The sequence below is a fragment of the Musca vetustissima genome, unplaced genomic scaffold (genome assembly GCF_032173495.1).
Source record: "Musca vetustissima isolate MV318-11 ecotype Yass unplaced genomic scaffold, APGP_CSIRO_Mvet_v1 utg5072, whole genome shotgun sequence".
NCBI lineage: Eukaryota > Metazoa > Arthropoda > Insecta > Diptera > Muscidae > Musca > Musca vetustissima.
Genome location: NW_026884522.1, coordinates 44639 through 116727, shown reverse-complemented (window position 1 = coordinate 116727; position 72089 = coordinate 44639).

The following is a 72089-nucleotide window of genomic DNA, read 5'->3' as shown; positions in this document are numbered from 1 at the left end:
ATTTATCGTAACGTCCTGACTAACGAACAAACAATTTCTGTCGATTGCTTTGTAGTTTTAACACAATTTATGTGTGACGATGTATGTGCGTGCTTGTGACACATTGATGCATCAACAATTTGTTCCGCTTCGCTTTTATGTTCGTCATGGGCTTCTTGTTAGAAAAAAAAAAAAACAACTAAATGCATCGTTAAATTTGTCCGGGCTGTATTGTTTATACCCTACACCAGTGATTCTCATAATACTTGTATTGGCATATGAAAATTACTCTCCCTTTGTTGTCACGAAAAAGTAAAGGGTTGAGCAACACTGCCTTAAACTATAAATCGCTCGCGATTTGTTAAGGGTTATGACTAGAAAAAAATAGCGTTAAGTTCGGCCGGGCCGAACTTTGGATACCATCCACCATAGATATATTGACAGGTACTAGAAATGAAAATATAGGGAACATACCAAAAAGTGGACCTATACCGATATTTCTAAAAACGGAATAGGTAAACCATAATACAAATTTTAGAAATTTTTAAAGGATAATTATACCCTCAGCCTTATGGCTAATGAGGGTGTATACACTTTAACACGGTGAAAATGTGCCTCATCGAAATATTGGTTCTAGACCCCATGTTTCTTTGGACCAAAACCGTTTCAGAAAATTTTAATTTCATCCGAACTTTGCCCATCTTATTATTTCTTCCAAGCTTAGTTCCAATTCTGGAACTTCCAATCAGGGGATAGGTCTAAATGCGGCTATAGTTCATTATCGAACCTTACGTTCTAATATGTTATGTCTCTATCCTCCGCAGGTGAAATGATTACAAAAGAGTCTTAGAACCAAACTCAAAACGCGGAACAAATCAGACAACTATTTTAATTTAAAAAAGGGGGTTTATATGGGGACTACCCCAAAAAGTGGGCGAATATTAATAATTTTTGGTAGGGAGATTTGTTACCATATACGACTACAAAATAGCAACTTGCAGCAAATTCGGTTGAAAAACGCGCTCAAGAACCCCACAATACCGAAAATTGGGGGTACCCTTATATGGGTGCTATCCGAAAAAATTGACCTATATTCATAATTTTTTGTGGAGAGATTTGGAACCTATTAAGAACCCAATGTACCAATTTTCAGCGTATTCGGTTGAAAAACGCGCTAAGAAACCCCAAAATACTGAAAATTGGGGTACCATTATATGGGGGATATCCGAAAAAAATCACCTATATTTAAAATTTTTTGTGGAGCGATTTGGTACCTATTAAGAACTCGAAATACTAAATTACAGCCAATTCGGTGGAAAAAGACGATCAAAAACCCCCAAAATACTGAAAATTAGGAGGTACCGTTATATGGGGGCTACCAGAAAATGTGCACCTATATTTATAATTTTTTGTGGGGGCATTTAGTACCCAATAAGAACCCAATGTACCAAATTTCAGCGTATTCGGTAGAAAAACGCGCCCAAGAACCCCAAAATACCGAACATTTAGGGGGTACTGTTATATGGGAGCTATGCCTAAACGTGGATCGATATATCCCATCTGATCAAGAATATATATACTTTATAGGGTCGGAAATGAATATTTCGATGAGTTACAAACGGAATGACAAAATTAATATATCCTCCATACTATGGTGGAGGGTATAAAAAGGGTGTTATGTAGAGACTACCCCTAAAAGAGGGTGAATATTAATAATTTTTGGTAGGGATATTTGTTACCATATACGACTACAAAATACCAAATTTCTGTGAATTCGGTTCTGAAAATTGGGGGTACCCTTATATGGGGGCTACCCGAAAAAATTGACCTATATTTATAATTTATAGTAGAGAGATTTGCTACGCAATAAGAACTCAAAGTACCAAATTTCTGTGAATTCATTTGGAAAAGCGCCCAAGAACCCCAAACTACCGAAAATTGCGGATACCCTTATATGGGGGATATCCGAAAAATGCGCCTATTTTATAATTTTTAGTAGGGAGATTTGCTACCCAATAAGAACTCAAAGTACTAAATTTCAGCGAATTCAGTTAAAAACAGCGTTCGAAAATAAACATTATGGTACCGTTCCATAGTGTTCTGTACCGTACCAAGGTGGATAGGTACACTAAAATAACGTACTGTACCGGTACACAAACACTAAAAATATTTTTAGCGTTACTGTTCCGGAGCACAACGAAAATCTTAGCGTACCAACTGCTGTACACTAAAAAATAGTAGTGTACCGACAGCGGTACACTAAAAATCGTAGTGTACCGGCAGTGGTACACTAAAAAATCGTAGTGTACCGACTGCGGTACATTAAAAATCGTTGTGTTCCACTGATCGGAACACTAAAAATGTTAGTGTTCCACTGGTCGGAACACTACAAATGTTAGTGTTCCACTGTTCGGAACACTAAAAATCGTAGTGTTCCACTGGTCGGAACAATACAAATCGTAGCGTTTCACTTACTTGAACTGTACTGGTAGTGTACCATACACGTCTGTTTTGTTTTTTGAGGTAAAATGAGATCAAATAATAAAAAATTAAAATGAATATAACTTTATTTGCAATTACAAAATTTAGGTATTTTGGCCAGTTTTTGTGACAAAATTATTCAGCTTTGGAAAAAATTTTCATTAATTTACAGAACGAACACGATAAATTAAAATTAGAACACTACGATTTTTAGTGTTCCGACCGCGGTACACTACGATTTTTTAGTGTTCCGACCGCGGTACACTACGATTTTTTGTGCTCCGACCGCGGTACACTACGCTCCGACAGCGGTACACTACGAATTTCGTTGTGCTCCGGAACACTAACACTAAAATATTTTTTAATGTTTGTGTACCGGAACACTAACGCTAAAATTTTTTAAGTGTTTGTGTTACTGTCACGGTACACTACGATAGTGCACCGTTTTTTTGCGAACACTGGGTAAAAACAAGCTCAAGAACCTCAAAATACCGAAAATTGGGGGCACCCTTATATGAGAGCTATACCTTAATGTGGACGCTAGAGTGATTACATAGAATTTTGCGCTGATTAAGAATATATATACCTTATAGGGTCGGAAATGATTATTTAGATGCGTTACAAACGGAATGACGCGTGACTTTTGTGTGGGGACTATGTAGAAAAATGTACCTATATTAAATGTTGTGTGAAGAAGTTGTTTTTGCACCAATAGTACGATTCGGCATGTTCGAAGATTTTGACCACAACTCCAAAATTCTGGATGCCAGCTCTATTGGTTCACCTAAAATCCAAATTGTACCAATTATAGTACGATGTTGTAATTTTCGTGCACATAAGTAAAAAATGCACATATAAGACCAATTTTGTTTGAGAAAACCAAATTTTTTACAAATATACCGAAGTTTTTTATACGATTTATTTTGAACGGCCACAAATTAAGTCATGAACGATTTATTTGTACAACTGCAACAAAACCCCAGTGTTAAATAAATTATATGTCAAAAAGGTATCTCGCTTAAGTACAAAATTTTTATGTACATAATAATTACAGAAATAATAATCGAACTACAGTGGTGCACGCTTTCAAAAATGACATTTCGAGAAACAGGCGATTGGAACAACAACAACGCGCCCTTACCATATACTTTGAAATGACCATATGTAACTATTTTAATTTTTGAATGCCCGCCTGGTGTAGGAGCTCCCTCCTAGGTCGGCAGAACCAAAAACAACGTCACTTTCAGTATAAATTTATATATTTATATAGGGCTAACTTTTTATATAATATTCAATATTATAACTCACCTGTTCAAATTGAAAAATGTCCAGAGTAGCATGAAATGGAAAAAAGAATAAAGAAAAATAAATGTTGTACTCCAAAATTTGCATACAGAATAAAATTGCTGAAAAACACAAATTAAAACTAAAAAAAAATCTTGTTATAAATTTTAAATTTATAATCGCTAAATTTATCTCAAACATCTTCCTTTGTAATTATTTCCCCATACACCGTATTACAAATTATCAGCGCTCCCAAGTAAACATAACCGTAAAAATTACCTGTTTCCATTTTAAGAAAACATAACCCCAATTGCTAGATAACACAACCCATTGCACATTATCATAATTTTAATAAATTTATTGAAATGACGTACCCTACCTAACTAGATAGCGAATATCAGAAAAAAATAATAAAAAAACAAAAAAACTATGCCATACATTTGTAGGCCAATGAGGTCGCCATTAGCCATGATGGGCTTCAATTTGATTATGGCTATTTCATGGCATTGCCAAAGTTGTAAAGCAAAGAAGGAGAAAAAATTATTTTTTCCTTTTGCAGCCACATTGCTGGCTGCTGGATACTAGTTTCCAAAACGACCACAAAAAATCGGAAAAAAAGTGAGCCGAGCAACAGCCAGCCATGTAATGAAAACAACAAGCAATTCAATGTTCATGCACCATAATAATGTTATGCCACATCATTGAATGTTATAAGGGTCATTCTCGTGTTGTATGCGGTTGAACTCATTTTGTTGTGGGCCAAAGAGAACAACGAAGGAAAGAGATAGTGGCAAAGGTTGGCGGGGTTCTGCCTTTGTAGTAAAACGAACATAAAATCTAATCTTAAAAGATGCAAATACCATAAAGAAATTCTAAATCCTACACACCTACCAAGCTAAGACATGGGCAAGTTTAAAGACAGTTGGACACACAAAAGAAAATCAGACACACGCACATTTTTCTATATAAAACTGAATAAGCAATTTTAATAATAAAAAATCCTAGAAAGCCATTTAAATGACAATTTACAACTGTTTTCGGAAAAAGCAAGTTTACCAAGAGTTAGGTTTTGGGTTCCCATGGTTGAGGAAAGAGGAGAACCATAGAAAAATAATAACATTTTCATAAATATTATTTCAACATAAATGTAAATTAAAAATTTTATGATTGTTTTGTGTGTTTTTGTTAGAAAAATATTAAAATTTTTATTTGTTGTTATTACTTGCCAGGATGTTCGGAGCAAGGACCACAAAGACAAGACAAGTCAAATGTTGTTGGTACACCGCCAACTACCACCCCTGGCAGTCATCAGCAGGAGGCAAACAATGATGCTGCAGACACAACAACAACAAGAGGAGCAGCAGCTGGTGCTGCCACAATGTCAACAACATCAAACCGGGCTGACGTTGTTGCAGCAACCACAACTGCAACCACACCAATTGTACACAAACATGAGCCACTGCAATTGCACATCAAAGACCGACATTTGATAGGCACACCATTGCTAATGCATAAAGGCGACAATCTTATGGTGGCCACTGATGAACTCATAAAAGCCAACCCACAGGAGTTTGGCAAGCACAGTACAACCAGCACCAGCACCACAACAACAGCAACAACACCAACTACCATAACGACAGCAGCAGCAGCAACAGGACCACAAACTGCACTACTACACCATGAAGCCAAAAATGTGAAAACTATTTTGGCTTTAAGCCAAAATTCCACAAAGCCATTTAAGAAGAATCACGACGACAACGTCAATGACATGCAGCTGCTTAGCCATCACTATCCGCACGAACCATTTGAGCACAAAGGCGAGACCGTAAAAGTAAAGGATTATTCTCTCTATGCCAGGAAATCAAATAATGCTGATATGCTGAAGACAAAGAAGCCCTCATTGATTATGAAGAAAATGACCATCGTAACCAAACAGCATGAGGTAGTGGCAAGCACCACACCCAGCATCATTAGTCACACCACCAGCACCACCACAATGCCCAGTTCCGTACCCGATGCCACCACCTCCTTCAATGCTGCAGAGGCCAATCCCCTAAATGAAAGGCAATTTTATGAAAGGAATTTTCAAGAATTGAGGCCACAGCAACAACAACAACATGCCACCAAACACAGTACCGTTAATACACCCATCAACCATGGCGGCAACAACAACAATAAGCAGGCCCATTTGATGCATGAGCCGCAAACATTTCAACATGAACATGAACTATTAATGCAGCAAATTTTACATGACGAGCAACAACAGCAGCAGCATCAACAACATGAGAAGCTCTCCCAATCGGAACAGTGGTCAGATCTAAGAAAATCCAATAACAAAGACAACCACCCGGGTCTAATTCTACTAGTCTCCTCTGGATTATTTGTGGTCCTACTCTTGGGTCTAATGCATGTCTATCGTTGTGATGTACCCTGGCGTCGTTCCTCACCCACGCACCACCTTAGGCCCCATCAAAGGCATAATGCATCTCTGGATGATGATGTCCACAGCTTCCTTAGCTACAATGAAGGTATGCAAAAATGGCATCACAGCACCCGCCTGGAAGCACCCTACAGCTCACCGTTACACAATTTACACGTTCGTGAATTACAAAAAACATCGGCTACTGAAAAACCCGCAACCATTAAAACTTCCAATTCATATTCGGCGTCAATAACCGCCAACACCACCGCCTCGGGCAACACAACAAATCGTAATCACATTCTACCACGTTCAAATTCACAATCATCCAGTACCACAACAAGAACAACATCACCATCTTCATCGGCAATATTGGACGATGAGACATTCTATATTGAAATGACACCACCCGCCGGGCAATTAGCTCAGGCGTTACATTCAGAACTACTGCCCATGGAACTGCTGAATATGTCACAGACAAAAGAGTCTTATCCCATCCGGGAGACATCAGTGGGAGATCTACAAACATCATTGCAGGATGAACTGGCGATGACATCGAGTAGAGCACAACACCTGACGCCATATAAGGCCACAACAACGTCATTGGGACAAACAGCGGCATCATCATCATCACATCGTGATCTTTTATCGGCATCAACGTCAGCAGGAGCAGCCTCAGCGTCAGCATTGTCAACATCAACATCCGCTGCCGCCAATTGTCAAAAACCGTTGTATAATTCAAGAAAGTTTGGTTTATGGTGACAAACACTGTTACAGCGTCAACAACACTATGCACCATTTCAATAAGGTAAGTGAAAGAGAAATATACAAAGATTTGACAACCACTTAGGTTGGAAAACGTATCTAAACGTCCTAGACTACTAAAAATTGAAAGGTGTTGCTTTATATGAGATCTGTCGTAACAAGTGGTCCAATATTGATAATTTTCGGTTGGAATCCGAACTCATAATACAAAATTGAAAAAGGTGTATCTGATGAATATATAAACGTGTTGCCAACGGATTTAAAAAGTCCGAACATATACTGATAAATTGTTCACAGTCAGGACTCAAGGAATTTATTTTCCTTCCAAACAAAAATTTTCTTAAACAATCTAGAAGTTTTTACACTTTTCAATAAATTCTCGCCTTGATAAAAGCAGATTTTTTTTTAATCTAAAGTATTTTTTTTAAAAATCTAAGCCTTGATAGTAGAGGAAACATATTTTTATTTTTTTAAACTACGTCTTGATAAAAGTGGATTTTTTTAAAATCTTCGACGTGATAAAAGTGGAAAAATATTATTTAAAAAATCTACGCCTTGATAAAAGTGTAAAAAAATTTAAAATTCCTCGCTTTCATTAAAGTAGAAAAAATATTTTTAAAAGACCCAAGCCTTGATAAAACTTGAAAAAATATTATTAAAAAATCCAGGAAAAATATTTGTAAAATATCCTTAACCACTTTGGGTATATTCAACAGATGAATCCTAACAGTCGTCGCATTTTTAAAGGACCAGTAAAATGAAATTGGATTCATAAATATGCCGTTCTGCAATTCATTACGCTGTGCCAAATTCCGTGAAAACCGAAAGATATTAAGGACTTTGGTACGACATTTACCCTAAATGGGAGCTATATCTAAATCTGAACCGATTTTCCCGAAACTTAACACATCATCATTTTATATAGGGACTTTGGTGCACCATTTACATTAAATCGAACGAAAATATATACGGGAGCTATATCTAAATCTGAACCATTTTCAATAGGGTTCGTCCTTGGGCCAAATAAGTGACCTATGCCAAATTTCATCCAAATCGGTTCATAAATGCGATCTGTACTTTGTTTACAATTTAAGATATACAGACGGGCGGGCATGCATAAATCGACTCAGAAAGTGTTTGTATGCATATTCTCAAAAGGAACCCTGTGTCTACCTCGTTTCCTTTTGATTGTTACAAACATATGCACAACGACATAATATCCTGTACCACAGTGTGGCGAAGGGTATAAAAACCAAAAAATATTTTAAAACATACAAGCATTAAATAAACTTAATTTTTTTGTTTTAGATTGAAGCCCTAACTGAGTTTCGAAAAATTATCTTAAAAAATTGAAGCCTTAACTAAGCTTAAACCAGTAAGCGGAGCAGTATAGTCGGACGGGGCCGACCATATGATACCCTACACAACTTCCACGAAAATCTAACTTTCTGTTGTTCTATATTCTGAGCTTGAACAATATTTCGCGATATTTGCACCCTATTGACCGACTAGAGGTCAACAAATATTACTAATATTTAGTACAGTGCTTATAATTACATCAACATGGGTTGTGTTGTGATGTTCGGTTTACAATAGTGGCCTATACATCGACTCGAAAAAACACAAACACGATCATCGCTACATTTCCGCCCTCTAGTGTGGTAATGGGTTACTAAATAATATCTGAATACGTAAGCAAATTTAAATATTTTCGTGTAACTCCCACATCCGAGTGCATACGAATTGGTATCAATTTAAAGGCCAACCACTCCTCTTGGATATACTATCAACTTCTCGGGTCTATCTCCTTCAGGAATAAATAAATATAGAATACAAATTTTGTAATTTATCACACAAAAGTCAGGGTCAATTTGACCCGCTAAATATTGACCGATCTTTATCAAAAGAGGCATGCTTATTCTTTGGACCTATCCCCTTCCCCATAAAAATAAAGTTTTTGGTCCATTTCATCCCTTTAATATTAACTGATCTTTCCAAAAAACAGTAAGGGTCTTCATTGGCCAGAACCCATCCTACATGCAAAATTTTGTGGAGATTGGTCAATAACTGTGGCCTGTGTTTACAAATTATAATGGACAGACGGACGGACACACATGTCTAGATCGATTCAGCTAGTCGATATATGACGATCGGTATACTTAAAGGTGGGTCTAGGACCAATATTTCGCGGCGTTACAAACTTTTGGGGGCTGTACAAAGCTATAATACTCTGACAAAATAGTTGTGTAGGGTATAAAAACCATCGCTTTAACTAAGTTTCAAAAAATATTTTCAATTTTTTTTTTAACACACCCACATTTTTTTATACTTCTTTCCTTTTAAATTGTTGCTCCTAACAGACAACTATTTTCAAATTTCACACCCTCCTACCGTAGCAAATAAAGTAGCGTTTCAAGAAACCTAATTAATAACAAACTAAGCTTTAATAACCCAGTTATGTCCAATATGTGGCACACTCTTTGCAATATAAAGTAGTAGAACAAGAAACCATGTTGTCATTTATAATTGCACAAAATATTGGACATTTGTTCTAATTTTCAAACAAATAGCCTCATATCTTCAATAGTTTTTAGTTGTTGATTTTTGTTTTTGTCTTTATCTACTCGAACATAAAAGCAATATGTTCTCTAAGTATTTTTAAACAATGCAAAGTTTTCTGTATTTTTTTCTATTGAAGAAAAATTAGAGTTTTCTTTGATACTTAATTTTCGACGATTTTTTTATATGTTTTTTTTTTATTAGGATAAGGGTCAGGGTAGTTGAGAAGTGCAATATGGCACAGTGGTGAAATAAGAACTTTTCCATATTTTTGAGAAGAATTAAGGTATGGATTCTTCCCAACAATTATCAAGGTGTAGATTTTTATTAAGAAGTCTGTTTTTTTATAACTTTTTTTCATCAGATATCGATGCGTAGTTTTTTTTAAATATTTTTCAACCATTATCAAGTAGTGGATTTTTATACCTTACACAACTATGTTGTCAGGGTATTATAGCTTTGTGCAGCCCCAAAAGTTTGTAGCGCAGGGAAATATTGATCCTAGACCCACATTTAAGTATACCGATCGTCATATCTCGACTAGCTGACTCGATCTAGACATGTGTGTCCGTCCGTCCATCTGTCCATTATAATTTGTAAACACGATACAGGCCACAGTTATGGAGCAATCTTCACAAAATTTTGTATGTAGGATGGGTTCTGGCCAATGAAGACCCCTATTGCTTTTGGTAAAGATCGGTTAATATTTAGGGAATGAAATGTACCAAATACTTAATTTTTTTTCGATTTTCTGGTCGCTCCAGAGACCACAATTATGGCCCAAAAATTTTACACAGAGAAGGGGATCGGGCCTAATAATAACCATGCCTGTTTTGATAAAGATCGGTCAATATTTAGGGGGCCAAATGGACGCTGACTTTTGTGTGAAAGCTTACAAAATTTGCATTCTATAGCGTATATACTTACCCCTGAAGGACATAGACACGGGAAGTTGATAGTATATCCACGAGGAGTTGTTGATATACTATGTACTCGGATGTGGGAGTTAAACTTAAATATTTACAGGTGCTTATGTACTCAGATATTATCTAGTAACCCATTACCACACTAGAGGGTTGAAACATAGCGCTGATGGGTTTTAAATTTTCCATAAGATTACAGTTATGGTCAAGGACAACGCCTATAATTTTCGATGATGATCAGATAATAATTTTGGGATGAAGTGGACCGAAAACTTAATTTTTGTGTTTTTTTTCGAGTCGATCTATAGGCTACAATTGAAAGCCGAACATCACAACGCGACCCACGATGAAGGGATTCTGAACAAGCAATTAGAAGGGCTGTACTGAATATTTGTAATATTTGTTGACCTCTAGTCGGTTAAGAGTGTGGAAATATAGCGAAATATTGCCCAAGCTCAGAACTACACCGCAGAAAGTTAGATTTTCGTGGAAGTTGTGTAGGGTATCATATGGTCGGCCCCGTCCGATTATACTGCACCGCTCACTGGTTCAAACATATATTTCAACAATTATCAAGGGATAGATTTTTTAAAAATATATTGTAGATTTTTTTTAAATATTTCAATTTTTGTTTTGTTCTAGGGGTAGATTTAATAAAAAATTCTGTACATTTTTTCTATAGAAAACAATTCCTCAGACATCCAAGAATTTTATTTTATCTAAGAAAAAAAACATTACTAGTCTGAGGATGATTTCCTCCACTGAAAAAACCTCAGCCCTCTGAGGAATTTCTTTAAAGATAAGCCAACCCCAGAGGTATGAACATTTTTTCTATAGAAAAATCCATCCCTAAAGGACTGAAGATTTTTTAATTCTGATTTTTGTATAGGAAAAAAGGTTCATACTTCTGAGGAAAAAATGCTCATACCTCTGAAGATCTCAATTCGCATTCATGTAATGCCCGAGCTTGATTTATCTCTCTATCCTTTCACACCACTGTCTCTCTGCAGGGACAGTACTGCTGGACTTTACTGCATTATCAAAACTATTTTTCCCAAAAAGTTTTAAGATAAGTTTTAATGGCCAACGGAGAGTAGTATGTACCAAAGAATGACCGATTATATAAATAAGTATGTAGTATGTATAATAATAACTATCGTCCTCTCAATATATATTTTTAAACTTTGGACAAATATTTTGATTTCTCCCTCTACCCTGCCTCCTCCAAACCCTATAACACAATTTGGTAGTGGGTGGACAAAAGTTTAAGAAGAAATATTATAGACTTAAGATTGTTGCAATGATTATATTGAAGAAGAAAATACGAAGAAGAAGAAGAAGTAGAGGACCTCTTGCCAGCATTAAAAGCAACAAGATGTTGCAATACCAATTTTTTTTAAAGTATAACCATTTGTTGCAGGCAAAGTTTATTATAACTTTGGCAAAACAAAAAAAAAATATAGTTTTCTCCATTTTTGAACGCAACAAATAGAACAACACAAGAAATTCTATTAAAAATTATAAATAATAAAGTTATTGCTTCCTCAGTTTTATGTCGTTCATAGACATTTGTTGTTGTTGCTACTTTATGCTCTCTAACGGCAATATTTAGTAATAATAAAAATTGCGGCTAGTTTATAGATAACGTCGTTAATTATAAATGATGGCAGAGGGTGGATGGGCGCTCGATGGTAGAGGAGGATATTTTTGGTTTCAATAGCAGTATTAGTATGAAACCTCTAGATGATTAATTAAGCTTTTGAAACCACAAACTTCAATGAAGTATTTTTTTCTGTTTTCTGCTCATGAGATTAATTATTAGTCGGAGGCCACAAATCGGCTAGAAGTTTAACAGAATAAGCCGGCGGAAAATATTAAACGATTTGATGGGAAAAAACTAAATGTAAACTGTTTTAATGTTCAAAGTTACGAAGAAGACCGAAGTTCGTTGAAATAATCAGGGTCTCGGTGGCGTATGAGGATTATTATGAAATATTGTTTTAATGTGTATACGCCCACTGTTACTATGGGTTTTCTTATTAGAACGAAAATGTATACATACACAACATATTATATTTTTCAGGGTTTATCGAGGTGTGAAATGTTTAAAATCTCTTTCAGGTGTTTATTTATCAATATAAACATTTTTCAGGAGTGGATTTTTTTATAAAATATATTTTTGGAGGTTTGTCAAGGCGTGGATTTTTTATAAAATATTTTTTTCAAGTCTTATTAAGGCGTGGATTTTTTAGAAATATTTTTTTCAGTCTTATTAAGGCGTTGATTTTTTAGAAATCTATTTTCCAGATTTAATACATCGTAGATATTTAAAAAATTGCAAGGTATATTAAGTTGTGGATTTTATTTTCAAGGTTTTTCAAGGTATAGACTTTGTAACAGGCAAATGGAAACGAGATAGATACATGGTTCCTTTTAAGAATTTCCATAAAATCAGTTTATAAGTCGATTTATGCATGTCCGTCCGTCTGTCTGTCCATGTTATATTGTAAGCAAAGTACAGGTCGCATTTATCATTCGAATTGGATGGAATTTAGTACAGCTCATTCATTTGGCCAAAGGACGAACCCTATTAAAATTGGGAAAATCGGTTCAGATTTAGATATGGTTCCCATATATAGTTTCGTCTGATTTAATGTAAATGTTGAACCAAAGACCCCACATATTTTTCTATTGGTCTTAAGAAATTTATTTATAAAATCCACGCCTATTGGTCTTAAGAAATTTCTTTATAAAATCCACGCCTATTGGTCTTAAGAAATTTCTTTATAAAATCCACGCCTATTGGTCTTAAGAAATTTCTTTATAAAATCCACGCCTATTGGTCCGTTCAGATTTAAATATAGCTCCCACATATATATTCGTCCGATTTTAGATAAATGGATGTGGGAGTTGCACGTAAATATTTACAGGTGCTTACCTATTCAGATATTATTTAATAAACCATTACCACAGATTCCAGCTATGGTCAAGTACAACGCCTATAATTTTCGTTGATGATCAGATAATAATTTTGGGTTGAAGGGGACCGAAAACTTATTTATTTATTTTTTGTTTTGATTCAATCTATAGGCTGCAATTATAAGCCGAACACCACATCACGGTGAAGGCAATATGGACAAGTAATTAGAAAGGCTGTACTGAATATTGGTAATATTCGGAAAATATGTCTGTGTAAGGAAGAGGTACTATCACGAAATATTACCCAGGCTGCGCAGAAAGATAGAGTTTTGTGGTAGTTGTGTAGAACTTTTTTTTAAATCGATCAATGCGTAAATTTTCAAAAATTATTTTTTTTAATTTATAAAGGCGTGAATTTTTAAAATTATTTTTTAATTTCTCAAGGCTTGCATTTTTGATTTTTTTTTTTTCAAAATCTTCCAGGGCGTTTTAAATTTAAACAAGTTTATTTTAGGCTTTACCAAATCGTAGATTATTTAAAGGTTCCAGTCCAATTTTAAGCCCTATTGTGCAAATAAGTATTTCGTTTTCTCTTGATAAACAGTTATTATGGCGTAGGTCCCACATAAAATCCTCTATCGATTATATGCATTTGGAAAATCCGCCTCATGGTTAAGAGTGTAAAACTTAAGCCCTACTGATGAATTTCTCTTAATGATACCAACTTAATGACAACTACACTATTTTATGACTCCTAACATTGTTTTCAATTTCGTTGGAAATCAATAACAGAGATACTTTTATTTCACTTTCATCAAAGATGTCAAATTTTCAAATAGAAATGTTAGAATAATCAACAGACACAATTCCAAGAACTTTACAATAAACTACAGCAGAATCTAAGAAATTTTTCTTATCATCTCTTTATTTATTTTCCACTAACTCTTTATTTTTCTATATAAAAAGCAATGGGATTTTTCTTTCGTTTCGAAAAAATGAACCTCCATTTATTTCACTTGAAATAAGATACGGCTTAATTAAGATATTCAATCTGACACAACTTATTTTTTGTGCACTGGCAACTGGGATATAAAAAAGAATCCTCCGTAAAAATATCCCTAACAGCAATAAAACAATTTTTGGGTTGTGGTTTAAAAAAGTGGCTAGTGGTAAGGATAAAGAAAATTAAAGCCGCCTGGACAAAGATATAAAACTTTAATAATCTCTGTTTGGCCAAAAACCAAAGAAAATGGGCAGAAGGGCGAAAATAAAGAAAAGTAAACATTTATTTATGGTTGTTGAAATTATTCGTTGATTGTTTATCCTTTTTCCTCTTTTTGGTGAATAAGAACAAAAGTATTAAGAATGAAAGAAGTGGAGGATAAGAAAAACAAAAAGGAAACATCCAAGAAGTGTAAAAATAACACACAATCATTTGTCTTAAGAATAAAGACAACGACTTAACACCAAACCGGGCTATTAAAGTACAAAACCATGGCAGAGCCACAAGGAGTTCTATAATAGCTCTGGAAACGTAAATTTCCATGATCGTGGGTTTTTTGTTTTTGTAATCTTTATTTTTTCAGTGCTCTTAAGCATTGTAGCAATAGTTAATGTTTTCTTCTTCTGTTTTGTTTCCTGGTGCGGAGCAACAGCAGGGAGAAAATTAAGTTTCCATATAAATTAAGTGGGATAACTGCCAATGAAATTAAGATGACAGCGATATTAAAAGAAACAGCAAAACTCTTAAATACCTCTCATAAATGTCCAGTGGTCATTGGCATACACAACAAAGAAGGGATAAAGGCCACCCCTTTTGCTAAGACCCTTGAAAGTAATTTATATACAAATAAAGTACTCTTCTTTTGGACACTGGGACAAAAACCACCGCTCGTTGGGAGTCAGACAGACCCAAAATAGAAGAGGAGACCAGAAAAAATTACAACAATTATGTACCCATAAAACGCTTCGAATTCTTCTTCTTATGATGATGATGCTGAAGCTCTAAGAGAATAGGTCTTTGGTTTACTTGGTCATTTGACCACAATACAAAGATAAAATAAAATTAATTGTATTGTAACCTACATGGAAAATAGAAAACGTAATAAAAACTGAAAGAGAGACAGACAGAAAATTCTCCAAATGACCCACTGGCAATAATGAAAGTGTTAAAACAATATCACAGCAAAGCCATCTTAAAGTGGTGGCCGGCAACCCTCTCTTGGTTGCCATTGTTACAGTTGTTGTTGTTGTCAAGTGGCTTGTCACTGTCATTGCGAATGATACTTGAGTATAATTGTTTGTTCAAGTGTGGTTTCTTAATGCTCCGGCATAGTGGTGCGAAAAGGGATAAACATTTAAAAAAATATAATAATGGTCGAAAATCGGGATTTTTATATGGGAGATATGTTATCGGAAATTGCTTCCAATTAAAAACAAAAAAAAAAAAAAAAAAAAAGTAAAAAAAACCTACGAATTAAAAAAAAATAAAAACTAATATTTTTTCACCATTAATAGTGGCATGGACTTTTTTAAAAATATTTTTTTAACATCTTTCAAGGCGTGGATTTTAAAAAATACATATTTTTCAACATTTATAAAGGCTTAGATTTTTTAAAACATATTTTTCAACATTCATCAATGTGTGGGTTTTTTAAAAACTAAATTTTATTAAGGTGTGATTTTTTTTTTTAAAAATAACATTTATCAAGGCGTGGATTTTTTAAATATTTTTTCTTTGCACAGAGTCATTTTGCACAGAGTTCTGTATTAGGTCAAGATTGATGTATGCGATATTTTGTTGGAATCGGTTCAGATTTAGACATAGTTCCCAAATATATTTTAGTCCGATTTTATATAAATGGCGAACCGATGGGTTCATGTTTGTTCTATATTTTTAAATTGTAAAGTGCAAGTGTGGTGGAACACTGTGCATATACACACATATATTTCTCTAAGATGGCATGAAGAAAAAATAAAAAAAAACCCAAAATATATATATCACCAAGCGAGAGTGAGTACCCACCAACGGATTACAAAGGTCATGAATTTGTCATGGTAAAGTATTTATGTGGCATTTTTGTCATCCTTAATCTCTATGTCATTATTTGCCCCATTCTTGTTTTCCCTTTTCCTATTAAAGAAATATCTTCAAGACTCTGGACATTACTTATGTGTTGGCTGGAGAGAGAGAAATGGGGTTGTGTTCTGTGTTTTTTTCTCACAGCTATTATTTTTCTCACATTCTCTGTCAGTCCAGTTGTTATTACATTTGGTGGTCAGCAGCTTTGCTTTTATTAATACTTAAAAATTGCTTGTTAATTGTTGTATGAGAAAAGCAAAGAACAAAAAACAAAAGGGAATGTTGTTGTAATTTTTCATTGTATGAGTATTTGAGGGAAAAGAAAACAATTCTTGGCATAATTTATTTTCATGGGATATTAAATGTTATGGCATTCGACATGTCATTCTGGGGTATATTTTTATTGAGGAAAAAGGATATTTTTGCAACAATAATGTTTGGATGATAAATTAATTGATCGATGTGCGAATAGTGTTTTTGATTTTCTCATAAGAAGTTGACATATAGTTTGGACAAATTAGTACAAAAATGCACTAAGAAGGAGATGTGAAAATATTAAAAACCAGTAAGAAAAGTATATTCAACAGATGAATCCTAACAGACGTCGAATTTTGGAAGGATCATTAACATGAAAATGAATCCATAAACATGTCATTCTGCAACCTATACTAAATATTTATTATTTCATTTGGTCAGATATAGGGTTGTCTCTTAATATGGGAAAAACTTATCTAAATCTATTTAAAGCAAATATCAATGTATATATCGGCCTACCTTTGGGTCTTTGGTGAACCATTGACTTGAAATCGTTTGAAACTATATATATATATATATATATATAGGAGCTATATCGAAATATAAACCGGTTTTAACTAAACTTGCCACACGTTATGTTATAGTAACATCAGTACGTAGTGTTAAATCTTGTGCCGATTGGGCCCACTTTGGTGAAGCATTTATATCCAACTATCAGGTTATACTAACATCAGTACGTTGTGCAAAATTTGTGTCAATTTTGTGTAAAATCGGACGAAAATATATATGTAGATGCTACATCAAAATCTGAAACAATTCCAATGAGACTTGTCAGAGATTAATTTATATTAACTACAGTTCATTGCAAAAAATTGTGTGGTTGGTAATCGGACAAACTTTGGGATTTTAGTGAACAATTTACATACTAAAATCCAAAAAATATATAGGAGCTATATATGAGAGCTATATCTAAATCTGGACCGATTTTCATGAAACTGTACCTACATCATTCTAGATCTAATTCACTACGCTGTGTCAAATTTCGTACAAATCGAATGATATATAGCAGCAACGTACACAGGATTTCATTTCGGGGGGGGCCCGGTAGTTCAAAATGAAAAAAATCGCTGTTGCAAACAAAAATTTACTGTGAAAAAAATTCATTTCGGGGGGGGCTCGGGCCCCCGTGCCGCCCCCCTGCGTACGTCCCTGATATATAGGGACTTTGGTAAACTATTTACATTAAATCGGACGAAAATATATATGGGAGCTATATCTAAATCTGGGCCGATTTTCAGGAAACCTTACAAACATCATTCTAGACCTAATTCAGTACAATATACCAAATTTCATGCAAATCGAAAGATATTAGGTTGCTTTGGTGCACAATTTACATTAAATCGGAAGAAAATATTATGGGAGCTATATCTAACTCTGGACCGGTTTTCATGAAACTTTACATACATTATTCTAGACCTAATTCACTACGCTGTGCCAAATTTCGTACAAATCGAATTATATATAGGGACTTTGGTAAACCATTTACATTAAATCGGAAGAAAATATATATGGGAGCTATATCTAAATCTGGACCGATTTTCATGAAACTTTACATACATCAGTCTAGACCTAATTCATTATGCTTTGCCAAACTTTGTGCAAATCGAATGATATATAGGGACTTTGGTAAACTATTTACATTAAATCGGACGAAAATATTTATGGGAGCTATATCTAAATCTGGGCTGATTTTCAGGAAACCTTACACACATCATTGTAGACCTAACTCAGTACTCTATACCAAATTTCGTGCAAATCGAAAGATATATAGGGACTTTGGTGCAGCATTTACATTAAATCGGTCGAAAATATATATGGGAGCTATATCTAAATCTGAACCGATTTTTCCCAATTTCAATAGGGTTCGTACTTAGGCCGATTAAGTGATCTATGCCCAATTTCATCCAATTGGGATCATAAATGCGACCTGCACTTTATTTAAAATTTAATATGGACAGATAGACAGACGGATGGACATGCATAAATCGACTTTAAACGTGATTCTATGCATATTCTCAGAAGGAACCATGTGTCTATCTCGTTTCCTTTTGCCTGTTACAAATATATGGACAAGGACATAATACCCTGGGTATAAGGGTATAAAAATTGGGAAGTACATTTTTCAAGGCCTATCAAAGGCGTGGATTTTTAAATAATATTTTTTTCGAGGCGTAGGTTTTTTAAACAATTTTTTGTCAAGGCCAATCTAAGTCCTGGGATTTTTTAAAGAATATTTTTTCAAGGCTTTAACCAATACACGAAGATACAATTTCCGGAAACTGTACACTTTTGTAAATAGATTTATGTATTAATTTATACTATATACTACTAAATTTAAAATAATCAAACCCATTACAAAATTCTTAAATAAATTTGCTAACAGTTAACAATTTTATATTCCATCGTAAAACCACAACAAATACTCCAGTAACTTTTAGCCAGCCATCAACATGTTATGCTAGATTTCGAAAATTCTACATTTATTACATTTCCTTTAAAAAGTTGTGGTGAAGATTTACTTTTGTTTTCCAAAGTCTTATTGAATTTTCACAATCTTTATGGAATTTTCAAAAAAAAGCTACGGTCTATGACATCACATAAACAAAAAGGAAAATATACCACAAAATTTAATTTAAAAACTTTTTTCTTGTGAATTTCAAAAAAAAACTTTACAAGCAATTGCCAAAGTATTAACCAATAGCAAGTAAGCCAAGACTTAAAAGCCTTTTCGAAAGAAACGAATACCAAAAAAACGACAAGAGGAGGCACAACAAAAGAAAATCCAATTCATTGTTGTCGGACTTGTCCTATATTTTTATTAAAAATTTAAACAATATTTACGACTTGTAGTTCCATTGAAGTTGCGGTCGATGTGACCTAAAGCTTATTTAAAATTAACCACAAAAAATAATTAAAACGTCCCTTTGTCGCAAACTGAAGAAGTAAATCTCAAGGGACGTGGCTTTGTTATTTTGCTGTCTACTAAATATTAGAAAAATGGCAAGGACATTGTCTTAGTTATGGCCAAAAAATCCTGACAATGGTGACAACAGCTTAACAGCTGACCCTTTTCGTAACAAAGTCCATCTTAGCTTTCGTGGTTATGCTTTTACATGGTGTATTAACTTTGTGGTTGACAGAGCTGTTGTTGTTCTTATTATTTTGTTGTGGCTTATCTGCTTCATCTGCTTTGCTTTATTTCTCCCCATATCAAATGTATCTTTAATTGACCATCTGCAGTTATTTTCTTTTTTTTTGGTCGGCTTAACTTTCCATTGGTTCTTCACTTCAGTTCAGTTACTTAAATTCTTATTTTCCTTTACTGGTATTTCGTGAAAATCTCTTTAAGCATTCGTAATGACTTTATAAGCACATTAAACCACTATTAATTGCCATGGACTTTGTCATTTTAACTTTGTCCTAAATAACTTGTATCCGAAGCATTTCTATCAAGTGATATCGGGTGGCAGGGAGAAGGAGGTATGTGTGTCTGTTGTGTAAGTGTGTGGTTGCACAAAAAGTTATCATTGTCACAAATCTTCAAAAGTTTATTGTTATTAGGTTCAAAATTTATAATTTCTTTTGGGAGAGAATTTTATTTTCTTGGAAACTAAGAAAGGGTTTTGGTGTGCCTGAACATCCTGCATAGGAGGGGTATAATGGATAGAGAATAAATTGCCAACCACTGACAATTAACTTGTCAAAGTTGGATAGAGTTATTTAAACCGGACATGTATTTAAGTGGACCAAATAAAAATATTTTTTTAATTTATTGGATTTGACGTTATATCTATTCGAGAATGTCCCGGAGGTTTCAAGGCATTTAAAGATACAGCCGTTTTCTATTAGAAAAGCTTGATGGATGTAAAAACTCATATGAAAACTTTAAAAGCGCGGGTTTTCCAAATAGGGATTTCGACGGTAGGGCACAAGTAGAAATCATGTCTACCCTCAATGATAAGGTGGACGTTAAGCATACCTAAAATCTATCGGATGTTATGTCTTTCTTAGTTGCCTGCAATAAACGAAATACCGAATCACAGCCACTCAGGTTAAAACTAGGCTAGTATACCGAAACGGAGCCGGATCCAAATATGGAACTATATTGCGAGAAACGTTTTCGCCCTTCTCGAGCCTAAAATGCCAAATTACAGCCATTTCAGTTGTTAACTGTGTTTTAATGGGGACGATATCTCGAAAAAATGGGCAAATATTGAAAATTTTCTTCGAAGGTGTATTTTATACAAAACCAGAATTTGAAATTTCAAATTGAGTCTTAACACCTTCAAAATACCTCAACACGGATTTATACTAAGAAGTTTTTTTTTTCGAAAATGTTTACACCTGGAATATCAAATTGCAACTCCTTCGGGTAGATATTTCGTTTAAAATCCGAAAAAAACTCCAAAATGTGGTGATATCCAAAAGTGCTAACATATATTTCATTTTGTTAATTAATTTCAAAATATTTTATAAATTTGCCATTTAAAACAGCTCCTTGGGTTTCAATGAAGCTTGCCCCACGTTGGGCGTCAATAAAGCAACTCGAAACACCAAGATTTGAAATAATGTTGGCTACTCCTTGTTTAGGAACTACTTCCAGCTTATGATCTAGTCCATCAACTTGGGCAAGCGTGGGTAATGATCTTAAAACCTTCAGTGTTTGCTAAACAAATTAGAGCCGGGTGGTCCAGGACTCGGAGTGTAGCTGATTTTATTGAAATTAAATTGAGGTTAGGTACTACTTATGAGAAGCAAGATCATCGTCTAGTATTGGTTGTGTAATAATGTAGTAGATACACAGATGTAGTTTTTAGTACTTTTTACAAAATATTTACATAGTTAACCGTTAATTTCAAATGTTTAAAACTGAGTTGCATTTTAGTATTTAAATGATCAATAAAACGTATGTGTTTATACTATTGTAATTAAAATTTGAATAAAATAGAGTTGATACGCTTCAGTCTCCCCCTCTGATGCTGAAATCGTCCCGATGATGCATCAGTAATAAAGGGTTGTGGAATCTGATAGATGATAAGTAGAGCTGAAGTGTTGATTCAATAATGAAGATTGCGTTCTCGTAGTCATCATATCTCTCTGGGAGTTGGTACTTTAGGTATACGCCTTCTCCCCCTAGAACAGAACTGCAAACTCGGAACTGCATAATGTTCCAATAGCAGCTGCAACCCGTTTACTGCGTCGGCGTCTGAGATGGACTCGATGTTTCTGGATGTCACAAATTCTTCAACTAGGCGGCATCTCTCTGCCCCCGAAAACGCAAGTACAATGCGAAACGAATCCGTCCGGTTGTTGTTCGCCATTGCCTGGATCAGTTGTTTGAATTGGCTCTCAGTAAACTGCGTCATATCTTCTTCTTCGCCTGACAAGTACTCGTCGTTATCTGCTTTGGTTTCAATGTTTGTGTCGTTGTTCGTGGCCACTTCGTTGGGCATCTATAAAGAAGGCCGTCTGATTTGTTGGTGTTGTCCTCGGCTTTTACTTATAGGTCGTAGTACATGGCCACTGAGTTGGGCGCCAGTGAAGAAGCTCGACCTTGGGTGTCAATAAGGCTTGCCCCACGTTGGGCGCCAATAAAGAAACTCGAAACAACAAGAGTTAGTTTTTTTTTTGTTTAGGAACTACTTCCCGCTTATGATCTAGTCCATCAACTTGGGCAAGCGTGGGTAATGATCTTAAAGCTTTCAGTGTTCGCTAAACAAATTAGAGCCGGGTGGTCCAGGACTCGGAGTGAAGCTGATTTTATTGAAATTAAATTGAGGTTAGGTACTATGCAAGATAATCGATATTGGTTGTGTAATAATGTAGTGATTCACAGATGTAGTTTTTAGTACTATTTACAAAATATCTACATAGTTAACCGTTAATTTCAAATTTGTAAAAAAGAATTGCATTCAAATGATTATTAAAACGTATGTGTTTATACTATTGTAATTGCAATTTGAATAAAATAGAGTTGATACGCTTCACATTTAATTAATAAAACCATTTCTTTTTTTTCTTCTTCTATTTGCAGAACATACACAATAGCCACATAAACCAAGGCAGTAGAGTACAGATGTGCCGGACATCAACAGATATAAATTGTATAGTAATATTTTAGAATATTTATTTTAAGTACAAAAATAATAAAAGGTCAAAAATCGTCGAGCTAAATTTTATTTTTTGAATATTAAGTCAATAGAAATATATCACTGCAGAATTCTAGGGGAAATTTAGACCAAGTCCTTGCAAACACTAAATAATAAAAAAACTTGAAGGATTGTAAACATTAAAAAATTTGATAAAATTTCACTAATAATCCTTTCGACATTTGTTTTTACAAAATAGTCCTTAAAAATCCAATATTAAAGAAATATTAGGTTGGGGAAAAAGAAAGCCATTATTTCTTCTGCACGAGGTGCATCTTTAACCCTTTGTTGCACGATTTTTTACCCGTGCCAATATAATTATTCTTTGTGCACAGATTTAATGTAACTATCCTAAATATGATTTGAGCAAAATTTGACGTCACTAAATCCTTGCATTTCGGAGATACAGTACCTTTTTTCTAATGTCAACAAAAGTAAATGCAACATCGACGAAAAAATCACTTTTAATTATTCTTTAAGTTCTTTTTTACAAGTCTCAAAAACAATTTAGAGAGTACAATTTGTACATTTCGAATACAAAGCGATTTAAATATTTCACTTGCCGCGTATTAGATATAAGCTCTAGAACATTTTGTTGCTTGTGGGCAACATTGGGCCATAAAGGGTTAAGATCAACAATTGCTGAATGGAATCTACGAGACCAAAATTGCACATAATTGCCAGTTACCGTATCGGCACCATGAACCCCATACACAATTTTAGCCGCCTGGCTTGCATTTTCGCCGCTGTCAAAGAATAACTGTAAAATGTACCGAATTTTCTTTTTGTTCACTTCCATTTTTAACACCCTGTAACTCACAACTGAATGCACCAAACAAAAAGCAGCAAAATAATTTTATTACTGCGAAATTTCACCCTTCAAACGAGCATAAATCTGAAATTTCTTGATCGAAAAAATAATGGATATCTTTATTCACAACCTAACATTTTGAAAAAATGAGATGAGAGTCATTTCAAAATATTTTTTGTTTTTCTATCCACAACCATAACCTGGTAATCGTTGACAAATATTTTGTAAAGATCCAATGATTTTAATTCGAAAAAAGAGGATCAAATAATAATATTTTTCAAAATATTATTTTTTTTCAAAACTAAGTTCCTATAAACTGTATAATCATTTAAAAATATTTTGAAAAAATCAAATTATAGGCATTGCGAATTTTCTTGATAAAGTGGGTTTATGGGATAATCCATGATGAGAGTCCTTTCCGATTTTTTTTCAAAATTCCATTCCTAAAGGCAGGATAATCGTTTAAAATTAGTTTGAAAAAAATCTCCAGTGATAGACATTCCGAATTTTTTTAAAAACTGCGTTTTTGAAATGATCCATTCTTATGGTCATCCAAATATAGAAGAAAATATTCTATAAACTGTCCACAAATAAATAAAAATGTCGATAATTTGAAACTAGTGATCGTGATAGTCGGACCCTACACAACGACCACGAAAATCTAACTTTTTACGGTTCTATATTCTGAGCACATTTGCACCCTCTTGATTGATTATAGATCAACAGATCCACTTTCTAAACGTGGTATATTTTCCAAATCTTGTTTTCCCGAGGTATGTCTTTAAAAAATTGGTCACTTGATAATAATAGGATGATTTGACCCTCGAAATGTTGACCGATCATAATCTAAACCGCCGTTCTAAATATTTTGTCTGATTGCCTTTACCGTGTAAAATATGTGATGTTCTGCATGTAATAATAGACTCTAATGCGACGGGGAAAATGACAATAATAAAGTTTTCGTTTCATTGCACCCCTTGAATATCATCGCAACATCACCGAAAAATATAGGCGCCGTCCTTGACCATGAGCGGAACTTCATGTAAATTTTAAAGCGATCATCGCGACGATTTTCTCTAGTGGGGTAATAGTAAAACTAAACAATATCATAACACATAGACACCTTTAAATATTTACGAGTACATACAAAAATATAATTGGTATGCATTTAAATGTCAACCACTCCTCTTAAATATACCATCAACTTCTCGGGTCTACGTCCTTCAGGAGTAAATATATACGCCTCAGAACACACATTTAATAATTTCGTAATCTAATTATGAGTCCATTTGACCCGCTAAATATTGATTAATCTTTATAAAAACAGTCGTTCTTATGATTTCGTTGGATGGGGTCATAATTGTGGCGTCTAGAAAAAATAAAGTTGTTGGTCCATTTCATCCCCTAAATATGAACGGATCATTACCAAAAACAATAGGGGTCTTCTTTGGCAAGAATCTATCCAACATGCAAAATTCCGTGGCGATTGCATTCAGTTGTGAGTTACAGGGTGTTAAAATTAAATTAAATTAATTAAAATTAAATTAAATTAACAATGAGAAAATTCGGTTCTTTGACATAGGCACAGGTAGGCCGGTCGTCGAAAATATCGATAAAATTTGAGAAATTGTCGAAGTTGACCGGCAAGTTAGCAGTCGTAACATCGCCCAGTAGTTAAAAATCGACCATAAAACTGTTTAAACGATTTACAAATAATATATATATATATATAGTATCCGCTTTAAAATATATTGTGGACAAACCGAATAAATTGTTTTTCGAAATAGTCCTTTTTCAAATATTCTTTAAAAACTACACGTTTATTACGGACACCAATTATAGAAAATTATTTACGTTTATGGATCTACAAAAAAACAACAATATCATAAAAATATTCTTAAAAAGCCCACTATAGTCCTTCCAAATTATAATATTAACAAAAAAATCCTGAATATGGGCCTGATAACACTTGCATGATGTTTTGAACAAGTTCACTGATAGTCCTTCCAAAATGTTTTGAAAAAAAAATCTAAAACCCCTACCAAATATGTGGGTTTTTTATTGGTGATATATCCTTTTTCACCGACGATTTTTGTCCATAAAAAAATAAATTTAAGTTTCTATAGAAATTTATTAGTTTTATATACAAAAGTGTGCTCTTTACCCCCCACATTCTCTTCCAGAATAGAGATGCCAAATTTTATTTGTGAAGAAACCTAATTAAGATAAATACAATCAATGTTATTATTAAAAAATGAAAACTGTAAAAACCCGCAAAAAGTAAAAAAAAATACATAACAAGAATCTTAAAAAAGTAAGAATTTTTAGTAGGACACTGTAGAAAGTCACAAGAAAAAAGCAAAAACAAACAACATTCCCTTGAAACAATAATTTTTAAATATAAATAGGTAATATAAAAAATAAATATAAATAATAAACAAAATTTCATTAATTGTGTACAAAAAAATTATAAGAGTAGCAATAAGATTATAGCAGCAACCAGTAAAATATATTTTAGTAAAAAAACACAAAAATAACTCTAGTCTTTTTAGAGTAGTTTTAAAAATAATAAAATTAGATTAGTTTTAATAATAAAAAACAACAACAATCGTTTTTGTATATAGTAAGAACTTCCACGATAAAGAACAACACAAAGGCCTTCCATTGTCCTTCATTTCAACCATACTCTCTACATCTCTTCCAATGTGTCATCTCCGTAACAAACAATTACTATTTTGTTTTTCAAACTAATCCATTGCTGACAAATCCTTTCCTTAATCCTTAATGAATAACACAAAGACAAAAAAAGATAAAAGAACATAACACCAAAATACAAAATGAAAATCTCTTTCGTATTTTTCAGTTCTTTTCTTTTTAATTCTCTGCCGGATATAATTTGAGGAATTTATTTTCTTATTTAAATTTACCCCGAGAAAAAAAAAACACAACTCAAATAAATAGTTTATACAAATTGAGTAACTTAATAATAAACAAATAAATGTTTATAAAATTAAAAGTCAAAAAAAAAAAAAAAAAAACAAAAAAAAAAAACAAACAACAACATGAAAAAGAACAGCCAGAAAAAACATGTAGTTTTAACAATAATTTGTAAAATAAAAACAAAAAAAATATAAAACATTTCAATACAAAATGTAGCCAAACAATTTCTGAAGAAACAGCCAAGTCATCTTAGGAAGATTAAAGTCAAGTAAAAAAATTAAAATCCGATAGAGATTAAGTTATAGTTTTAGTCCTTACATACATATTTATGTTTATTGATATGATGATGATAGTTTATCTTGAAAATAACATCAATAAAGATGATAAAGATGAAAATTTATTTAAAAATGAAAAAAAAACAATTGAGTGTGAAATTATTTGTATCTTTTTAAAAAAAGGTAAGTAAAAGCGGTAAGTAAATTTAAATATTCTCCCTTATTTCAGTAAGCTATAAGGGGGAATATTTAAATTTATTTGATATAAATAGTACAAATGTAAAATTTCGAAATATTAGGTTGAGGAAAAAGAAATCCATTGTTTTTATATGAACTATAGGACTTTCTTTAACATGCTTCGGAATGTCCAATTTGTTCGAAATATGCACTGTTTTGTTGTATGATTAGTTATAAGTTTAAAAGTAACTTCATAATGCCTCTTTCATAGAAATCCTGCTATCTATTTTCAAAAAAAAAAAAAAAAAAAAAAAAAAAATGTAATCAATTCTCACAATCCTCCCTAATACATTTTTTTATCATTAATTTTTGCATTTTCAATGCAAGAAATAAACCAATAAGGAAAGTTCAGACGGCCGACTATATGATACCCTTCACCACTTTGGCAACATGCAATACATGTTAATATCTACAATATCCTGTAGATTGAACGGCCATAGAATCTTTGGAGGACCATTGAGATGAAATCGGGCGAAATTAAATGTGCTATCTACATAAATATTTGAATCAATTGAAAAACCCCATACACATAACATTCTGAAATCAATGAAAAATTGCATGTCAAACGGACAGACCTGGATTCTTTGGTGTACCATTTGTCAAATCGAGTCAAATTATGTATGGGAGCTATATATAAACACATGAACCTAATTGAGTAACCGTTGCATACACCATTTGTTTTTTGTAATCACTATATTCAATTTAATACCCTCTGCCAAATTTCGTGTAACTACCATTTACATAAAATCGAACGAAAATATATATAAGACCTATATCAAAATCTGAACCGATTTCAACAATCCTTATCACGCATCATTTTTTTCTCAATAGCATTTGCCATGCAACATTTTATTCAATCAGAAAAATATTGGGTGTTTGGTGTATCGTTCACAAAAAATCGGACGAAACTTTATATAGGAGATATATCTAAATCTGAACCGATTAAAAAAAAAAAACTTCGCAGAAATCAGTCTGGATCTAATGCAATACTCTGTGCAATGTTTTGTCCCAATCGGACAAATGTTGGGAGTTTGGAGCATCATTCTCATAAAATCGGGCGAAACTATATATGGGAGCTATATCTAAATCTGAATCGTTTTCAAAACAAACATCAATCTGAATATGATTCAGTACTCTGTGCAACATTTTGTCTCAATTGGGCAAATATTGGGAGTTTGGTGCATCATTCACAAAAAATCGGTCGAAACTATATATGGGAGCTATATCTAAATCTGAACAGATTTCAATAAAACCGAACCCATTCAACAAACCTAAATCAGTACTATGTGCAAACTTTTGTCCCAATATGACAAATATTGGGAATTTGGTGTATTATTCACATAAAATCGGACGAAACTATATATGGGAGCTATATCTAAACCTGAACCGATTCCAACAAAACATAAGCATGCACCTGATTCAGTGCGCTGTGCATACTTTTGTCCCAATTGGATAAATATTGGGAGTTTGGTGCATCATTTACATAAAATCGGACAAAACTATATATGGGAGCTATATCTAAATCTGAACCGGTTTTCTCCAATTTCAATGGGGTTCGTCCTTGGGCCAGTTAAGTGAACTGTGCCAAATTTCAAAATCGGATCATAAATGCGATCCGTACTTTGTTAACAAAAATACATGGACGGACGGACAGACAGACGGACACGCGTAAATCGAATCAGAAAGTGATTCTATGCATATTTGCAAAAGGAACCATGGGTCTATATCGATTCCTTTTGCCTGTTACAAACATATTCAGAAAGACATAATACCCTGTACCACAGTGTGGTGGAGGGTATAATTTTAAACGCTTGGTGCCAAGTCCGGACTGTATGGCGAATGCATTAACCCTTTCAGTGTTTTTGTCGAATATATTCGACATTTAAAATTAATTTCTTTCTTTGCGATTTTTCGTTTATCCTATGTACCGTTACAATTGATGTTTTTGTTTTTGCTGGAAGACAGACAAAACTGTCCGAGGGTTAAAATAAAAATTGCTCTTTTTTCTAAACTCTATGCCTTTATATGATTTTAAATACAAAATTTTAAATTTTTATTCTGACAAAAAAATTTTTTGACACTGAAAGGGTTAAAACTTCCCAACCAAGATCCCGAAGTTTCTGGCGGGTCACTGTAAATGTGTGCGGCTTAGCATTGTCCTGGTGGAACACGACACCTCACCTTTTGGCCAATTCTGGTCAATTGTAAATGGTTTAAAACAGTGATGCTCGATTTTTAGCTCCTGGCCGATTTACAACTGCTAACATCAACTTTGATCATTATTCCGATTTTATCGTCATTTTAGTCGATATTTTACGAGAAAGCTATCAGTATAGGCATTTGCGGAAAAAAATAATGGATTTGTTTTTCCTCAACCTAATATTTTGTGGAGAAACCAAGATTTCTATTTACACCCTAATTCGTGTTCCTTCTAAAATATTAATAAAAAAATCAAAGTTCATGGACCAAGTTGTCCTTGGAAAATGGAGATTGAAATGATGCTGTCTGATAAAAATATACAGACAGCCGCAGCTCATCTGTATAAAAAATAAAGACACGACACGGTGCTCCCGACCGTACTATGTGAGTGGTTGTAAGGCACTGATTTTTTTTTTTTTTAAATATTTATCCTTCGGTTCTACTTAAACAACTCTTTCTTAGCCTAATCTCAAACACAAAATACTTATCAGTAAACTATTTGTTCTAATAATAGAATTTGATCTGTGGAGAGTTTTCCCATCGTGTGCGTCATAAAATCTCACCACCAACCTAATATTTTGTGGACAACAACAGTCTTATCAGCGTTCCGTGTGGGATTTTAGACTCTTATCTTAAAACACTCCAACGATCAAATCTTCTGTAACAGAAAATTCTGTTCAAAGTATTTTGAACACTGTCCTTTACAATGATTTAAAAACAATCAGTAATTCGTTAGCTAAAATGCAAAAAAGGCGTAACTAATAAAAGCATAATTGTGTAGGAGAAGCAAAAAACTGTTTTGAACGAAAACTATAAACATATCATGTGAAATTAAAAAGTATGCCCGGCAGGGTGATATTGCATATATCGAATAATAGACTATACTTTTTAAGAAATTTAGTTATTTAATTTAATGGCAGTCATAACAATTAAGTAAAAATTTGAATTTTTTGTTAGTTACGCCTTTTTTTGTTAATAGAAGCACCTTTTTTGACCGCAGACGTGTAAAACTTTGTCAACACATATAGTTTATTGACATTCACAATATTCATTCAAAAAGTCAATTTTAAATTTTTTGTTAGTTACGCCTTTTTGCATTTTAGCTAACGAATTGTTAAAAATGCCAGGATTATGGTTCTAGTAATCCTTGAAAAATATTGAATACAAATTCAACTAATAGTAATTTAAAAATATTATGAAAATTCAAATGCATGTCATTAGAATGTATCTTTACAATAATGTGTTTATGGACCTCATAAAAATGGCAAAAATTTAACTGAAGTTTTATCTTAAATATTATACCCTATTATATATACCCTAAACAACTTACACCAAGCTCTGCGGATCTATATACCGAGCCATAGCAATATTCCGCGATATTTGTACTCTCTTGGCTGATTAGAGGCCCTATGCAGCTTCATGTTATCTTGGAGTAAAAAATCACGATTTCTTATAGTAAAAAATTACTCCATTAGATAAAAATTGTATTATATTACAAAAAAAAAAAGGGTTTGATTAATTTGACTCGCTAAATATAGGCCGTTCATTATCATGAACACATGTTAATATCGACTCAGGTAGTCAAGATATGATGATCGTTATGCCAAAAGGTAGGTCTAGGACAAATACAAACTCTTGGGACCACACAAAGCTATAATACCCTGACAACAAAGATCTGTAGGGTATAAATTAGCCGAAAATTCCTTCAAAAGTTTTTCAAAAATAAATTAGTTGAATTCCCTTCAGAGCATTAAAATATATTATGAAAAAATCCGACGGAAGTCCCTTCAGCATTATAATTTATTTTTAAAATAGAAGGTGCCTTCAAAAAATTTGCCGAAAGTCCCTGGAAATATTCTTAAAAAAAAATCAAAATAAACTTCACATATACGGTGAAGGGCCATTTTAAATATTCTTGAAAAAATCCAGATTCATACACCTGTATTCAAATTAGTATTGATATATCACCTGACTGTTCCATAAAAATATTCTTTAAAATATCCACGCTTATAGTCTTGGTAATCTTTGAAATATATTAAAAAAATATAAAATATGGATTAAAAATATAATGCAAATAGCCAATGTAATCTTTATAACGTATGTTTGAAATTATTGACAGAGCCTTGGAAAATTCCACACCTTCGAGGAATTTTTAAAGAAGACATTTTCTAAACATAACAATATTTAGGAAAACCTCTTTTATAAAAATTGCCGCTGATATTTTCCCCAAAATAAAACTCTGCTGCAAGTTTCTTCCAAATATTTTTTTAAAATCCGATAAAGGTTCCGCATAAATATTTTTGAAATCAATCCACTGAAAGTCATTTATAAATGTTATTTACAAATCCAATGAAAGTACATACAGATAATCCTTAAATATCAAGGTTTATAATCGTGGGAAACCATGCAAAATTATTATGTAAAAATCCACTGTAGTTGCCTTGGTAAACAATGGAAAATTATTGTGGAAAATGTTTCATTAAAAACCCTACGCTAACTAACCAAGTGATTCTTGCAAGTTACATTGGGAATTTTTCACTGAACCTTGAAAAAAATATCTCCGTATTTAGGCCTCGTAATGTTTGGGAAATATTTTGCAAACACTTCACTGACAGTCAACTATAAAATATTTTTTTAAAAATCTTTAAAAAATACTGCTGATATCCCATCCAAAAATTTCTAGACGGATCCATGATCGCACCTCTGGTAACCCTTGGCTATAATTTAAGAAAAGCACTGACGTAGTTTAAGAATATTTTTCAAAATTTTACTGAAACATGACGTGGATTTTTTAAATGAATAAAGTTTAAACGATCACACAGGGCGTGGTTTTTTAAAGAACCAAATAGGTCGTGGATTTTTTAAGGACCAATTAGGGCGTCGATTTTTCAAAGGACTAAACATTTTCCGTTAGATACCCGTCGCTCTCTAATTTATCAATTCAACATTTTTGACGATATGCATTGGCACGTTAATTATTTGACAAGGAATATACACAGAAATCCTCGCAATATTCGTGCTACTTTTTTAACCTTGAATTTCAAACAATTTTCCATTTCAGTTTTTGCATTTGAATGCTAATCGCCATGTATGGAAAATTCATATAAAAAACTTGAACTATTCACATTATTCAAGCTTTATGAAATCGTTTTCAGCAAATGGATCCATAACCGTATTCTAATCATCCTGGTGAGCCCATCAATGACTAATAACACCATAAAGAACATTTACCTCTACTCCAGCAGATGTTTAAAATTGGACATTTCAAATGCTAGCTGGGCAGTCGAAGCCATCCTGACATCCTTCTCACTACTATTGAGAAGAGTAGAGGATCTGCAATTTGGACGACGGACAACGATGCAATGCTTAAACAAATACAAATTGATATTTGCATTTTATTCTCGACGAAAACGGACATGCTGATAGGTGGATGTGAGTTCATATGCAAGCGTTTATGTACATGAATGGGAGTATTACACCATGGCCAAGCCTTTATCTTCTTCTCCTTACAGCTGTAGTTTCTTCCATTTGTACAAATGGACTTGTGGTATTTTCTAAAAACAAATCGTTCATGTGGCCAACAAGAGATTTGCATTTGAAGTGGAAATGACCAATTCGTCGTATGCCAACACATGCACACATACAGACACACACGCACGCACACTTACACACACACCTATGAGTGTGTCGGTAATGATGAATTTGACCTGCTTTCAGGCTCCATTAGAAGACGGTACGGACAGCATAAGCTTGAAAATTAAGTTTCCAAATTGTACACTTCCATATGCAAATGTAAACAGAAATGATTCTTCCATTTCTGGAAGAGAACAAAAAACAAAAAATGAATTCACACATACACACTTTTCGGAAACACCTTCTATTTAATGTGAAAAGAGATTACATGGTAATCAGATTAAATGGATTTTCGAGTAAAGAAAGATGATGATAGTTTTAAACTTCAAATGGACTATACAACTATAGCCCTAAATAAATACATCCGACTTCTCTTTATTATATATTCATTACAAAAATATGTCTTTTTTATATTCTATTGAATGAAATTGTTAAAAAAAATTTAAATTTATTTTACCCACACAAATCATATCCCTGCCACCTCAAATACCTCCTTAATTAAGGCATACGCTCAAAGGTAAATCGAAAGGAAGATAGCGAAAGAGATAGTTTGGTAAATGCCAGCAAGCATTTGGCTTTTGCAAACCATCGATAAAAGTTGTGGAATTTGAAAAAAATAAATTCGCAGTAAATAACCCAGCAAACATTCTTCGAAAAGGAGATTACCAAGGACTGTTTATGGCGTGGATTTTTTAAAGAATATTTTCTCAAGGACTATTTAAGATGCGGATTTTTTGAAGAATATAGTGCCCAAGGACTATTTAAGGCGCGGAATTTTTAAATATGATTTTAATGAATTTCGCTACAAACATTTCATTGGGTTTATATACAGATGAGCTGCGATGGAAACTGTACAACAACAAAAAATTAAATCATTACCGACAATTTGCTGTTTTAACCACTGACTGCAAAAGAATGAAATGAACGGAAAAAAACAACTAAAAAATAAAAACAACAAGTTGATTTTTAAAAGCGTATATATTCAGTAGTTAGTTTTTTAATTAATGTAAATTGAAATGCATTGCACAGTTGTTGTTGATGGTTTTATTTTTGCAGGATCTGAATGTTATTTGCACTTTTTATTTTTGTGTTTATCAGAACGAAGTCAATGGTAAATGTTGTAGAAGATATGGCCCGTGGGGTAGTAAAAAAGAAATATGTAAAAGAAAAAAACCGAAAAGTTTGAATAAATAAAAAAGTTGAAATATGGAATATTAGACACCACTTAAATTTATGGTCGAACAGACAATAATTAAAGGTATCGTGAGGTGTTTAACATCCACATGGAGACACTTACACGAAATGAAAAGGAACGTCATTTAGGCGCTCTATCTAGTGTATGATCATAGTCGTATTTTCCAGCTAAAGGGAATGACATTTTTAATTTTATAAATTAGTCAATTTTAATGTCTTGAACAGCTGAATAGATTTGTCCACACATACTCACATACTCCGACCGTCCACTATAAATAATTTTAATCAATTTAAGGTCTCACTACTAGTGGGTAAACCTTAGAGGTGTCATCAAACATATTTTACCCTATGATGTACAAGTACCCTAGGATATCCACAGCCTCGATCTACGATTTTGTATTAAATCTTATTGGTGTATATAACACGAATCAAATCTATGGATGGAACATTTTTAACACTATGATAGCCTCTGATCTTTATGGAAATAATTTACATGAACACTTCCAAAGCTCCATTTACCATTAAGACCATCGTGGCGTATAACTAATATCAATAATAATAAGCAACAGTATCAATGGGTGTCATCGGATCGTATAAATTACGAAAAGCATCATACGCATTTTGGTACCAGCATCGAAAATACAATAAATTTGGATTAATTGCGAATTGCCATATGATTTTACATAGATGCTAAGAAACTTAAAAAAAAAACCAACAGTACCATCCTCAGAATGTGTTCATCACAAATATTTATGATAAACATATTATGTCGTATTAATAATATCAACAATTTTTATAGGGGTCGTATAGCTTATAACAAGCATCCTACGAAATGATGTACCAACTAACTAAATAAACTTTAACTGTGGAGGGAGTAATTTTTACCCCTTCGCTCATTTATTTCACTTGCTCCAGTTTCAGTGAAATAAAGTTCTGAATTTTTATATATAAATTAAGTACGTGTACTGATTTAAGGTTATTTTTTCATTGGTGAAACTTTAAAAAACAAAACAATGCAAAAATATTATAAAATATTTGAATTCCATAAACAATATTTTAGATAATGTATATAGGCAGTGTTGCCAATTTAGCACTTTTAGTGCTTTTTAAACTCGTTTAGCACCATTTTAAACTAATTTTTAGCATTTTTGTTTCTGGATATTTTCAAAAATTTACGTCTATTTGTTTTATACCAAAAAATTTGCCGTTTTTCGATTCCACATAGACCTATTGAATTTTTTATGTTTCACGCTATGAGCTTTATTTTTAATGTTAAAAAAGTGTCAGTATATCTGCGAACAAGAAAAAATCCGACACGGCCGAAATTGTTATAAACACCATGTTAAACACCACCCTGCATCAAGTGGTGTTTATTAAAATTTTCTTAAAACATGGTTCCGTACTCCATATGCTGACTGTGATATTGAGCCCAGAGAATACGGCTAAACCCCTCAAAATACCGAAAATGAAGACAGCCTCCGAAGCCTACGCGCAATGTGATATTACAATCAATTCTATTAAAAAACGTCCCCGACCGCTCTCTGGAGGCTACCCCGAAACACGGCCCAATATTGATAGTTCTTTGTATGGAGATTTCCTGCCTAATGAGAATCCAAAATATCAAATTGAAATCAAAATATCAAATTGAATAACGTGCCTAAAGTCATCAAACCACCAAATAATTGAGGTTTGGTAGGCAGATTTTGTATACCCTCAGCCTTATGGCTAATGAGGGTATATACACTTTGATACGGTGAAAATGTGCCTCGTCGAAATATTGGGTTTAGACCCCATGTTACTTTGGATCAAATCCGTTTCAGAAAATTTGGAGTCGATTTACGCATGTCCATCTATCCGTTGTCCGTCTGTCTGGCTGGTGCGCACGATAACTGTCGAAGGGATTAATCGATTTCATCCAAACTCTGCACTTAATATTTCTTTCAAACTTAGCTTAAGTTCGAAGATGGTGAATATCGGTCCTCTCCTTCGGGTACCTCCCCAAAAAAATTGTCAAAATTATGCTAAAAAATGCATAATGTCACGCAAACGGACCATCCGATGTTAACGAAACTTCGTACAACCTATTATCTTTACCAAGCCTGCATTAAGTATGAAGATGGGACCGATTGGTCCACTCCTTCTGGTACCTCCCCCCAGAGGGTGAACATTTTCAATATTTTTAAATCCAATATCAGGCTAATGGACTGTCCGATCTGAAACAAACTTTGCACAACCTATTACCTTTACAAAGAATATATGAAAAGATGGGACCCATTGGTTCACTCCTCCTAAAACTAATAATAAAATATGTGTACAATTCCGAACACCTCCGCAAACCATAGGCTGGGGGTATATATCAATCAGCAACACCGTCTGACACTTTTTATACCCTTCACCACACTGTGGTACAGGGTATTATGTCTTTGTGCATATGTTTGTAACAGGCAAAAGGAAACGAGATAGACACATGGTTCCTTTTGAGAATATGCATAGAATCACTTTCTGAGTCGATTTATGCATGTCCGTCCGTCTGTCCGTCTGTAGATGTTAAATTGTAAATAAAGTACAGGTCGCATTTATGATCCGATTTGGATGAAATTTGGCACAGCTCATTTGTTTGGCCCAAGGACGAACCCTATTGAAATTGGGAATAATCGGTTCAGATTTAGATATAGCTCCCATATATATTTAACCGATTTAATGTAAACGGTCCCTACATATCTTTCGATTTGCACGAAATTTGGTACAGTCTAATCATTTAGGTCTAGAATGATGTCTGCCAAGTTTCGTGAAAATCGGTCCAGATTTAGATATAGCTCCCATATATAGTTTCGTCCGATTTCATGTAAATGGTGCACAAAAGTCCCTATATATCTTTCGATTTGCACGAAATTTGGCATATCGTACTGAATTAAGCCTAGAGTGATGTGTGCCAAGTTTCGAGAAAATTGGTCCAGATTTAAATATAGCTCCCATATATAGCTTCGTCCGATTTCATGTAAATGGTGCCCCAAAGTCCCTATATATCTTTCGATTTGCACGAAATTTGGCATAACGTACTGAATTGAGCCTAGAATGATGTCTGCCAAGTTTCGTGAAAATCGGTCAAGATTTAGATATAGCTCCCATATATAGTTTCGTCCGATTTTATGTAAATGGTGCACCAAAGTCGCTATATATCTATCGATTTGCACGAAATTTGGCATAACGTACTGGATTGAGCTTAGAGCGATGTCTGCCTTGTTTCGTGAAAATCGGTCCAGATTTTGATATAGCTCCCTTTTATTATAGATTGATTTTAAGTAACTGACGCGCCAACCAATAGGCTGATAGGAACAAAACGTTCTGAAATAAGTATAACCTAACCTGTGACAAGTTTGTTTGAAATCGCTCAATATTTGGATAGAGCTTCCATATATATTTCCGCCAGATTTCAAGTAAATTGGGCATCAAACTCCTCATGTTAGTCAGATTGACATCAAATTCTGCACAACGTACAAAATTGAGCATAGAATTGCGTAGTTGCGTTTTCTAGAAGTACAGACATAGCCCAACGGATGACCTATTTACATTTGTTTGAAGTCGATTTACATACCTTTGTCCCACTGTAACTAACGAATGACATGTTTATGGATAGATCTAGGTAGATTCACATTTAGATAAATATCACATATTTTATTTCATCCAATTTCATGTTAATAGTCCTGTTTAATATACCCATAGTAGTGAAGCGTATCATATAGTCGGCCCGTCCGACTTTACTAATTTCCTTACTGGTTTTACTTGTTTCCAATGAAAATCCAAAATATCAAATTATTGCTAATTCGGTTGGGGCTACTCTAAAAAGAACACATATATCCCATTTTAAATACCTCCCTAAGAATATTAGCAATGTGCCGATCGTAATATCTCGACTAGCTGTGTCGATCTAGACTTGTGTGTCCGTCCGTCTGTCCGTTATAATTTGTAAACACGATACAGGCCACAGTCACGAAATTTTGCATGTAGGATGGATTCTGGTCAATGAAGACCCCTATTGTTTTTGGAAAAGATCGGTTAATATTTAGCGGATGAAATGGATCAAAAACTATTTTTGTCGGTATTTCTGGTCGCTCCATAGGCCGCAATAATGGCCCGAACATCGTGAAATATTGCACGGAGAAGGGGATCGAGCCAAACAGTAAGCATGCCTGATTTGATAAAGATCGGTCAATATTTAGCGGGTCAAATGGACCCTGACTTTTGTGTGAAAAATGACAAAATTTGTATTCTACAGCATATATATACCACTGAAGGGCATAGACCCGATAAGTTGATATTAAATCCAAGAGGAGTGGCTGACCTTTAAATTAAGACCAATTATATTGTTGTATGTGCTCGGATGTGGGAGTTACACCTAAATATTTACAGGTATCTCCGTATTCGTATATTATTTAATAACCCATTATTACTCTAGAGAGCGGAACTATAGCGCTGATCGCTATGAAATGTTCCATGAGGTTCCAGGTATGGTCAAGTACAACGCCTATAATTATCGGTGATGATCATATAATACTTTTGGAATGAAGTGGACCGAAAACTTAATTTTTTGTGTTATTTTCGAGTCGATCTATAGACCACACATAAAAGCCGAACATCACAACACAACCCTGTACTGAATACTCGTAATATTCGGAAAATATGTCTGTGTGAGGAAGAGGTGTTGTTTACCTCTAATCGGGCAAGAGGGTGCAAATATCACGAAATATTGCCCAAGCTCGGAATAAACATCCGCAGAAAATTTGAGTTCCGTGGTAGTAACATTGTCCAGGAACTGAAAATCGACCATACAACTGTTACAAACCATTTACACAAAGTTGGATTCAAAAAGAAGCTCGATGTTTGGGTGCACACCAATTTACAGAAAAAATAGGATGGATCGAATTTCAATCTGCGAAGCCTTGGCCAAACGGAATGTGATAGACGCATTTCTTAAACGAATTGTGACAGGAGATGAGAAATGGATCACATACGATACCCCTATGCGAAAACGATCGTGGTCAAAGAGCGGTGAAGCACGTCAAACGGTGGCCAAACCAGGACTAACGGCCAGGAAGGTTCTGCTATGCATTTGGTGGGACCGGAAGGGGATTATTTATTATGAGTTGCTTCTATATCGCCAAACGCCAAACTGGGCCGTTTGAAGATAGCAATTGACCAGAAATGGCAAAAATTGGCCAAAAGGTGGAAAACGACACCTTGTGTTCCACCAGGACAACGCTAGGCCACACATATCTATAGTAACTCGCCAGAAACTTCGGGAGATTGGTTAGGAAGTTTTAATCCATCCGCCATACAATCCGGACTTGGCACCAAGGGATTATCATCATTTTCTTGCATTGCAAAATTTCTCTAATGATAAAAAATTTGTATACAAGGGGGATTGTGAAAATCAATGGACGATTGTGAAAATCGACTACTAGAGTTGTTTGTGAATATAGAGCAGGACTTACACACATATGCACAAAGACATAATACCCTGTACCACAGTGTGGTGAAGGGTATAATAATGTGGTGAAGGGTATAATTTTTCTCCAACCTAATACTATAACGCTTCTTAGAGTTCCAAATGAATACTGATAAGCTTTGGGGAGCTAGATGATGGTTAGACTTTATAACGATTTTGAGAGGTCCGAGTGGCTGAGGACAGATTAAGTGGTAAGACGGTTAGAATATGTATGAATAATAAATTTTTACTAAAGTAGATTCTACTATTAAGCAGCGTATTAAAAATGCCTGAATAATTCCACAAAATGTCCGAACAATTCCACAAAATGCCTCCACAACCCACTATTTTACAAACATTTTCCAACTCCTACAGTCAGCAGTCGTAACATCGCCCAGGTTTCTGGTCCATTTAAAATTAACCAGAATTGGCCAACAGGAGAGATGTCATGTTCCACCAGGACCACGCTAGGCCACACATCTGCAGTGACTTGCCAAAAATTTCGGAAGCTTGGTTGGGATGTTTTAATGCATCCAGCATAATGTCGGACTTGACACAATGCGATTATATTTTTTTCTGGCATTGCAAAATATCTTTAAAGATAAAAAATTGGTATCTTGGGAGGTTGTGAAAATCGACTACTACTACTATTTCAGTGTTATAATGTTTGATTCGTCAGCTTGAATTCATTTCATTTGATTTTCAAAATATGATTAGTTCGAAAATAATTTATTTATTTTTTTTTTTAATTTAACGCCATTTTCGATACACCCTATAGAAGCTTTACTTTTTCTGGTGAAAGTGTAATCAGCATCCATTATACACTTACATATGATATGTATATATTTCATAAACCCGCTACTCTAATTATGGCAAAAAAATGGGATCTCTAGCCTACAGTGGAGAATAACAAATAGGCACAATTTCAGAATGATGAAGTTTTTCATAAAAATATTCTAGTTTTTTTTTTAATATGTGTGGTACTGTGTTGGAAAGCTACTCACTATTAGTCCAAACTCTGTTAAAAAATGTGTTAGTATTTTAGATAGGACCTTTTATAACACATTTCATAAAAAGGAGTCTTTGAATTATCATGACATAATCATCATTTCATTCTAAAACACCCCTCGTCAACTCAACATCAAACGGAGCCCATCGCAATGAAAATCACAGCATTTAACACTGCCACCAACACGACCCTCCCATCAAAACCTTTTCTTTGATTGGATGCCTTTCCAATGCATCCATTTTACGCTTTACAATTATACAATCAAAGTTAATTAAAAGGAAATCCATATATGGACGGTGATAACAATTTGTACTCTCGATTGATTTCGAAAAATAACAAAAAACGAGGAGAGACAGCAACAACAACAAATAGACCAGGAAAAAAGTCACAACAATCGTTCAAATCGATGATGCTGTGAAAGCTAAAAAACAACAACCAGCAGCGATAACAACAACAACATCAGCGGCAGCATACGAAAACAACTAGCTTTTATTTTTGTTTTTTTTTCGTTTTTGTTTCATTGGAAGGACATTTCAACAAAAGCTGCAACGGAAATCTGTACACAGTTGTCATGCCACATACAACAACACACACATACATACACATATATCGACATGGACATGGAGTGTCACAACTCTATGGCACTACATTTCATGCAAATGACATTTCTCATGTTAAAAACTATAACCGAATTAAATTTGAATGAAGCGCGTGAACGACATCTAGCAGCAAATGTATGTGTGTGTACGTGAATATATAGCATTTGGTACAAAGAAACTGATGCTGATGGAACATTGTCACGGATTCAGGATTTCAGGACCACCAGCCAGAGTAGACTGAATGGGCAAATTTGAAAGTTTTTTATGGAACTATTTTTTGTTTTTTTTTCGTTTTAGTGAAAATGTTTGGATGAATGATGGTATTGTTGATGCCGGAATTGATGAGTCTGTGGCACACACAACGACTAATGCCGGCGTGTGTGTTTTTGAGGACCAAAACAAGTACCATGGCAATGGTGTAGCACAAAGAGATTAGAAATTTTAGCGGTAAAATCTTTTTATGTTGCAATGTGTGTGTGTGCGTTTTTTTAGTTTTGTTGATGAATGTCGATTTGATATGAATTCATGTATGACACATATCGTGGTAAAAACTATGCATATACGAGTATGTGTATATATGTGTGTTAGAGCACACACACACCCATTCCGCACATGAGCTGCAACTCAGTGATCTATTTGTGGACAAAGAGTTTCTAACCTTGTTATCAATAATTTTTTTTAGCTACAAGGACATAAATAATGTCACGAAAACGTTGTTAAAAACTGTCACAAAAATCGCTTCCATTATTCAAACGATAGAAAAGGACGTTATCAGTGATATAATATTTTGTTAAATATTAAATATTTTTTTAAAATAAAAAATATACGTATAAATAATTTTGTATACTCCAATATTCGAGTAAATGCAACAAAATACAAATGGTACCCCAAATAAACCGCCAGCACTACTGAAGTTGTAGACGCAGGCCCGGTTAAACTGTTTGGTTTGTTGCCGTATACTAGCAACACCAACAAAGTCGTTGTGTGCATTTGTTGTGATGTGACAACACACAACAGTGGGAAAGGTATGGTATTGTTTGTAAATGGCTTGTTAACCTCGAAGTGAGACACCAGCGAAATTCTCATGCAGTTTATGTCGTTGGTCACCTAAGTACTTCGCTTTGTTACAAGAGACATTTGGGTATGAAAGGTTTTTTTGTATAGAAGCAATAGCTTCTGGGGAGAATATCCCAACAAAAAACTAAGGGAACTGATGAGGATCAGTGGCGTGATCCGAAACTATAGTCTTCCCTGCCTTACCCCTCGGCAAACAATGCCATACATTCGCCACTAATAAATGGTTGTTTTTTTTTATAAAAACAACAACCTGGGATTCAGCCTGACTATTTTGCAAAAACAAAATACAAATGGTATCCCAAATAAACCCCCAACACTACTGAAGTTTACACTTTTTTCAGATTTTATTGAATGAAAAGAAAAATGTCGGAAATAGCGTCAAATTTTAGAATAAGTTAAGATTTTTCCGAATTGGTCACCTTTGGCGCGAATTATGGCCTTCAAACGGTCAATGTAACCATCACACGCTACCCGATTGTGGTTGGGCGGTATTTTGGGCCATTCCCAGCAAAGCGCTTGCTTGAGGTGATCGACACTTTGGTATTTTTTAGTGCCAAACTTGTTTTCCAAAATACTCTAGACACAATAGTCCAACGGATTGGTATCCGGAGATTGTGGTGGCCATTGTGCGCTGGAAATGAAGCGAGAAATCTCATTTTGTAGCCATTCTTGGGTGGCGCGTCCACCATCGCACTCAGGATGGTGCTGTTGGAATGTCCAAGGTCTGCGGCCAAAATGTTTGCGTGCCCAAGGCTTTAATACACCCTCCAGAAAATGTTCGCAATAATATTCAGCATTAATTCTTATGATATTCGATTAATACGAGCTGTTATGGCGGCCCACACCATCACCATGGCCGGCGCTTGAGTTTTGGTGGCCAACCGAAGGTTCACATTTTCAGCTGACCTCTTTGGCAAGTAAACACGATCATTTTGTTTGTTTACAAACTGCTGGGCAACGAATGTTTTCTCATCGATGAAAACCAAATTCAGCTTTTGGCAAGTAAACACGATCATTTTGTTTGTTTACAAACTGCTGGCTGTTTTCTCAGAAAAACCAAATTCAGCTTTCGACAGCAGTCACCCTGTATCTCACCCTGTATTTCCCTCAAAAGTTTTTACTAACTAAATGTTGGTGCATTCTACATAAATGTCTAGATAAATGGGAACCGTTCCTCATGAAAACTAACAAGGCGAGACTTTCTCTCTGGAGTAAAATTTCGTTGTTTTGGATGATATTTATAGTTTCGAGAAATATTGGATGAACACAAGTGATTTTTATATTCCATATTTTAAACAATACCTATATGAGAACAATGAATTTAAAAACTGAGTTACTAGTGCGTATGAAGAATAAATGTAATAGTCATACGCCTCTTTGGACTTATTGAGAGGCGAGTTCGGTGAACATTTTATTTCGTGTTCTGGAGCGGTCAATCGGCCGCCTGATCGTGCTATTTAAGCATTTTGTTCGGAGGTTTTTAAAGCCATGTCTGTGTTCGACATTGCCACAAAATTAATACGGCTATGCAGGATAGCCTTTACTGGCACAAGTTTAGCAGTTAAGTCGGAAAGAATCTATCGGAGCCCCATCTCGATGTCAAAAAATTTTATTTAGTTTTTCGAATCTACCCTAATTCACGAATGTCCCTACAAAATTTCAAGTGAACATTTCAAGAACTCTTGAAGATATAGCCGATTTATTGTGTCAGCATTAAGTGGCGGCAAGAGAGATGCTCAAACTTTAAACGCATTTTTCTCGAAGCAGTGTTTTACGAATGTCGGGCTCGATAACTCAAAAACTAATAAACCAATTGGTTACAAATTTTGACACGTTTCTCTGGGAGTGTATAGCTGTATAAGCCAATCGGTGAAGTTCTTCCATATTTTTTAACATAGTTTGTGGTCAAAAATAAGGGAACTTCCAAAAAATAGTTTTCAAAAGTTCGCCATTTTGTTAATTTTGGAACGAAGTCAATAATCCTAGTTCATACCAGAGACAGACATGTACTCTTCTAACACATTTCGATATCCGGATTCCGATGTTCAAGTGAGGAGTTATCATGCCCGCCATCAAAAATAAGGAATTTTCTTTAATCACCAAAAACAACAACAACTACATTTTGCAAATAATTTATCTTCTCTTTTAAATCTACAATTATAAATGTGTTAAGTTACAAACCTTAACATGTATTGGTATTCATTTAACAGCCCAATGAAAATCTTGAAAATTTAAAATCGAGAATGGGGGAGTTCCCTTTAATACCGAACGAGGATTCAGAAAAGCTGACAGTTTATCGTGTGATCTTGTTAACATCCTGCTGGAAAAGGTCATACGAGATGCAAATGTGAACAGAAATGACGCTCTGAACATCGAAAAGCATATGTTACTCGCCTATGCCGATGACATCGATATAATGGTTCGAACACTGCGAGAGGTAACAGCCACGATTGAACAAATTGAGAAGCAGTCTGTCAAATTGGCTCTGGCAGTAAATGGCGAGAAGACCATGCTAGTGGTATTAACGCGCAAGAGGTCCATAGATTCATACCAACTGTGGAACTTGGGAGTTACAGCTTCGAGGTAGACAAAGGTTTGATATACCTCGGTACTGTCATACATAAAACTAATGATATCAGTTTTTGAAATTCGGAGAAGGACAATGTTTCTAAACAGCTTTTATAGGTCATAGTAACAAGGCCACATCTCGCCAGACCAAACTCACACTCTACGAGACACTGATACTACCCGTGCTGTTGTATGGATTTGAAGCATGGGGACTTGTGCTAGCAGATGATGTAGCACTTGGCAGTGTTTGAGAGAAAATTTCTCCGAAAGATCTACGGGTCGATCAGCTTCTACGGTGAATATCGCCGCCAAATAAACCATAAGCTTTACCATCTACACATGAACATCGACATAGTCGTATCGAGCTGCAGCGTCTACGTCGTTTTATGTCCAGCTTTTTGTGAATCTGAATCTGGTAACAATATGTGGGCGCCATGGCATCTGTAGACGAGGTTAGCGCTAGAAGTCAGCAGCCAAAAAGCCAAAATTAATTTTATTTTAAGAATCATAGGAAAGAGAGTAATCTCGAGCCAGTCTGAGAATAAGACCAACATAAACGGGCGAAGGATCTGATAAAATGGTTAAAGAACTGGGCATATACATGGTTAAGATCACGGTTAGGAATAAACAACTATCTAGGGTTAAACATGTGGAAACTAGCCTCGATGAAACGGAGACAAAATTGTGAACAATAAAGTGGAGCTCAAATCGATAAGCCGGACCATCCTTCCACTTCCTCAGAATCGGTGTAGAGCAGAAAGCTAAGACCGTAAAAAAGAATTTCCCGTCGGCTGATATAAAGAGAAATCATAAATAATCCAATGTTGAAGAATACTGCCACGATACTCTACCTACTAAGATTGGCGAAGCTGCATCTATCTAATGTCGAGGAGACGAGCCCTGTACCTGAATCTTCCGTAAAGTATGAGAATAAAAAAAATACCTCCCAACGAATTGCAAAAGTACCTCCCGTCTTATGCGAAAGTTGCCAGGAGGCGCTATAGACAAGATCTCTGCCGTGCAGTGATCGACGAAAATAATGAGTCCGGTAAAGCAAAAAAAAGGAGACCCACAAGAAAGTGATCCGTGCGGTCAATAATAACATCATTGAGTACCTATTGCAAGAGGTTGGAGCAGTGACATCAGGACAGCAGCATGCATAAAGTCTTCAGCATCACAGGTCACTGCTGGTGAAGAAATGGGAAGTTTGCCATAGGGAGTAGACGAAGAGGTGTTTTATCTTATAGGAGACTTAGCAGGTTAAACAGACAAGTGTAAGTGGATAAAAACTAAGGTCAAGGCGAACCTCGTGTCCTACGCTCTACACTCCAAAAAAAGACAAGGATTGGAGGGAAAGTAGACAAAAAAGCAGCGACAGAGATGAAGGAGCCGAGGTGGAGAAATCTGACTCCCAAGAAATTCGTTTATTGGAGGACAACTGATTGACGTTATAATACTTCTAAGGGGAAATAATCCCAACGTACTACTATGTATAAAGGCTAAAGAAAGATTGAAAGCTTCAGAGTCTCGATTTCTTGTGTTTGGATACCCTATCGAAAATCTTATGAGCAAGACTACTGTAGAATATTTGGAGGTAAAACATCTCCTCTTTTAGTACCGCATTAATAAAAAAATAAAAACACACAAAGACCCGTTAAGAAGGAAGAAGGAAGGTGTAGCAAAAATTAGCAATATTGGGTTATGTTTCATTGCAACCACCGGTGTTTCAAAGTCCCCCACTGAAAATATTAATAAAGGTCCACGTTTGGTATATCTGCCGTATAACGCTATCACCCCTTTCGGTATTATTAAGGTTTTAGTTCGCTTTGGAGGATATACTCAAGAAGTACAATGCCGATATTATTGCCTTATGGAAAGGGGCTGACGTAAGTAAATCAGGTGATTACGCACTGTATTATATCAGCCATGAAACGCGACATGAATTTGGCAGCGGATTTATGGTTAACAGGAGAATAAAATACCTCGTCTCCAGATCCACTCTAGTAGATGGGCGAATTGCTATAATCCTTATAAAAGCGAAGTTCTTCTACGTCAGTCTCATTTGCGCCCATGCTCCGACCGAATATAAAGATGAACAGACCAAAGACATATTTTACGAGCGCCCAGAAACAGCATATGATCGTAGCCCTGGCCATGACATTAAAATTCTGCCAGGAGATTTCAATGCAAAAATTAGAAGGGAAAATATCAGGCAATCGGCTGAAGAATAATAAAGCTGCAGGTGCTGGTAAGGAGCATGTACCAGCTGATTAGTACAATTTGGCTAGAAGAATGCATGCACAATGATTGGACCTTAGCATCCTGTGTCCCGTGCACAAAAAAGAAGACAAGACGATATGCGCCAACTATATAGGAATAAGTCTCCTTCCCATCGCATATAAAGTGCTATGACTGAAGCCTACGGTCAATGACATTATTGGACCATACCGTTGCCGCTTCAGACCTGAGATCAGAGATGTTTAAAGCCATGTCTGCGTTTGGCATTCCTGCAAAATTAATTCAGTTAAAGTCGGAAAGGACCTTTCGAAGCACTTTAATACTGAACGATGATTCAGACAAGGTGACAGTTTGTCGTGTGAACTTTTTACATCCTGCGAGATGCAAATTTGAGCACAAATGACACGCTGTACACCAAACAGCATATGTTACTCGCCTACGCCGATGACATCGATATAATGGATCGAAAATTTCGAGAGCTAACAGCCACCTTTGAACAAATTGAGAAGGACAAAGTGGGTCTGGCAGTAAACGGCGAGAAGGCCAAGCTGATGGTATCAACGCGCAAGACGTCCAGTAGACTCGGACCAACTGTGGAACTTGAGAACTACAGCTTCGAGGTAGTTAAAGATTTTATATACCTTGGTACCGCCATAAATAAAACGAATAACATCAGTTTCGGAGAAGGATAGTGATGGCCAAACGATACTACAACTCAAAAGCAAGGCCACCTCCCGCCAGACCATACTCACACTCTACAAGACGCTGATACTACCCGTGCTGTTGTATAGATCTGAAGCATTGGTACTTACGCAAGCAGATGAGGCAGCTCTTGGAGTGTTTGAGAGAAAAATTCTCCGAATGATCTATGGGCCGATCTGCGTTGACCGTGAATATCGCCTTCGAATGAACCATGAGTTGTTCCAGCTATTCTCGGACATCGACATTATTAGACGTAGTGAGCTGCAGCGACTACGTTGGCTAGATCATGTTGTGAGAATGGATGAAGATGCCCCAGCCCAGAAGGCATATAAAAGCGAACCAGCGGATGGTTCACGTAGAAGGGGATGGCCACGAATACAATGGAAAGATCAAGTCGAAGACAACTTTGGCAAAAATGGTATTTCAAATTGGAAAAACTGCGCAAAAGACCGACGCGCCTCGGCTTATGAAAATAAAGTTCTGTCACAAGCCAGCTAAGTAAGTGCACGGTACAAAGAGTTTGGCGGGGCCCTAACGACAGTTTTACTTGTTACTTCGATAAAATTTCCCTTAAAATATTTCCAGTGATATGATTAGACATGAAATAAAAAAAATAATAATAACCAGTGAGTGGAGCAGTATAGTCGGACGGGGCCGACCATACGATACCCTACACAACTACCACGGAACTCTAATTTTCTCCGGATTTCTATTCCGAACCTGGGCAATATTTCGTGACAGTTGCACCCTCTTTCCCGATTAGAGGTCAACAGCACCTCTTCTTTACACTGACATATGTTCCGAATATTTCGAGTATTCAGTACAGCTATTGTCCAGATTCCAGATTCCTTCGACTTTCATTTGTGGTCTATAGATCGACTCGAAAATAACACAAACCAGTGAGCGGAGCAGTATAGTCGGACGGGGCCGACCATACGATACCCTACACAACTACCACGAACTCTAACTTTCTGAGGATGTTTATTCCGAGTCTGAGTAATATTTCGTGATATTTGCCCCCTCTTGTCCGATTAGAGGTTAACAACACCTCTTCCTTACTATTTCAGTACAGTCCTTCTAATTACTTGTCCAGATTACCTTCACGGTGGGTTGTGTTGTGATTTTTGGATTATACTCTACTCGAAAACACAAAAAATTATATTCTCCATCCATTTCATCCCAAAATTTTAATCTGATCATCACCGAAAATTATAGGCGTTGTTCTTGACCATAACTGGAACCTCATGAACAATTTCAAAGCCATCAGCGCGATATTTCTCCCTCTAATGTGGTAATGGGTTACTAAATAATATCTGAATACGTAAGCACCTGTAAATATTTGACTGTAACTCCCACATCTGAGTAGATACATCACTATATTTGGTATCAATTTAAAGGCCAACCACTCCTCTTGGATATGCTATCAACTCCTGGGGTCTACATCCTCCAGGAGTAAATATATATGCCATAGAATACAAATTTTGTCATTTTTCACACAGAAGTCAGGGTCCATTTGACCCGCTAAATATTGACCGATCTTTATCAAAACATGCATGCTTATTCTCTGGCCCGATCCCCTTCTCCATGCAAAAATTCGCGGTGTTTGGGCCATAATTGCGGCCTCTGGAGCGACCAGAAAAACCGACAAAAATTTAGTATTTGGTCCATTTCATCCCCTAAATATTAACCGATCTTTTCCAAAAACAATAGGGGTCTTCATTGGCCAGAACCCATCCTACATGCAAAATTTCGTGAAGATTGGTCCATAACTGTGGCCTGTATCGTGTTTACAAATTATAATGGACAGACGGACGGACGGACGGACACACATGTCTAGATCGACTCAGCTAGTCGAGATATGACAATCGGTATACTTAAAGGTGGGTCTAGGACCAATATTTCGCGGCGTTACAAACATTTGGGGCTGCACAATGCTATAATACCCTGACAACATAGTTGTGTAGGGTATAATTATATTCTCCATCCATTTCATCCCAAAATTTTAATCTGATCATCACCGAAAATTATAGGCGTTGTTCTTGACCATAACTGGAACCTCATGAACAATTTCAAAGCCATCAGCGCGATATTTCTCCCTCTAATGTGGTAATGGGTTACTAAATAATATCTGAATACGTAAGCACCTGTAAATATTTGACTGTAACTCCCACATCTGAGTAGATACATCACTATATTTGGTATCAATTTAAAGGCCAACCACTCCTCTTGGATATGCTATCAACTCCTGGGGTCTACATCCTCCAGGAGTAAATATATATGCCATAGAATACAAATTTTGTCATTTTTCACACAAAAGTCAGGGTCCATTTGACCCGCTAAATATTGACCGATCTTTATCAAAACATGCATGCTTATTCTCTGGCCCGATCCCCTTCTCCATGCAAAAATTCGCGGTGTTTGGGCCATAATTGCGGCCTCTGGAGCGACCAGAAAAACCGACAAAAATTTAGTATTTGGTCCATTTCATCCCCTAAATATTAACCGATCTTTTCCAAAAACAATAGGGGTCTTCATTGGCCAGAACCCATCCTACATGCAAAATTTCGTGAAGATTGGTCCATAACTGTGGCCTGTATCGTGTTTACAAATTATAATGGACAGACGGACGGACGGACGGACGGACGGACGGACACACATGTCTAGATCGACTCAGCTAGTCGAGATATGACGATCGGTATACTTAAAGGTGGGTCTAGGACCAATATTTCGCGGCGTTACAAACATTTGGGGCTGCACAAAGCTATAATACCCTGACAACATAGTTGTGTAGGGTATAAAAACCAGTGAGCGGAGCAGTATATTCGGACGGGGCCGACCATACGATACCCTACACAACTACCACCGAAACCGAACTTTCTGCGGATGTTTATTCCGAGCCTGGGCAATATTTCGTGATAATTGCATTCTATTGCCCGATTAGAGGTAAGCAGCACCTCTTCCTTACACTGATATATTTTCCGAATATTACGAGTAATCAGTACAGGTAGGGTCCAGATTCCTTTCACCGTGGGTTGTGTTGTGATGTTCAGCTTTCATTTGTGATCTATAGATCGACTCGAAAATATCACAAAAATAATTAAGTTTTCGGTCCACTGCATCCCAAAATTATTTTCTGATCATCACCGAAAGTTATAGGCGTTGTCCTTGACCATAACTGAAATCTCATGGAAATTTTCAAAGCGATCAGCGCTATATTTCCGCCCTCTAGTGTGGTTTTGGGTTACTAAATAATGTCTGAATGCGTAAGCACCTGTAAATATTTAAGTGTAGCTCCCACATCTGAGTACATATGACCCCATAATTGGTATCAATTTAAAGGTCAACCACTCCTCTTTAACATACTATCAACTTTTTGGGTCTAGGTCCTTCAGTGGCAAATATATACGCCAAAGAATACAAATTTTGTCATTTTTCACACAAAAGTCAGGGTCCATTTGACCCGCTAAATATTGACCGATCTTTCTCAAAACTGGCATGCTTATTCTTTGACCCGATCCGCTTCTCTATGCAAAATTTCACGATGTTCGGACCATTGTTGCGGCCTCTGGAGCGACCAGAAAAACCGACAAAAATTTAGTATTTGGTCCATTTCATCCCCTAAATATTAACCGATCTTTCCCAAAAACAATAGGGGTCTTCATTGGCCAGAACCCATCCTACATGCAAAATTTCGTGAAGATTGGTCCATAACTGTGGCCTGTATCGTGTTTACAAATTATAATGGACAGACGGACGGACGGACGGACGGACGGACGGACGGACGGACACACATGTCTAGATCGATTCAGCTAGTCGATATATGACGATCGGTATACTTAAAGGTGGGTCTAGGACCAATATTTCGCGGCGTTACAAACTTTTGGGGCTGCACAAAGCTATAATACCCTGACAACATAGTTGTGTAGGGTATAATGAACAAAAAACAGCAACATTGTCAAACAAAATCTAAAATCATTTGTTTGTTTTCTTCGATATTCCAAATGGACATAGATTTTACAGCTTATCTAAGGCCATACAATGCTACCATAATCATTTCGAAGGTGGTGCACTCGTTCTGAGATCTTTCGTTCAAGAATTAAGTGCCCATTGGAAGATATTCAAAAACTACGACATAGGAATTTTTTTGTTATTGGATAGTATTGTACATCGCACGAACCCATCGACCAAAACCCATTCACACAACACACACACACTCGTACATATATGTATGGACACATAAATGCCTTTAACATAAAGTACTGACTTAACGAGGCTTTTGTGTGCCACAACTTACAACAATTTCAATGTGTTTACAGTCTTTTTTTCTATTACTTTTTTCTATACCAATTTTTGTTTCCAGAACAAAGTATGTGTAGTGGCATTTTGGTGTTGTTTTGGTATCTTTAGCCGTATCCGTTATCTGTGTATATCTGTATGTAAAACTATGTGCTTTTGTTGTCATTCACTCGCTGCTCGTTATACTTCTATTTCAAAGTTGGTGTTGTTGTTGGTGTTTCTGTTTTTTACTTCTGCCTGAAGTTCATTTTCACATATCTAAGTCGTGTTTTTTTAGTTTGGTGTAGTTAGGAGTTCCCTCTTTTAACTAGCATTGAGGCTGTATTTTTTGTAGTTAGTTGTTGACTTTTTTCGTACTATCATCCTTTTTTGTTTGTAAATGGTTTTATGTCTATGTGTCATTTTGTTGTTGTCGTTGTTGAAATTTCTATTTTTGGCAGTAGTTGTTTTTTTTTCTCCGAAACATTTAAACGTGCCGTACAGATACGCCTTGGATCGGTGCCATGGCATTTTTAACAAAACATGAATGGTACAATGACACAACAGAATCCATATATTGAGGGGGTTGGTGAATGTTATTTTCTTTGAACTTCTCCCCCTCATACATACATAGCGGTATTTTAAGAAATCGATTTATTTTTTCTATATGAGATCTACACAAGGGAAGTCAACAAATTATTTTGTTGAAAATCCCAAACAATATATATACGAATATGCGCTTCCATTGTAAGGTTTCAATAAGAAATGGTTTATTTAAAGTAACATTCGAACTATTTTTCGGACACTGTAACAAATTTGTACTTTTCAATTTGAATATTTTGTGTGTTGTATCGTCATAGGTGGCGTATGAATTTTGCATGCATGTTTCATACGCTCCAGTGACAATGTGATCAGTATCAGCCGGTGTTGCCGATAGATATTTACCCACAGCCTATGGTTTGCGGAGGCCTGCGGAATTACACACAGGTTTTATAATTTGTTTTTTTAGGCCCCATCTTAGAATTTCATGTAGGTTTCGTAAAATGTTACGATGTCCAAACAACGGATCAAATGGGTTATTCAATTCACTTCAATTAAATCTAAGGTACTGGAACGATGGGTAACATCTTCGAATATAGGTTTGGTAAAAATATTACAATTGCAATGTTTAAATCAATCAAAACCGACATTCCATTAGCTTGATATTGAATTAAAAAATCAACATTTCACCACTTTGTTGGGAAGATACCAGAAGTAGTCGACCGACGCATCCCATTTTTGTTCTTGGTCTAAGTAAGGTAAAAATATTACGAAGTGCAGCGTTTAGAAATGCAAATGCGACAGTCGATTTCCTTGATATTTAAATAAAAAAGCGGTACTAGAAGGAATGGACCAATTGTTACTATCTTCGGATTTTATCTATGCTATAAAGAAGTATTACAATTTGCAAACTTTTAACCAAATCGGACGATCCATTCGCTTGACATTGGATCAACAATTTTTCATCATTTTACCACTTTGTGGGGAAGTGGACCGATACGTCCCATTTTCGGACTTTATCTAAGTAAGGTAAAAATATTACGATGTACAAAATGTGGATCAATTACGACAGGCCATTCCCTTAAAATTTGATAACATTTTTTTTTTTCAATTTTGTTCATTAGTGGAGGAGGTACTATAAAGAAAAGGATGAATGGCTCCCATATTCAGACTTTATCTATGAATGAAACGAATTTGGTGCCAAGAAACTTATGGTTTAAAACTAATATATCGATGATGCACATAAGTGTTCGTCCGTCTTTCAAAATCACGATACATATTTACGATAGAGCTCTGAAAGGGTGATACTGAAATTTTACACCCACATTATTAGTACTCCTAGGGTGCTTGGTATTGGAAATGGTATATCGGTCCACGTTTTGCTGTTCACATATAACGATACCTCTCAATATTCTTATTTAGTATTCTCATTGCACAGCACATCTTCATGCTAAAAATTATTAATATTGACCCAAGTTCCAGAGTAGCCCCCAATATTCGGTATTTTGGTGAACTCAGACAGATGTTGTTCAACCGAGATTGCTGTAATTTAACGATCGTCATATCTCGACTAGCTGAGTCGATCTAAAAATGTGTGACCGTCCGCACGTCTGTCCATTATAGTTTGTAAACACGATACAGGCCACAGTTATGGATCAATCTACACGAAATTTTGCATGTAGGAAGGGTTCTGGCCAATGAAGACCCCTGCTGTTGTTGGTTAAGATTTGCTAATATGTAGGAGATGAAATGGACCAAAAACTTTTTATGTCTGATTTTCTGGATCGGGTCGAATTTTAACATGGAGAGGGGATCGGGTCAAAGAATAAGCGGGTCAAATAGACCCTGACTTTTGTGTGAAAAATGATAAAATTTGTAGCGTCTCCTGAAGGACATAGACCCGAGAAGTTGATAGTATATCCAAGAGGAGTGGTTGACCTTTAAATTGATACAATTATATTGTCGTATGCACTTGTATATATTTACAGATGCTTACTTATTCATAAATTATTTAGACTAGACACTAGAAGACGGCAGGAATATAGTGCTCATCGCTTTCAAATTATCCTTGAGGATCCAGGTATGGTCAAGGACAACGCCTATATATATATATATATATATATTGCCAAAGCTCAGAATATAGAACCACAAAACGATAGATTTGCGTGAAAGTTGTATAAGGTATCATATGGTCGGCCCCATCCGACTATACTGCTCCGATCACTGATTTTTTGAATGTCATACTCATGATGGAGGGTATAAAAATGCCCATGCTCAGAATATAGAACTACAAAACATTAGATTTGCGTGAAAGTTGTATAAGGTATCATATGGTCGGCCCCATCCGACTATACTGCTCCGCTCACAGATTTTACATATTTTGAATGTCATACTCATGATGGAGGGTATAAAAAGTTCGGCGTTTTAACTTCTTTTTTATATGAATTTTCATAAAGCATAACATCAAGGATCAATATTGGCCCAAGTTTCTGTGTATGGCACCTTCCCCCCTACTATTCGGTACTTTTGGGCTTTTAAGCACGTTTGTCAATCGAATTGGGTCTAATTTTTATTTTCAAGTGCTAAGGTAGTGATTTAATATCAAAAATTACCAACGTCGGTTTTAATTTAGTGTAGCTACCATATTACGTTACTGACCCACATTTTAAGATTTTAGACACATTTCCCCATTGTAAAACACAATTTTAAGGAAAATTGTTTGTATGTTCAATATTTTAAAATAGCCCCCACAGAAAGGTGTCACCCCTTTTTGTAATCACGTTATCTTCTGAATTTTGCATAGGGTTGTCTGTAGTTGGGGCAAGTTCAAAGATGAGCTAAATCGTTCTACGTTTGGGCATAGTCGGTATTTTGGGGTTCTAGAGCGCGTTTTCCAGGCGAAATCCCTGAAATTTGGTACATTGGATTCTTGTTGGGGACCAAATGTCTCTCTAATAAATGTCTCACACACAAACATGGCCTTATAAATTACAGTACATTTTATATAACATACGTTATCAATACCGGACCAATAAGTTGGGGTTTTGAGATTTTATAATACGTTATCAATATTGGACCAATAAGTTTGGGTTTTGAAATTTTAGGGAAAACCCTAATTAAAAATTGCAGACATTCTTATTTCGTGTGCATTATGGCTCACAACAATCTCTTAGTAAAATTGAGCTAGGATAAATGTAATTGGTCATATATAGGGAATGGTTAAAAGTGGAATTTTTCAAAAATCAAATTTCATAAGACTGGCATTTTTTTTTAATTTTTTTTTTCGATGTCAATTATCCTAGTTCATACCAGTGGCAGACATGCACTATTTCGAATTCCATTGGCATTTTTGGATTCAGACATTCCAGTGGTCCAAAATCATGCCTGCCAGTGAAAAAAGCACTTTTTGCTGATTTCAAAAACACCTACAAAACAACAACATCAACTATCATCACTCGAAGTTAAATTATTTATAAGAAATATATAGTAAAACTCGTATTGAAATATCTGGCAAACATGATTTCCATTGTCATCCAACATATCTCTATTTAGAACTCACTGCCTTATATACGTATTAAAAACTCAACTCGAATTCATTCAACGAAAGCAAATCTGCAATTTATACAAACTTCTCTCAACGGCCTGGGGCAATTTTAAAACCCAACAACTGCTTTAAACCACAAAATAAATTGTCATAAAAGTGTGGCAAATGCATTACTTAGCACAGAGTTAAGCGCCTTTTACCGTAACCGGTTACTTTCCTGGTCATGTTAATCTTTTAAGTTGTCCCAGATTTTCACTAGTTGCATACGATGGAGTGAAATAGCCAGCCATTATTTCTCATTTAATATAACCGACAAAATAAAGTCATAAACTAAACTGACAACAATGCAGTTTCCATTTTTTTCCTTATTTGCCACCACCCCACCCGCATGGCACAGCAGCAGTGGCAACGGTTGCAACAACCTCAATAAATGTTCTTACATTTTGACATTAAAAAAACGAAGAGAAAACAACAAAACCAAAGTCAACACCAACAACGATAACCATAACTCGAGCAACAGTTACACAGTGTTTTATTGTTGTACACTCGAAGGATGTAAAAAGGATACTATTTTAGTGTACATTTTATATTGTTTTCAAAGAAGTAAACAAAAGGCTACAAATTGCACGCCTAAAAGTATGCATCACACACACACCGAATTTGGGGCGAATGCATTTCAGTTTGATAGATTCCTCGCAACACCACACTACTCCTTCTTACCACTGTTGCAGTGATAAATACGAATGAAACCGACCAGTATCCTAGATATCCAACTTTTGCTTTGTTTGTAGCTGTGTTCTCCTTCGAAAAAAAAATTTGTAGAGTAGACACGTTTCATATTGCTGATGAACAATACCAGAATAAAAAACAACAACAATTGCTGCAACAGAGTATGAAGAGTACAAAAACAACACATTCACAACAATAAGAAATATTTGCACTACACCTTTTGTCATGGATTAAACAAAACAACAACAAAAAGCCAGAGAGAAAAAACCCTGCAACTACTCGACTTTCGAGTTGAACAGAATGAAGGGAAATATGACTGCAGGTCAGCAGAACAATACCGCAAAGAAACATGTTAATGTACATGTACTCTATATCCGGTTATGTAGAGAAAGTCTCAGGAACGGGATTAACTATAGAATATTTCATATTTCATATTCAATACTTTCCGCAAGGCGTGGATTTTTTAAAGAATATTTTTTCAAGGACCTCCACAAGGCGTGGATTTTTTAAAGAATATTTTTTCAAGGACCTCCACAAGGCGTGGATTTTTTAAAGAATATTTTTTCAAGGACCTCCACAAGGCGTGGATTTTTTAAAGAATATTTTTTCAAAGGACCTCCACAAGGCGTGGATTTTTTAAAGAATATTTTTTCAAGGACCTCCACAAGGCGTGGATTTTTTAAAGAATATTTTTTCAAGGACCTCCACAAGGCGTGGATTTTTTAAATAATATTTTTCACAAGGACCTCCATAAGGCGTGGATTTTTTAAAGAATATTTTTTCAAGGACCTACACAAGGCGTAGATTTTTTAAAGAATATTTTTTCAAGGACCTCCACAAGGCGTAGATTTTTTAAAGAATATTTTTTCAAGGACCTCCACAAGGAATGGATTTTTTAAAGAATATTTTTTCAAGGACCTACACAAGGCGTAGATTGTTTAAAGAATATTTTTTCAAGGACCTCCACAAGGCGTAGATTTTTTAAAGAATATTTTTTCAAGGACCTCCACAAGGAATGGATTTTTTAAAGAATATTTTTTCAAGGACCTCCACAAGGCGTGGATTTTTTAAAGAATGTTTTTTCAAGGAGCAGTACGATGTGTGTATTTTTTTAAAGATTATTTTTTCAAGGAGCAGTACGAGGTGTGTATTTTTTTAAAGAATATTTTTTCAAGGAGCAGTACGAGGTGTGTATTTTTTTAAAGAATATTTTTTCAAGGAGCAGTACGAGGTGTGTATTTTTTTAAAGAATATTTTTTCAAGGAACAGTACGAGGTGTGTATTTTTTTAAAGTATATTTTTTCAAAGACCTCCACACGGCGTGAATTTTTTAAAGAATATTTTTTCCAGGACCTCCACAAGCCGTGGATTTTTTAAAGAATATTTTTTCAAGGACCTCCAAAAGGCGTGGATTAGTTAAAGAATATTTTTTCAAGGACCTCCAAAAGGCGTGGATTAGTTAAAGAATATTTTTTCAAGGACCTCCACAAGGCGTGGATTTTTTAAAAGAATATTTTTTCAAGGACCTCCACAAGGCGTGGATTTTTTAAAAGAATATTTTTACAAAAACCTCGTTCAAAAAAAAAAAAAAAAATAAATAAATAAAATAATTTCATCTTTGTTGTCACAAAAATTAATTTGCCCATTATCCCTTACACACTGACCGCACAAATCGACAATGCCACATAAGCAATAAGGATAGTGCGGCATTGATGCTGTTGCATATATTTCACTTGAACACCGACAATACAACAACTATACAATAACAACAAAAAAGGTACTTCTGTACAGAAAACAAAACAAAAATATGCAGGTGCAATGAGAATTATGGCAAACGGCAACGAAGCCATGCCACTAACAGCTGCTGCTGCAGCAGGACCCATCAATGCATCAACAATAAATAATGCAACAATGGCACTTAACCCATTTTAAACAAAATACCATTGTGGAGGATGGAGGGTGAGATAGAGGGGAATGAATTAAAGTGCTACTAGTGGTAGTTACGCAGCCCCTGTGGGTGTTTTTAGTGCTGTGGAAAAACACAAAAAAAAAAAAAAAATCACATAAATTTCTCCTTGGATAGAATATGTCATAATTTTAAACTCTGACAAGCCGTAGCAAACAACAAAACAAATTACAACAACAGGTATGTGTTAAAAATGACACACATAGAGTTTTTAGTTAAAATATGTATTCGTGCGTGCATGTGTGCCACATAAATCTTGCTGACCAATTGTTGTTCTTATTATTTGTGTTTATTGTGTTGTTATGTTCCGGATGGTGGTTAATGGGTTAGGTCAGATTTACAACAGAAAAATGTAAAGAATGAAATAATAATTTGCTACTTCCCGCTATCACTCTGCGGATGATGAATTTGTGTTGGGGAAACAAGGACAAAAAACGCAATTGTTCCATTTGAACCAAAAAAAATGAAAGTATTATTCTAAAGACTGAAATATAGAAGACATATGTCAGGCCTTCTTCCAATAGAAGACCTGTGGAATCTCTTGTATCAATAGAAGCCCGGTGGAAGCTTTTCTATCTATAGAATACCGGTAGCTAGGATGTTTTAAAGAATATTTTTTAAGGACCAACACAAGACGTGGATTTTTTAAAGAATATTTTTTCAAGGACCAGTACAAGGCGTAGATTTTTTAAAGAATATTGTTTCAAGGACCGACAAAAGGTGTGGCTTTTTTAAGAATACTTTTTAAATGACCTCCAAAAGGCGTTGATTTTTTAAAGAATATTCTTTCAATGACCTCCAAAAGGCGTTGATTTCCTGTACCTCCACCAGACGTGAATTTTTTAAAGAATATTTTTTCACGAAAAGGATCTCCACCAGACGTGAATTTTTTAAAGAATATTTTTCACGAAACAATCTAAACGAAAAAAAAAATCAATTAGACCAAATATTTCTCATTTTTCTTATTTTCTCATGGAGTTGAATTACCACAGAAAACGAATTGCATTAATGTTTAATTCATTTAATTCTGTTATGCCTTCATCTGCTTATTCTCCAAATAACTTCAAAGCTAGGGATGCAGAAAAAAAAAACAAAAATACCATAGAACTGCAACGAATGTCATCCACTTGGGACACGTTTATAGGTTATAAACTTTTAAGGAGTTGGTGAGAAGGCATACCAAAGGGACACAGAAGAAGACAAACAAAAATCCGTTTTACAATGAACCACACACACACTCACACATGAATCATATGTATATACACGTCCCAGGCAGCGCCGAGAATGAATAAATAGATGAGCTGTTGTTTGACAAAAGCAGCACCTGTATATTAGGTGTTTTTTTTAACTAGAGACATTAAAAAAATATAGGAATCTGAAAACTGGTAAATTTCAATACACCGAAATAATAATGATAGTGAATATCCCCAGGGCGAACGTCTGAATTTTTTCTACAAAGACGTTTTTACACACAAAAAATCAGGAATGTCAAATGGTAGTCACTTCAGTTGGAAAAGAGCATGAAAATGCCAAAAAATATTGCGGGAGGGAATGTCAAACCTTAGATTTTAGATCCGTACCGAAATATCAAATTACAGAACCTTCTGTTGGAAAATGTGACTAAAACAACGAAAATAAGTCGGGATCTTTATATGGAGGCTGTGTCAACATTTGGACGAATACTGAAAATGTTTCTAAATTAATGCATTTAAAAATGGACCTATATTTCAAGAGTTTTGAGGTCTTGGTGGGTAACAACATCAAGACCTCGGAATGCTGGATTTTACCTCTGTTGGAAACTGCAACTAAAATCTTAAGAATATCGAAGATAGGGGGAGACCTTTATTTGGGGCTTATGTAAATACAAGTGTGCGGAGAAAGACGGGGTCTATCATATGATACCCTACATAACTATATTCCAAGCCTGGACAATATTTTCGACATGTGCACTCTCAGAATCGATTAGAGGCCAACAAATCATTTGCCTTACCAACTTTTCTTATTTTACACACAAATGTCTTGGTTCATTTTAACCCTCGAAATATTGACCGATCATTAGCAAAACAGTCATTCTCAATAATGGACCACTCCTCTTAGATGTAATATTTACTTAGCAGTAGTATTTACTTACAGTAGTAACTGAAAAGTTTGAAATTTCGGACACAAAAGGCTGGGCCGATTTGAACTTCTAAATATTGACCGAGTACCATTAACGAACCATGCTTGTTCATTGATCAGATTCCTTTCTCCGTGGAAAATTTCGTTGGTTGACGTATTTGCCAATTTTATTTACTAAACATTAACCCATCATTACATTAGGGGTCTTCTTTGGTCAGAACCGGTCTTACATGTAAAACTTTATGTGGCCTGTAGTGCACTTACAAATTATAATGGACAGAACGGAATTACGAACGTTATACCAAAAGGTGGGACTAGGACCAATAATTTGCGGCGTTACAAATTATTAGGCTCTACATAGAATTGCGTAGGACCTTTATTGGATGGCTATGTCAAAAAAGGTGCAATCTAAAACAACACGGAAAACTCGACGTCGAATAGCTGCAAACACAACAGGTAGCAGAAGCCAACTCCGCTCAACTTACCAATCTGCTTGATGAAAGCACTCTTTGTCCCAATAATAATATTGAAGCACAATGGCAAAGAATTGCCCATTCCCTACAAACTGCAGCAAAAGCAACACTTGGGTACCAAAGACCACCATCAAGAACCCCGTGCAGGCACTTCCTCCGGCAGAAATGAAGAAGGAGACCTGCTGACAGATACAGACGTTGATCATTTTGAAAAGCTTCTGGTGTTAAATAGTAACGGTGAAGAAGATACCTCAGAACCAAAATAGGTGACGGTATAGAGTGTATATCACTTAGCCAAGATGAGGTCAGAATAGCAATCAATCGGCTGAAGAGCCAGCCGAAGTATTCAAGACTGGGGTCAGATGCTGGTCAGTAGCATGCATTAACTGATTAGTACAATTTGGTTAAGGAATACATGGCTAATGATTGGAACCTCAGCATCCTGTGACCCGTGTACATAATAGGAGACAAGACGATATGTGCCAAATACAGACGAATAAGTCTCCTTCCCATCGCATATACAGTGCTATCCAGCATGCTGTGTGAACGACTGAAGCCAATGGTAAATGACATTATTGGATCATACCAATGAGGCTTCAGACCTGGCAAATCCACCACTGAACAGATTTCAACTCTGCGCCAAATCCTGAAAATACCCACGAAAAACACATCGACACATTCCACCTATTCGTCGACTATAAAGTCGAATTCGGTGAACAGAAATGACGCTCTACACCAAGAAACACATGTTACTCTCCTACGCCGATGACATCGATATGATTGGTCGAACATTGCGATAACAGATAACAGCCAACTTTGAACAAATTGAGAAGGAATTTGCCAATGTGGTCTGGCAGAAAACCGCGAGAAGACCATGTTGATGGTAAGAACACGCAAGGCGTCTGTGTAGTAGACTCCGACCACGTATCGAGCTGCAGCGACTACGTTGGCTATGTCATGTTGTGTCCCAGCTCAAAAGGCACATAAAAGCAAACCAGCTGATGGTTCACGCAGAAGGGTAAGGCAAAGAATTAGATGAAAAGATCAAGTGGAAGGACACATTGCAGAACATGGTCTTTCAAATTGGAAATACTTCGCAAACGACCGACGCTAAGTATGTCAAAAATGGGCCTGAACTGACAACTTTCTAAGCCGTTCCATCATCACTAATTGGAATGCTAATGTACAGACTCTTTAGTTAAAAAATGAGCCTAGGACGAAAATCCTATTCTTCTTAGAAATACAACAAGGCTAAAAAAACACGCCTATTCTAAGTATTTAAATTTTAACCCTTAATGCAAAATTACAGACACTTGAATTGGATAAACAGGATAATATCTTATACAGCCCCATCTGTTAGAAAATGAGTACAGTACCATGAAAACTAGTAAAATAGTGTCATACCTTTATATAGGGGCTATGCCAATCTAATCACTAAGAACCTGGAATGCCAACGTGAATCCACTTCGAATAGAAAAATAAGCCTAGGACCATCCACCTGAAATATGGCGAAAACGTTATATGCGAATAAGGGCAAGGTCGGAATAAGGGTCTATACTGACACTTTTCTCCGAAAAAATTTCCTTCTCATGAATAACCATGAATTCCAAATGACAACCTCTTCGGTGGGAAACATTTTGCGACAAATTTCAAAGCCCTGAAAATGAGACGGTATCGTAGTATGGGGACTAGACAGAATATGTTATGCAGCTCTGGATCATGTTTATAAATTTCTTCGAAATAAAACAGCAAATAACCTTAAGCAAACAATCATGGCTTACTATTGGAAACCGCTTTAATAGAGACCAGAAAAAAGGCTAACAAAAACACACCTATTACAAAATGTCATTATATAAGAATGTGTTCGTGAGTGTGTGTTTTGCGTGCATTTCTAGTTTGGTGCGTTTCCTTACTCTTACACCAAAGCAATGCGAAATCATCATCACCAGAAACGAATAAGTCGGTAGGGTAACGAAAGTCGTACAACAAATGTAAATACAAACAGGCACACACATACACTTATAAACACATATGTATGTATGTAAGTATGTCTGTATCAGGAAGATGTGTGACATGTGGAAAATGGAGTTTTTCATTCGAATTTGAAATTCCTGCAAATGGTTGAAGAAACTTCATTTTCTGGTATTTGCATTTTCCGACACCAAAATTGAACCGAACCGAGCCATGCTACGTCAGGTTGGGTTCACTTTTCTCAGCGCAAGGGAATACCAAAGTTTAGGGGAATGTGTGCTCGAATGTGTGTAATATTGGATGTATTTGCCTCTTTGCATTTGCTAACCATTTGTTGTGTTGACTCTTTTGCTAGCTAAGGACTTTTATATGCCGTTTGTCGTCGACATATTTTCGGGAATTCAAAACATAGGCGGCAGGCAGACAGGCAAGAAGTCGTGCAGTCAGTCAGTACTTCAGTCACTTAGTTCCATGCCAGTCTTGCTGTTGCTCATTTTTTCCTTCCTTGTTGTGTACGTATGTATACATACAGACACATGCACACACCACACATATGCTTATTGTTGTATGTCTCTTGAGAGAAAGTGAAATGTGCAAGAATTTAAATTCGATTTTAAGAATTTTTTGTTGTTGGATTTTTTTCTTTCTTTTGCACTAGCAATGAAATTAAAAACTGAATTGGGGAAGCATTTTTAACACAAACAAGGGCATGATAAATGCAGAACATTTGTTTTGTGTGCAAATTTATGTGTGTCAGTATGGTATAAGGTATAAAGTGTTGTATTATTGGACCAAAGAAATTGGAAATAATTTTTAAATGCGAAAACAAACATGAAAATACTTTTGATATAATGAAAATCGAACCACATTATAAAAATGATATAGAAAAAGGGTCTACATAAACAAGAGATTTGAAGGAATGAAGTTAAAAATTGAGAGAAAAAAAATCATATATATCCAAATCCTTAATGGGAAGTCTATGCCATATCGCCAATTTGAAATAAAAAACCAATGCCGCTAATTCAATACGAATATGAAATTCTGCAAATCGAGATTTACGACGTATATATCGTGACCAAATATTGTATTTGGTTATAAGAACACATACTTTATGAGAAACATTAAATGAATTAAATGATGAAACGTTGGGAAATATTAACAACAAAAGTGGTTTTGGGCGGTACTTTATAGTGAATATGTTCGTTTTCCATCCACATGTATATACTCTTCCACTTTTACTCAATTATTAAATAATATTTTTGCACGGACCAGGACATTTTAAATGTAATTAATTTTCTTGGGAGGGAAAATCTGTCCAAGACAAAATAGATTTAAAGGATGGGGTCTTATATGGAGACTATTCAATGACTACATTTAAAAATAATACGCATTTGTTGGAGGTATTATAAAGCGTAGATTTTTTAAAGAATATTTTTAAAAGAATGTGGGATATATTAAAACATGTATTAACATATTATTTTCACATTTAGTACCAAATGCATGATTCGAGCTCTAAAGGTTCACCCAAATCCAAATTTTACCAAATTTAGTTCCATTTAGCACACATTATTTCCATAAGTACCCTCCTCAACCATCCAACAGAACTTACTACAACCCCGATTTTACACCCCTACTATGATTCCAAAGCCGAATTGCAGGAGTCCCACTCTATCGGTTCTTCAACAATTCAAATTGTATCAAATTTTCTACGTACAACAATCCTACACCCCACAGCGATTCTAAATCCAAGTTTCAGGATTCCAACTCTATCGGTTCACCCACAATTCAAATTGTACCAAATTTAGTACGCTGTAGTACCAATTTCCAAAACTTCCTACGTACCCAAATCCTACACCCCCACAGCGATTCTAAATCCAAGTTTCAGGATTCCAACTCTATCGGTTCACCCACAATTCAAATTGTACCAAATTTAGTACGCTGTAGTACCAATTTCCAAAACTTCCTACGTACCCCAATCCTACACCTCCACAGTGATCCTAAATCAAAATTCCAGGATTTACTCACAATACAAATCGTACCAAATTTAGTACACAGTAGAACGAATTTCAAAACTCCATTCATACCCCAAACCTACACCCCCACATTGATTCTAAATCCAAGTTTCAGGATTCTAACTCTATCGGTTTACCCAAAATTCACATTGTACCAAATGTAGTACACAGTAGTACCAATTTTCCAAAACTTCCTACAGACCAAAATTCCTACACCCCTACAGTGATCATAAATCCATGTTTCAGGATTCCAATTCTATCGGTTCACCTACAATTTAAAATAGTACCAAATTTAGTACACAGTAGTACCACTTTCTAAAACTTCCTACATATCTCAATCGTACACCTCAACAGTGATCCCGACTCCAAATTTCATGATTTTAGCTCTATTGGTTCACCTAAAATTCCAATTTTTTCCAATGTTAATTCCATTTAGTACCCATAAGTATTAATTTCTTAAACTGAATGCTGACCCCAACCCTACACCCCATCAGTGATCATTGGTTCACCCAAATCCAAATTGTAAGATATTTAGTAGTAGTACGATTTAGTACTTTTTGTACACATAAATAAAAAATTTCCAAAACTACGTAAATGTCCCAATGCTACACTTCAACTGTAATGTTAATTTCAATTTTTAGGACTCCAGATCAAATTTGTACCTCCCAATCAAATTTGTACCAAATATAGTACCATATAGTAATTTTCGTACACATGAGTACACGCATTCAAAACCATATAATTATATCGACTCTACTTCTCAACCCTAATTCGCATTCCAAATTTCGCATTCCAAAATTTCAACCCTAATTCGCTCTTTCCATTCAAATGCTACGAAATTGTACCAATTTTAGTACTTTTCGGATACTTATAGTTAGATTTCCAAAAAATCCTTTGCTATATCTATTCTACACTCCATCAGTGATCCTCTACGGGTCCGCCAAATACAAATGGTATAACATTTAGTAATTTTTAATACTTTTCGTTCCATTCTAGTACCAATTTCCAAAAACCCAGCCTTATCTGTCACCTTTGGACCAAAATTGACCCTCATCCAAAATTTCAAGATTTTAGCTTCAGCCGTTTCGTCTGGGCGTGGATGAATCGTTAAGTCAGTCAATTACTTTACTCTTTTATTAGTATAGATTTTCAAGGACTTAGAGGTTGTACAACATCTCATTGTGGAGGGTATTACAACTTCGGCCCGGCAAACATGACCAAGATTTTTCTTGGTTTATTTTAAGGGTTTTAATTGCAGCCTAGAAGTTAACCATTTTATACGGACTTTCCCGCAATATTCATTATTTGTTCCCGGAGATCATTTTCCACATTGTTCTAATAGTTGATGTCATGCTAAAAGTGGCCTTTTTCGAAGGCATTTTAATTAAAGATTGTATATTTATGACTTCCTATTTTCAAAAGATATGTTCAAAACAATGTAGAACTTTGTGAACTCACTTTTATTACGATTTTCCGTTCTTGGCGAAAAAGTCATTAACAATTTTTTATGCCAGTTGGATATTTTGTTTTCACTGTCATTGCCATAATTTTGTCTTCTGGACGAAGTATTAAAAGTCATTTATCATTACCAACTAAACTGCTCTAAGCTACAAGAACAACAAGAGTAATCGCGCCCAATCACAAAACTTTGTTGCATAAATAGGACAGCGAAAATAGAACAATGACACCTGAATTTTAGTAAAAAAAATAAAACAACAATAAATGAAAGCAAAAAAACCGGAAGACCACAGAAAATTTATATTTAGAAGATCTCAAGCGTATCATACAATGACACCTTTTTTTATGGTTGGATAACAAAACTCCAGACCAGGTAGGCATTGTTTATTGGATAGTTGGTTGGATTGGTGATAAAAATATCAAATTTTTATAATCCACTGACGAGACGACCACGACTAGTGGACAAAAATTGTTCACAACAATACAATATTTGTAAATTTTACCACTCTTTCTCTTCTTCTGGTTATTGGCAAAAATCCCACAAAAATACAATCAAATCAAAACCGTTTTGCAAAGCCGCCATAAAAAATGTCTTTAAATCCAATCGTTGGCGAGGTCAATATCTATGTAAAACCAATGATAATGGTTAAATGGGGAAGCCAAGGGATGCAATTGTTGTTGTTGTATTTTTTATATGCGAACGTGTCAATATTGATGGACACACAACATGGCCAATGGCCAAATAGGATACAAAATAAGTCACCGCAAAAAACAATGAAAAAAAAATAACAGCAACAACAAAAAAATGTATGTCTGTTGGTATCTAGCGAATTCAACAACATTGGCGGGTGAATAAACACAATGTTTGTAAGGTTGTGATGAAAACTTTACCCCGGGGTAAATAAATATTGGCCATGAACGTTGCATAACACTAAAGACCATTTTAAATAAATGTTAATCTATGTTGTGGGAAATTTACACAGGTGTAGGTGTTTTTTTTCTGCAGGATTTTTGAAAGCGGAAATTATTGAAAAACTATTTGGGAAAATGTTACAGACAATCAAAAGGTTGCTGAACTCCTCTATTTGGGGGACAATGTAATAAATGTTTTATAGGGACGACACTGCAGTCGGTAAGCTCCTCTATGTCTTATTTTCGCATTTTTTTGTCGTACAAATATGGGCAAATCTGGACATGAAAGCAGGGCAATCAATAATGTGGACCAGGGTATGCAAGCATACGACATGTTCAATGTCGAGAATAATGTTAAGTTCGGACACTGTACAGATTCCCACAAGGACGGAGGATCTGTTAAATCCGGACGAATTTACAGCCTTGGAATTAATAGTTGCCGGCGAAAGCAACAATTACACACAACACCACAAGTATACGTGTTATACTCACGTGATGTTTAGGCACAATTAAAAGAATTAAATTTTTTACTTTTCTTTAATCAGACCTGCCAGGCGACAGTATCTTTATTGAGTTGATTGGGGGTTTTATAAATCTTAGATCAGGACGATCTTTTGGGTTCACTACTTGATCAAGAAGTGTTTTTTGAGATGGGAGGATCCTGATTTTTGGTCCTTTTTGGAGATGGGAGGACACCGATGACTTACAGGTCCAAATCGATGAGGTCGTCATCGGTGTCCATCGGTGTGGTAACCACGTACTGCTTGTTGGCCGTGCGGCCGTCAACAGACATAGAACTATGATTGTATTGGTAATCTACCAAAGTGCCTACGAGCTCCTGTTTGGTGAACGCTGCAGTGGACATAATACTCTAAGTTCTGGGAAAAACGACCTTCATAACCAACAGAACCTTCAGAATCCTTAAATTTGTAATTAACATTACCATCGAAGTGTAGGATTGCGATATGTAAGTAGTTTTAGAAATTTGTACTTATGTGTACGATGAGTACTAAATGGTACTATATTCCGTACAATTTTGATATTGGATAACCCGATAGAGCTAGAACACTGAAATTTGGAAATAATATTAATATTGCAATGTTAATCTGAGGTATGTTGGTAGTTTGGGAAATTCGTACCTATGTGTACTTAATTTGGTACAATTTGAATTTTGAGTTAACCAAAAGAGCTGGAACCCTGAAGTTTGGATTTAGTTGGTATGTGTGATTGGCGATGTATGGATGTAGTTTTGGAAATTTGTAATTGCGGGTACTAAATGGTACTATATTTGATAGAATTTGGATTTAGACCCGGAATAGTAAATATTTGAAATAACGATTACAATTGGAGTGTAGTATTGAAGTAATTAGACAGTTTTGTGAATTCGTACTTATGAGTACTAAATGTTACTAAATGTGGTACAATTTAAATTTTGGGAAAAATTATAGAGCTAGGATCCTTAAATACAGACAGCGTGTTGAGGATCTGGAAGGAGCATTTCGAAAAGCTTCTAGTATCAAATAGTGGCGATGAAGAAGATACCGCAGAACCAATAAAAGATGATGGTATAGAGTGTATACCACCTAGCCAAGATGAGGTCATAAAAGCAATTAATCGGCTCAAGAACAACAAAGCAGCAGGAGCCGATGGGTTACCATCCGAACTATTTAAGACTGGTGGCCAGATGCTGGTTAGGAGCATGCACCAGCTGATTAACACAATTTTGCTAGATGAATGCATGCCCAATGATTGGAACATCAGCATCCTGCGTCTCGTGCACAAAAAAGGAGACAAGACGATATGTGCCAACTATAGAGGAATAAGTCTCCTTCCGATCGCATATAAAATGCTATCCAGTGTGCTGTGTGAACGATTGAAGCCAATGATCAATGACATCATCGGACCATACCAATGCGGCTTCAGACCTGGCAAATCCACCATTGACCAGATTTTCACTCTGCGCCAAATCCTGGAAAAGACCCACGAAAAACACATCGACACATACCACCTATTTGTCGACTATAAAGCCGCATTCGACAGCCCTATCCGTTCAGAGGTGTTTAAAGCCATGTCTACGTTCGGCATTCCTCAAAATTAATACGGCTATGCAGAATAACTTTAGGTGGCACAAGGTCAGCAGTTAAAGTAGGAAAGGACCTATCGGAGCCCTTCAATACCGAACGAGGATTCAGACAAGGTGACAGTGTGTCGTGTGATCTTTTTAACATCCTACTGGAAAAGGTCATACGAGACGCAAAGGTGAACAGAAATGGCACTCTGTACACCAAACAACACATGTTACTCGCCTACGCCGATGACATCGATATAATGGGTCGAAAATTGCGAGCGGTAACAGCCACCTTTGAACAAATTGAAAAGGAGTCTGCCACAGTGGGTCTGGCAGTAAACGGAGAGAAGACCAAGCTGATGGTATCAACGCGCAAGACGTCCAGTAGACTCGGACCAACTGTGGAACTTGAGAACTACAGCTTCGAGAATTTGGACTTAGGATCATTGTTGGGGTGTAGAATTGGGCTACACCAAAATGTGTACTAAATGATACCAAGTTTGGATTTGGGTGAACCGATAGAGCTGAAACACTGGCATTTGGAAATAAGGTTACAGTTGGAGTGTGGAATTAGGTTATGGACGAAGTTTTGGAAATTAACACTTATGGGTACTTACTTACTTATGGGTACTGAATTTGGTACAATTTAAATGATAGAGCTGGGATCTTGAAATTTGGAGTTAGGATCAATGTAGGGGTGTAGGATTGGGGTAGGTAGGAAGTTTTGGAAATTCATACTAATGTGTACTAAATATGGTGCAATTTAAACCGAAGGTGAACCGACAGAGCTGGAAAACTGAAATTTGGAAATATGTATACTGTTGAAGTGTATCGTTGGGTTATGTATGTAACTTTGGAAATCTATACTTATGGATACTAAATTTGATATAATTTTAAATTTTGATGAACTGATAGCGCTGGTATTCTCAAAATTTTGAGTTAGGATCATTATTGGGGTGTAGGATTGGGGTAAGTAGGAAGTTTTAGAAATTCTTACTAATGTGTACTAAATGGTACCAACTTTGGGTTTGTGTGAACCGATAGAGCTGGAAACCCGAAATTTGGAAATAAGGTTACTGTTGGAGTGGAGAATTAGGTTATGGATGTAGTTTTGGAAATTAACACTTATGGGTACTAAATTTGGTTTGGAAATTTGTTATAAATGGTACCAAATTTTGTTTTAGTTGAATCGGTAGAGCTAAAATCCTCAAAATTTAAAGTTAGAATAACTTTAGGGGTGTTGGATAGGGGTATGTAGTTAGTTTGGAAATGCCTAAATGACACTAAATTTGGTACAATGTGGAGATTTTAAATTAAGATTGGTTTGTTTTGGAAATTCGTACTAGTAGACCAATTAAAAGTTCAATTATCGATTTCTCGTCTTTGAGGACCCCATCTAAATTTGAAAGACCATTTCTGAGATTTTGTCTTCTACTTGATCTTTACATCGTATTTGTGGCCTTCTCCTTCCTTTTGAGCTGGGGAATCTGCATCCATTCTCACAACATGACATATCCAACGTAATCGCTGCAGCTCGATACGTCTAACATGGTTCATTCGACGGCGATATTCACCATCGACGCAGATCGACCCATAGATCTTCCAGAGAATTTTTCTCTCAAATACTACAAGAGCTGTCTCATCTGTTTGCGCAAGTACACATGTTTCAGATCCATACAATAGCACCGGTAATATCAGCGTCTTGTAAAGTGTGAGTTTTGCCTGGTGAGAGGTGGCCTTGCTTTTGCTTACTCAGACCATAGTAGCATCTGTTGGCCAACACTATTCTCATCCGGATTTCACAGCTGATGTTATTAGTTTTGTTCATTGCGGGGTATATAAAATCGTTTACTACCTCGAAGCTGTAGTTTTCAAGTTCCACTGTTGGTCCGAGTCTACTGGACGTCTTGCGCGTTGATACCATCAGCTTGGTCTTTTCGCCATTTACTGCTAGTCCCACTTTGGCAGACTCCTTCTCAATTCGTTCAAAGGTGGCTGTCACCGCTCGCAATGTTCGAACCATTATGTCGATGTCGTCGCCGTAAACGAGTAACATATACTGTTTGGTGTACAGAGTGTCATTTGTGCTCAAATTTGCATCTCGTATGAACTTTTCCAGCAGGATTTTGAACAGGTCAAACGACAAACTTGCACCTTGTCTGAATCCTCCTTCGGTATTGA